The 72089-nt window shown below is 36.3% G+C and overlaps 1 protein-coding gene across 2 annotated transcripts; it reads right to left on the reverse strand.

The window, feature by feature from the left end:
* Positions 1 to 12523: 12523 nt before the first annotated feature.
* LOC128990849 (5'-nucleotidase domain-containing protein 3) lies at positions 12524 to 33098 on the reverse strand. 2 transcript variants are annotated; one of them, XM_054413464.1, is made up of 10 exons: positions 32923 to 33098; positions 31521 to 31696; positions 30924 to 31151; positions 30012 to 30068; positions 28090 to 28224; positions 26039 to 26196; positions 24126 to 24312; positions 21773 to 21913; positions 16619 to 16770; positions 12524 to 15025 (listed from the first exon to the last, which is right to left on the reverse strand). In XM_054413464.1, the coding sequence occupies exons 1-10, from the start codon at positions 32981 to 32983 to the stop codon at positions 14821 to 14823; spliced, it is 1500 nt and encodes a 499-aa protein (XP_054269439.1). In that variant the 5' UTR covers positions 32984 to 33098; the 3' UTR covers positions 12524 to 14820. The 2 variants fall into 2 exon arrangements, with proteins under 2 accessions (XP_054269439.1, XP_054269440.1); XM_054413465.1 differs by lacking the exon at positions 30012 to 30068.
* Between the last annotated feature and the right edge of the window lie 38991 nt (positions 33099 to 72089).

Consider the following 72089-nt stretch of genomic DNA (forward strand, 5'->3'; position numbering starts at 1 on the left):
GAAGAGAGAGGTGAAACTGAAGCACCTTTGGGCACTCCGCGGGACTCTACCAAAACAAGGTCAGGGTCGAGATGTTCACCTCTAGGTCGTCATTTGACTGCAAAGGTGTTTTCAATTAGCAAAAACGAAAGTTCTTTGACGTTGTTCATTGACCTCTTTTTGTTAGGCGAAATACAATCGGACATTGTATAGGGACTGCATGCCCTAGGGTTACAAGGCTATACGAACTCACTAATTTTTAGCTTGGGGAGTTATTTTATGCCTTAAACTCAGGAGCTTTTTTGAGTTTTCCAGGGATTTCCATGACGAATATAGTAAAATGTTCAACATATTTTCAAATAAAATATTCTTTAGGGCCATCTTACATGTTTTACCCTGTCCTATTTGAATACAGGATATTACAGTCTGGGATACTCAAAGAATAGTATATCCTTAACATAAACTTACGTTAGAAGTATCCCAAACACCAGTTATAGATTTCAAACAAAGGTAAATATATGAATAAATATTTTCAAAACACTACTTTTCAAATTGAAAAATGTCAATGGCAAAATCAGTGATCCTGGTAGGTCTATGAAAGCATTACTAAGTTCCTATTGATTTGAAAGGTTTCATATAAAAGTCAAAAGAGCTATCTATAGCTATAAATATATGAGGATAACCAAATTTTAAACCATAGTATATTTCCCATAAAATAAAACAAATGGAAAATTACAAGACCGAATCGATTAAAAATAGTGGATATACAAAGACGATTTCTGAACGTTTTAAATCGTCCTGGATTATTTATCGAATCGCTTATTTATAGGCAAACCAATTAGGAAGTCAGAAAACTCCTTTTGTGTAGATTATTATTTATGGTCTGATTAGGTTTGGGCGAGATTTAATCGTCCATTGATGGACGCTAGTTCTTGAAATGGTCGTTCTTGGTCAGTTGAAGGTGAGATGTCAGATATCACTAATTATCATTCTATTGAATGGCGACTTCTGATAGGTTCTTTATTATATAGGATTTGACGTGGAAACATTGTGTAGCTTATTTAAAGTATTCCACAATGGTGATAAATAATTTGTTAAACTATGAATTTAGCTGAGTCATTAGTTTTAAGCTTTTCTGAGATGAAAATGACACATGGGAAGAGTATATTTTATTACTAGCGAAAGTGGCATTTCCCACTAACAAGCTTAGTCGGCAAAACTACAAGCTAAAAGTAAAACACAGCTAAACTAGTAGCTTATCTTGTTCTCATTTCAGTCATTTGTATTGTTGAACATTAAAAACAGCTGATTTCAATAATAGAAATAGATATAGGCCTACAGTAAATTGTAAACAAACACTAGGCACATAGATGCGAAATCAAGAACTGTTTTGAAGCCAGGGAAACATGGAAACTAAATTTAGAGCAAGGAATAATAAGATCATGGTTTTACCTTGCTCCAAATTAGAGCTTGGGAAACAATACCATTGATATCAGCTGTTATCGAAAGTCGAAAGTAGTTACTTTCCGTACGGAGTGAAACACATATTTTCGTCATACTGCAGCAAAAACAACAGTTTTTAATACATTAGTTGTTGGTCTAAACTAGCTCTTTTACTTCTGATGGAAATTATCTTTGGCAATAATAACCTAAGCCATTAGACATTCAATTATGTGTAATATAGTTAACCGCACAAAAATATGGTACAGCAATGTTAAAGAAAAATATGCATATTCTGTATTTGTTTGACAGCAAGCTCTAAACCTTCTAATAACTTACAGGCGAACTTACTTCTTGTGAATTTGATTCAAGTGATTTGTAGTGCATTATAATCATGTACATGGTGTGTAAGAAACTGTACAAACGTTGTAGGTACATACATAAGAGTGCAGTTTTGTACCTACCCTAAAGAATCAAATAAAAATAAATGGTATCAGCAATCTGACACACACTTTCTCCGATTAGCTTGTCAACAACCTTTATCATGTCCTGTGGGTAAGTGGTGGGAATAACTTTGATACTTTTATATATAAATCACACTAGTTATAAAAACTTTTAAACCATACTTTTCACAGCAATGGGCTGCCATTTCGTTTTAAGTTAAAAGGACCAATGACATAGAGTGTTTGGAATAAAAACTGAGTTGTTTTTTTGAAAGTCCAACTTTTCGTTATTTTATGGTGTTTCATGGAAAGATCACTATTAAAAATGGAATAAAAAAATTCAAACACTCCTGGAGATACGGAAACCATCGATACCAACACTTCAAAAACTACCTTTCCAAAACGTGTATTTTCCCCCAAAACTCAAACTAGTAAATTTTAGCAAAAACAATACTTTCTCCATAGAGTGGAAAAGTAAATATAAACACCAGAGTTTACTGAACTTGACACGCTTATGCACAGTTTGGCCTATCATATCTAGGAAGACATAAAAGTTCCAAAGTCTGTATTTATTCACATGTTTACGGGAACTGTCTAGATTTTGTAATACATTGTGAAACAGTGGACGAGCTAGACTGGGAGGGGAGTTGGAGTTTGTTCCCCGGAGTATAAAATCTTCCGCGTGCGTGTCGCGTGTCGCGTGCGAGATAGCACGCATGCAGCGATAAATATATGAATGGAAACATACATGTTTTTGTTGTAAAGTGCATTTTAATGTATAGAGACAATTTCTGTCAGTTATTTCTTTCCCTAGATCAATTACATTACTGAACCGACTAGGCTGAAATTTTACTATATAAATCCAGATCTAGGCCAACAATTATCATGCTAATTCTAATTTATATGGTAATCCTAATAATGCTTTACATCCCTTGTACGACTAGATTTCGAGGCAGGGAATTTGGAACTTTGGAAGTAAATATTGATTAATCTTTACGTAAACTACAATATCTACTTCTGCTATATTTACAGTTTTGTTTGCATTTCGTATGACGTTTTTTTCTGGCCCACAGATTGGTAATACTTACTGTATCGAATGAATGAATAGTTCCAAGAAACACTGGCTACAGATCTCAGTTGTAGAGATTTTATAAGTAAATATTTATTAGTCATCCAGAGACAAAACAACTCAAATATTAATAATTAACAACAATTCTTACTTCTGTTATATTTTTATTTACTTGGTTTTTATTTCGACAAGTTATTGGTTTTCCCCCTCAGCAGATGGAGTAATATTGATTAAATTGATAAATAGTTAAAAAAAAATTGGCTACAGATTTTATAGCTGTGTTTTATGTAGCTGTGCTTATCAATACGTTAATACATCAATTTTTCTACAATAGAACAAGGTATGCTTTAACAAGCGCAAAAAGTTTACAAATACCCTTTGGAAACAGCGGTCATAGGCAGTGCGTCCGCCAAGTTGCTGTACATGTTGGAATAGCAATAAAACATGTTTATTTTGAAGAGGAAAACAATAATAAGAAGTTCCTATAACAATAAGAGATGAACTTAATATTACAGTTAGTGAATGTAATCTTTTGGGTTTTATTCCTATAAACAATGATAAATGATTAATTTGTTTTCTACAATAGATTTCAAGGATATTATTTCCTTCTGCGTTCTCATAACGCATTGCGAACAGTTTTGTTGCTCAATTTAGTAGTAATTTTATAAGATCTATCGTTCATCTTTAAGCTACAGAGACCAGACCCACAAAAACAGACCTCTATATAAATATTTTTTATTAAAGATCTAACGAGGATCCCTGACCCTGAACTTGTTGATCAAGCAACAGCAGGTTAGCCTGATTATGCAAGTTTAATAGCAGCAATTCAGTTCCTTCAATGGGCTATTAATATACAAACTATTCGTCAAAATTACTACATTGCATAGTTTCAACAGTTTAAAGTGTACACCCAACAAGACAGAGCGATAACTAACGGGCAAAAAGTTTCCAGAACACATTCAATTGTCAGGATATCCGAGTTAGTGCTCACCTTCAAATCAGATGTTTACAGGTTCGATCCTAACGAGATCGATTTTGCACCGAGATGCAATTTGCTAATGGGCTATCAGTAAATACGTTGCAACACCGGACGGTTCCCTTACAAATGACGTAAACAATACCAAATGGCATAGATGGACAAACAAAAATGACTTTTCAAGTGCTTGATAGCAAGTTGAACAGTACGAAAACCTGAATTAAATGTTGCATTGGTTAATTGAGCAAACTCTATAAGTAGCGTCCGCAACGTATAGTCACTTAAGTCTTTCATTGTTGAGCCATGCATATTGCATACGCACGTTTTTACGGGTCAAAAGAAGACTACAGAACAGAATCAGACAAAACCAAATTGACTGTTACATTTACATTAGTTATTTGATCAAACACAGAATACAGTATGGAGTATCGTCCGCAAATAGTCACTTAATTTAATTGGTCTTTCATTCAATAGTCTTTACATTGTTGAGCCTCTCGTCACTCACGGGTCAAAAGAAGAGCGAATAGCCTTGACAAATTCCATTCTTTAGCACCTGAGCGCTGAGCCGTCTCTTGGAATTCTCCCCCCACCCAGTAGCAGCGAGCGGTGTGTTTATATTGCATAATAACAGCAATAGTTAGGTAACAACCACTAGACGACGCCAGCGCCACCTGTAAGTGTGTCTCGGAACTGACAGAACAGGACTTGTGTCAAGGTCCGTCTCCAGTCTATCAGTCTGTCAGTCTTCACTTGCTGATCATTAGAGGTCGTCCACCTTCCAAACCAACCACTGTGAACTACACAATCGTTAATAATCACTGCTTGGGTTTAAGCAAAATGGGCACAGATGATTCTTTGAGAGTCACTCCTTTCTTGAGGTGTTTATTCCAATAGAAATTTGTTTCTTGGCTCTTATACCTGGCGAGTTAGTGCAATTGAAAATCTGCAAAGGGGTACACAATTTTTTCGTGTTTTAGCGAATTTCCCCATAGGGAAGAAGCTATTAGGTGGCACCGTAAGACCTAGACCCAGGACCTATATCATTTTAAATTTTGATGTCCCTTGAGGCCAAAAATACTATTCGTGCAAATTTGTATATAGATTTCGATGAAATTTAACTAGAAGATATAAAGTGGGATAAACTTGAATGAGTTCCCGAGCCAGCATGATCGGACTGACCATGGAAATAGCATGTGTGACGGCATGTGTTTATGAAGTAAACATTGGGTTTTCTCATTCTTGACCCTTAAACATAACATTTTCCAATTTATATCTTTATACCATTTTATAGAGCTTAAAAACAAATAATTTAGTATATTAAAATTTTTTTTTGTTACGGAGAAAATTCACTAAATTGTGAATTTAAAATTTCCATGTTGTTCTTAAGGACTATAAGTAACTGGTTGTGGTTTGCTTGTTTATCGATATATTTTTATCAAACTTGGCAAGTTTATTTATTTTATACTAAACTATTAATATTTTACTTAAAACACACTTTACCCTCCCTGTAGCCACAAACCTACAACCTGTAGGGTACTGGTTAAACCTAATGTTATTTAAACAGATTTAATTGAAAATCCAATAAGGTAAATGAAAATTCGGATAGTCTGCAGGTTTGCTGCGGCGGTTGTATTCGGTACGGCTAAAGATTCTTATGAGTTTTCTCTAAGGTTAAAGTTCTTGTTGTTTTTATGACAACTATTTTATAGAGTTAGCTATTCTGTTCTCGAGGTTTTTTATACAACTAGAACCTTCCTTTGCTTTTTAGAAGAAGAGAGTTGTATTGGTAGGTATATTATAGTTAGATACTCTGGAGGTAGCAACCTAGTCATTGTTTACAAATAGAATATTTTATAGAACAGAATTTTCTTCTCAAGGTTAATTTTTGGACAGTTTTTGGACAGTACCATCTACAGTCTTTTGATGATTGGTTAGACTAGAAGATTTTTATAAGTTAGTTCTTACTATATTTTCTTATCATTTTGTTGCAAATATAAATGTAGAATACAAATCATATTAACAGAGGATTCTCTTGGGTTGGCTGTTCATAGTTTTTTTCCTAAAATTTATTATTTTATACATTTGATTTTCTTTTGTAGGACTTGAGTCAACACTCCAGTCTAAACTTGTTGATCAAATGATTATTACAAGTCATCCACCTCTCAACTGTGAACTGTACAATAATTATTAGTAAGCACTGTTTGGGTACTCTTCTCAGAGTTAACTCTTGAGGTGTTTATCATTTTGCAAAGAGCAAGAGTTTTCTGGAGTTTGAAATCTTCTCATTGAGTATTATACTTTATACTTTCTTATTAAATGGCGACCATACAAAGTGGGTATTTTAAGCCAAGTATGAATGGAGATGAGTGGCGCGATCTTGCAGTCTTGTTAGTGACTAAGGCCGACATTCATAGCTATTAGGACATTCATCTAATGTCCAAATTCACCAACTTTCTACCTTTAGCAGGTACGATATTTCTCCCGGCGGGCGGGGAAGGAATTCTCTCAGAATAGTTTGCCATCGCCTGCTCCGTCTCGTCTCGGCGAGAGTGTACTGTGACCTAACCTAACTTAACCTAACCTAACCAAACCTAACCCAACCTAACCTAACCTAACCTAAAGCTGCCTGAAACAATCACAGCTTAAACAGTACTATTAGGGCTAAGCAGTACACTCTCGCCGAGACGAGACGGAGCAGGCGAGGGCAAACTATTCGGAATTCCTTCCCCGCCCGCCGGGAGAAATATCGTACCTGCTCCAGGTAGAAAGTTGGTGAATTTGGACATTAGAAACGACCCCAAAAATTTTGGTGAATTTGGACGTAGCCCATAGACTATGGACAGAAGCACTGACCACAGATGTGACCCACTTATTGAAATCATGAATATCTAAAGAACTAGTCTATAGTTCTCAAAATTGAGGCGTTTTGAGGGGATGTTCCCCCACCACTTTTTTATATGTATGATGCTTAATCAGCTGTTGAGCTGCTACAGCTGTTATTTTAAAGGTAAGGGTCAAGGGGAGGGGGTAGATTTCTTCCCCTGAAAACAGCCTAAATTTTGTGAAAGGAGTAGGGCCTATAACTGTAATGTCAAGATCATTAACCCCCTAACCCTCAGATTCAAACTTATTAACTTCATCTGAGACATTTGTTGTTGAGAGTTGTTTATCCTCCAACAGATTTGTAAATGTTTTGATGACTGTCTGGTAATCAAAAGGATAAAAGTTGCTTTCTCTCACGGTTAGAGATTTAAATTGACAAATTAGATTGTCAATAGTAATCCCAAACAGCTAGGAAAAGATTGCCTAATAGGAAAGACCAAATCACAAGGTAACATTCTGATTGAGGTAAAAGTATTATTTTGCATCAGCTTGTAATAAATTCCCTAAACTGTGAATACACCCCTGCTGCAGCAAACCTGCAGAATAAAAGAATTTTCATTTGCCTGATTTGATTCTCACTTAAATCTATTTACCTACCTTAACACCAGATTTAACCAGGACCTAGGTTTGCTGCAACATGGATGGTAATAATAAAGCGTATTTTTAGTAAAATATTAATAGCTTAGTACAGTAAAACCTCTTTAATCCGAACCCCCGTAATCCGAACGTCCACTAATCCGAACCCCTCATTGCTGTACTCTATACACAGTACAGCAGTTCTTTATTGTATATACTGTGTTTAATTTACAGTACTGTTTATTCATCATGTTTACTACTGTATTAAATTAACACTGTATTTTACTTTATAAAACATTTGTTCACTTTTACCAAAATAATTTTGATCAATTTAGCCATATTTTAGCTATTGTTATGTAAAAACAACAATATGTTCTGTAATCCAAACTATTCAATAGTCTGAACTACCTCTGGTCCCAATTAGTTCGGATTCAAGAGGTTCTACTGTACAAAATAAAGATATTCACCAAGTTTGATCAAAATTAATCCATAAACAAACAAACTATAACTGTTTTCTTATGTTCTATAAGATTAACATGGGAGTTTTAAGTTTACAATTTTTTCAATTTCCTCGGGAACCAATAAACATAAAAAAACACCTCAATACCTATAGCAAAGTATTTGGTTTTTAAGCTCTTCAAAATCGTGTGGAGAGAAATTAGGAAATTTTACGTTTTGATGGGAAAAATGGGAAAACTAATTTTTATCCCGTAAAACCCCGTTTCTATGGTCCGATCATGCTAGTTCGCTAACTCAATGGAATAAACGCAGGTTTACATGTTTTTTTACCAAATTTGATTGAAATCTGATGAATTTGGCTAGAGCTATCGAGCTAACAGACACACATATATACATATGAATTTGAACGGATGGTGTTTTTGGCCTCTAAGCCATCAAGAACAAAAAGTAAATCGGTCCCCAGGTCCAAGTCTTACCATGAGACTTACGGTAATAGCTTATTCCCTATATGGGAAAATCGCTAAAATGTTTAAAAAAACAAGGAACTTCCTTGTTCAATTCATATCACAAAGGTAAAAGATAAATGTATACAAGATTTAGTCATTTATGTAAGACTATACCGTTGTACACAATTACAACACTTACGTAAATTACTAATGCTTACTTTAAAGACAGGATTCAACAAGTAATTATAACAAACTATAGTAAATGTTACATTACATATTAATTATGTTAGGTGAGCTGTCATAGCTATGGTCTGCATTGAGCTCACAGAAGGGGGCTGCATTGAGTTGAGGGCACAGAATTATATTCCCCAGGGGTTAAGGTGTTAAATGTGTTTAAGTCTTTCCTGTTAAAGTTATAATGTTTTGTAGTTCTCTTCCGTTTCTCTAATTTATTGATTTATTTGTTGAAAGTTAACTTTTATATACATTGTCATTTTAAAAAGCTTCCATGTAACATACTATATTGTAAACCTTAGAATAATGCTAAACAATGTAATAACTGTAAAATGCAATGAATAAAATAAAAATTAAATAAAATAAACATTTGGTTTGCAAGGTTGGCCAAAGTATCAGTTTTAGACGAGACTATGACAAAACATGAGGAAATTTGGCTTGAGATTGTAATGATATGTTATGAGAAATGGCCAATAGTCTCACTGTGAGCACTTACAACAGTATAACAAAAATAAAATTGGAAAAAAAACAAACAGCTAAATCCTGGTATTCTTAAACACGTTGAATCCTTCACAGAGGTTAGCCATTCAAGTCCCTCCTCTTATCTCATGCAGACCAGAAAATTCTTCAGGAATATACGTCTCTTATTGGATATGTGCTCCATACTTTATACAGTAGACTCCCTCTTATCCGGACTCCTCGGGACCAAGGCCAGTCCGGATTACGGGTTTTCCGGTTAAGCCGACGTCCCCAAAAACTCGTTAAAACAGACCGTTTAAGGTGTTATTCGACTTAAATTTAGGAGAGCATTGTATTTAGACATGTAATCACTGGTCTCAAATCTTTCCCACGAGAACAGTCGTTTCAATACCCCCCACTTCCTGCCGATTTAGTCCAGTTAAACCAATGCCCTGATAAAAATTGTCCGGTTAAAGAGATGTAATTACCGTGGAGTGTAGTCCGGTTAAACCGATGTCTGGTTAAAAGGTGTCCGGATAAGAGGGAGTCTACTGTACTCTGCTCCACGTCCACAAAACTTATCATTGCATTCTTATAAGCAAATGTGAAAATGGTGAGAAATTATTAATGTAAGTTTCATTAAAAATTCATTAAATAACAAGGGTATGTTGCTCGGTAGGAGATATAAGTAGGCCTACTATAATAATTTTTAAACTAATTTGGCGGGTACAAATTAATCCTAAAGACATTTAGTAACATAACATTTATTCAGTAAAATACAACTTTATGTTTATACCAGTCATAGGCAGCTATTTAATCACAATATAACTTCTGCTAAACTTGAACACTAAAATAAAACAAATAAGCTCTACAGGGTTCTAAGACAAGCTTTTCACGACTAACAAACATTGGTTATAAAATATTTCTGAGCAAACAATAAACAATAATGGTGGATTTCTGACTAGTTTCCATTTTATTCTTGGTCTTAACTTTCAAAGATGAATATCACTTACAAAACCTAACATTCAATTGAAATATGGCATGTAGTCTTAAGAGTAAAAAATATTTTGATTTCTTATAAAAGCGCTGAAAAATTGGTGTATTAATAATATAAAATCAATAATACAGATAGAAAGTAAAAAAAAAAAACAGGTTCATTCTTGGCAATAAACAATGGACTTCTTCAATCATACTGATTACAGGTTTAAAGATTTTTTGTTGATTAACCCTTTGAGTGCCAACGTCCGGGGAACCGGACGTTTTTAAAACGAGCCAAAAGTGCCGACGTCCGGCTGACCGGACGTTTCGTAATGATCGAACAGTTGTCATAACAACCGAATGGATACTCAGATTCTTTTAACCCATATATTAACATTGAGTCGAAAGTTACTAGATGCGATACATCGATTTTCGTTGGTCGAAATATCGAAAATTCGATTTTTACGAAATTTTAACCTAAAAATCGCCAGATCGCGCTCGGCATTTTTAGCGCGACCTTCGGGAAAAATCATCGGCATTTTTTGAGCGTTACTTTTATTTCTCACCTGGCACTCTAAGGGTTAAAAATAGTTTAAAAATATAAACAAAATCAGAAAGAAATTTTGAGGTTTCACAAAAATATTTTTTTGTACCGGTAATATGAAGTAACAATATAAAAACCCTAAACCCTCGATACTATCACAATTTAACAAGCTCAATAGGACATTAATAACTTTCATTTAAAATGTAACAAGACTTTTTTTTACCCATTATAAGTTTCACAACAACTTTAACATTGTTCTGTTTTGTTCATTAAACTGTTGTCTATTATTGAAAATTATCATATTTTTCTTATAATAAACTTATTCTCTGTTATGTCTTGGTCTTGTTATGTAAAAAACATCCTGATTTTAGTTTTGGATTTTGACCTTTTAGATTAGGCTACAGGAATTTGGTTTATCGGGAATCCATTGTATTACATTTTCTAATATCCATTAAATACTAAATTGGCTATATATAGATTTTCACACTATCATTTTTAAAAGTCTATCAAAATTACCAACAAAAATTATTTGAATTGGTAATTAAATTTAAATCCATGTGTGTAGTTTTGTGTTTGGTAATTAAAACTGGACCTGATGGTAAAGACCCATCTGTTGTTAGGTTTGTACTACAATATTATTATCTGTCCAATGATTATGACGAAAATAATTAAAGGACATTAAAACATAAATCAGAGCCTATCTGTAGTAAATTGAAACCAAGTTATTATGTAAAAAATCAATATAACATACAATTACTGTAAGTAATCCTACACTCATCCTTCACTCATATTTGGGTTAAAATACGCACATAGTGGCGTCCCCATCTTAAATAATTGAATTGAATTGAATTGAATTGAATTTATCGGGAATCCATTGTATTACATTTTCTAATATCCATAAAATACTAAATTGGCCTTTATATAGACTTTTACACTGTCATTTTTAAAAGTCTATCAAAATTACCAACAATAGTTATTTGTGCAACTAGTGAGAAAAGTGAGCAATTGACTCACTCGAGAGATATCCTTACTCACGAGCGGTAGGCGAGTGAGGAATGGTTTCTCGAGTGAGGCAATTGTACTTTGAACTCGAGTTGCACATTATATTTTTCCTACAGTTACCATAAAACAAATAAATTGGTGAAGAAACATAACCTATTTTTACACAGAAGTGAACTTTTAATATAACATTTAATGTGAAGTGACGAATACAACAGTACAACAGCTGACCAGCTGATTTACAGCCAGTGCTACCAACGTATTTCGCGCGCATACGACGTTGCCTGCATGTTACGCGCACACTATTTCGTGCCTTCACGTTGCAAATCTGGAGTGAGACAAAGTAATTAGAGTGAGACAATGTTAACATTGTCTCACTGATGAGCCAATTGGCCACTTTGCTTTCTCAAATCAGTGAGAGAACATGCACATTGTTAGGTAACTGTAGGAAAAAAATATTTGAATTGGTAATTAAAACTGGACCTGATGGTAAAGACCCATCTGTTGTTAGGTTTGTACTACAATATTATTATCTGTCCAATGATTATGACGAAAATAATTAAAGGACATTAAAACATAAATCAGAGCCTATCTGTAGTAAATTGAAACCAAGTTATTATGTAAAAAATCAATATAACATACAATTACCGTACTGTAATTGGAAAAAAAGGATGACAAATTATATGGTAATCTCAAATATAATGTCATACAGATCGGATAGTAGTTGTTTCCAATCTTAAGAAACAAAACTGATTGGTTTGCCTTAAGTTTAGCTTAAAATAAGTAATATTTAAAACATATGTCAGCCATACAGTATCCATTCAAAATTGCCATATTTAATTGATATTCTCTGTACTGATATCTAAATACTATTATTATAAAATAAAAATACATTAAATGATTATGTTTTAATTCTATGTAGTAAATAGTACTGAGTGTAAGGAGCTATTATTAATTTAATAATTTAATTTTATAAAGAAAAGAGTATTTTTAAGTTAATTATATGAAACCATAATTCAGTCATATATTAACACTAATAAGCTCTAAATGCATTCTAAATCTAAATCAAGGATTTAAATCTGGAAGTTAATTAATTAAGTGTTATTGTCAAGTTCTAAAAAAGCGATCACACAAAAATCTTCAAAAATATGCTACATACTAACACTAGAACACTTTTGATAGTAATGATATAGCCTAACCATATGATAAACAGCTGATAAATAATTTTGTCTAGATAAACATGGAAGATACATATGATTCTAGCGATTAAAAATAATTCTTTGATATAAACTCTCAAGTGTTCAATATAACAGTACTAAAACGGATGTATAGACGTAAATATATATATTACAATAAACAATTAAAACCTTAAATGGTAAACATGCATAGATCCATAAATTTGACAACAACCTTTCTAAAATGGAGGAATTCAGCATTAAAATCTATAAAAATATAACTCTCTATAGCGCATTAAATGTAAAGTACGGTAGTTAGTAAAATATAGTTTCATCAACATTTGTTGAACTCAAACAACCATCGCCACTAGAGTTTTTCTTTTGGGTGATACCGCCGATACCGGTAAAGAATATTTTTAACTATAGCAAAACAAAATTCTATTTAAGTGTGAATATGGTCTTCTAAATATAAACATGCTAAAACCTAAATTAAATTTAAAACAAAAAAAAATAACCATGCCAAATTTACATGTACAGATAATACTCTCTCATTGTAACTAATATTTTCAATACTTGCCCTCTTGTATTAATCACTAAACAAATCACAACTTCATTCTTGGAAAAGCCTCAAAAATAAAACTCTTATAAGCAAATAAGATATACCTTGCATCAAACTCAATTCTCATATTATCACAAGTAAAAAACCCGATACATTTTTTTATATGCATATGTAACAATTTACACAAATAGTGTTTTTGGCCTCTTAGGACATCCATATGAAAAAGTAAATTGAATTGAAGACAATTGATAAATAATCGTTTGGAGTAAGGTCTAAAGGTAGTGCATACTGAAATGTATTTTTTTAATTGAAACCACATAGATTACTAAATAAGGGTTCAAGTATAATTAGTCGCTTTAGTTTTGCACAGTTTAAAACCATGTGTATGTATATTAAAGAAATTTATGTCTTTTAGCAGCACGCTTATTTTGTGAAGCTCGCTGTTAATAGGAAGACACGATCACCGTCATTTTACACACTTGTTCTAACAATTCAGATGACGTTACAAAAATAACATGCTATACCCAGTCATATATTCCTAAAACAATATTATTTTGTGAGCTAGGAAGACACTAAACTGATAGTTATTTCATTTCCTCCTTGAAACAGTTCAGAGTTTGTATATAAACTAGTGTACATGTTGCTCGAAATATAGCAAAGGTAAAGTATTACAGGAGTTGCTTGAAAACAAATGACAACCATAATTTCCGATGAGTTTAAAAGAATCAACTCAAATTACTCAATGATTATTTAAGTAATGGAAATACTGACGAAGTTTCTAACAGGTTAATGGAATCAAAATTTCTTGTAAATATCTTATCATTTTTCAAAAGCTGATCTTGTTTTTAGTGTTTCCCAAAAATTGTTCCCACTTACAGCCGCATTAGGTTGTCCATGTTTATCTTCTAGATAGTTTAAACATTGACTGTTTACAATTAACATTCTCATCTTCTCACTTTTAATTTCTGACAACAGCTGGAGTTTAATAACAATATAGCACTTTAAAGGGCCCCAGGGCCTCACTCTGTAATTATTTCCTTAAAGATAAAGTTTCCTGCACAACTGCACGTTACACTCTTTCCAATGACACCAAAAACATGTCAATCGGTTCAGGAGTTTCGGAGGAGTAATTGTCACAAAAAACCTGCTTGCGTATTACATAAGTATAGATAATAGGGTATTCTCGTTAATCTACAACCAAAAACACTTCAGTAATAGTATTATTTATCCCATTACGTTGAAAACACCCACCTCCATTGTGTATCTACAGTCAATAATAGCTGCAACAACATGGATTTGATTGGTTGTGGTCCTTAACAATGTCACTGGACTAATCGAAAACAAAGTCACCTTATGATCAATCGTTGGAGAGCTCATACTGATAAACTTCCGCTTATAATAACATTATTCAATATACATGTAATGCAAACTGCTGCAATTGATCCAACACTGCAAGCATGTATCAAACTTGACTTGCTAAACAAAGGTATCAAACCCAACAGGAAGAATAAAATAAAACCCTCAAACCTTATAGCGAGAATATCAGAATTGAGCTGATGCTACCTTACAGATACTGAGCAAGAACACTTTCGGTGAGATCACTAGACGAAGTAGGAGATGTACTCGTGCGGCATGACGCCGCGGCGAGGGTAGAACGTGTGGTTGACCGAGTACTGCAGTAGGTTGGTAATATGGGAGGTGTAGATGTCAGCGAACCTGAACAGCCGACGCGAGAAATACGTGGGGTTGTGGTAGGTGCGGAACACACTGCCAAACTGCTTGTTAAACACACACTTCATTGACTGCCTGTGAGTGACATACAGTGCAAATAATGAACAATGGTTTCAAAGATTAAATCAAGAAGCATTTTTTTAGGGTACTACTCTACATGAGAGAGAAAGAATTACCAATAAGTAAGGAAAAGAGGAAGTAATGGTGGTTGGAAGAGATGGAAAGTTGGAACAACCTTTAAAGTAGAGGGGGAACAGCTTAAGTTAGTTGAAAAATTTACATATTTGGGCACAGTTTTATCAAACAATGTGAGAACAGTACAAGAGGTTACTCAAAGTGTTTATCATCTAGTCTAGGATAAAGATATACCAAAGACTGCAAAAGTTACCATGTATAAAACTTTTTTATACCGATAGTTACCTATGGTGCAGAAGTTTGGATTATAACAGAGAGGAAATGGAGTTTCAGTGTAATGAATGAGTGTAAATCCCCACATGAACGGAAGAAAACCAAGAGGTAGACCTACTATTGTCGGATTGTTGAGGTGAGAGGAGTGCAGTGACAGTATGTGGAGGAAGAGGAATTGTGAAGGGGCAGAAGAAGATGGAGATACCTAGTAAACACCCAGACCCGGAGATAACCGGAACGGGAGAGGATGTATGTACTACCCTACAACAGAATTTTAAATTATTAATACTTTCAATCCGTATCTCATAACTGACTCTTACTCTTCAGCAAAACAGAAAAGCATGTTGTTTATATGATTAATTGAGGTCTGCAGGTATCCTGGTAATCAAGACAGGAGAAGACCAAATTCATTCCCAACCTTATTTATCCACAAAGGTAGAGGTCAGGAAATTATGGAAGTGAATGATTTCTCCCCGATCGAGGAAGGTGTACACAATCTTTCCGCAATGATGGGAGAGGATCATGATGTCTTCGTGAATGCCGAAGGTGTTCACAGTTTTACAACGAGAAGTAATTATATTTAGTCTAATATTGTAATGGTGAAAATATTATGAGATAAAGAAAGCAATATGATTTCAAATGGCCCGCGCTGTCAATAATTCTCCGAGCGGCCACGCACTGCGCTAAACAAGCAGCTAGGCACATCTCTCTGGTGGATGGAGTGTAAAAAAGCTTGACGTTAGGCGAGGGCGAAATAGCCCGTAGACTTGTATAGATCGTGGGATGTTAGGCAATGGACGGAATAGCCCAAGAATCAAACTCAGGGTGGAATAACCCTGGGTAAAAGAGTAAGTTCTAACACTAGGTGTTAGGCCGGGGCCTAAGGGCACCTGGACTCGTACAAGTCGCGAAACGTTAGAACAGGGCGGAACAGTCCCTGGAAGTCAAAATTATAGTTTATTTTTACTTTCATTATCTTAAGTTATAAATATTAAAGTTTTTTATTTAATTCTAAAAGGTGAAATACTGTTTAACCAATAAGTGAAGATTTTTAGTTTTATTTTTCCGATGTTCATAATTTTAGTTTTTTATCAGTGTTTCACTCTAAGAATTAAACCCAACCATTATAAATTTGTTCTTTTGTTTACCATTATTTAAATGGGCTATGATGAATGTGTCATTAAACAGCTGATGCTATTTACCGACAACATTTGAGCCACATATATTTACTTTCAAGTAGCTATGACACTACTGACTCACCTGAGTTGGTCTCTCTCCATTTCCCACTGGTGATTCGCTTCCACTGCCCTGGGATCCCCAGAGTCCTGCCAGTCTTCTATCAGCTGTGTCAGCATCTGCAGCCAGTTGCACGTCCTCTTGAAGTGTTCATCGTTTAAGGTTTCTATCTCGTGCTGTGAAAATAATTATTGTCTAAGACATTCAGTAAAGTAGAAGACCCTAATTCATACCTGTAGGAGGATACCTCCCTGTGATATCCTGACCATGTTCAAGCATCATGCTGCCATTCACCTACAGGCCATGAAAAACTCAACATGATTCACCACATCACAGTTTTTTCTTTTATTTAAAATAGGCAGGTGTTTAATTTGTTTTCTAATTTCATTTGAAGAATGCGAGATAGTTGCTAAAAACAGTCATCTAACTTTAGACGAGGTTGAGGAATCACTAGACAAATCAAGGTACAATAACCTTTTTGAGCGGAGCGAGCGAAGCTCTTATACGTCGACTTTTATGCATTTCGTAATACGCAAACTCCTCCTAGACGGCTGAATCAATCGTTTTCAAATTTTGCATGGTGATAAAGACCATATCGGTGAGTGCCAACATCTATATGGCGTTAAAAAAGTCTCTCAGGAATCCGCCCCACTGGGTCTCAAAGTTTCAATGTAATCCTTATGGCAGCAGTATTTGACACATAAACAAAGACATATGATCAGCTGTTGACTTTTAAATGCAGTAGATAAATAAATAGCTGATAGCATTATTCCACAGATATTAGAACATAAACGGTGGTATGGATCATAAATATAATCAAATGACGACACTAGCTTGAGGTCCATGACGTAGGAAGTGGTGAAGGAAGTAGTAAATGGTAGCAGTCTAGAGTGTGGAAACTGTTTAAGACAATTAGATTTGGGTACCAGTAGGTATCTGCATTCCTAACATTCTATGGGAAGGGAGGAAAATGGGTCCGTGACGTAGGAAGTGGTGAAGGAATTAATCTAGGCGAGCTGCCCGGAGTGTGGGAACTGTTTATGACGATTAGATTAAGGTATCTGCATTCCTAAAATTCTATGGGAAGGGAGGAAAACGGGTCCGCGACGTAGGAAGTGGTGAAGGAAGTAGTCAAGGCGAGCTGTCCGGAGTGTGGGAACTGTTTATGACAATTAGACTAAGGTATCTGCAGTCCTAAAATGCTATTGGAAGGGAAGGAAACAGGTCCGCGACGTAGGAAGAGGTGAAGGAAGTAGTAAAGGTGAGCTGTTCGGGGTATGGGATCTGTTTATGACCATTAGATTAAGGTATTTGCAATCCTAAAATGCTATGGGAAGGGAGGAAAACAGGTCCGCGACGTAGGAAGTGGTGAAGGAAATAGTCAAGGCGAGCTGTCCGGAGTGTGGAAACTGTTTATGACTATTGGATTAAAGTATCTACAATCCTAAAATGCTATGGGACGGGGGGGGAAACAGGTCCGCGATGTACGAAGTGGCGAAGAAAGTAGTCAAGGCAAGCTGTCCGGAGTGTGGGATCTGTTTATGACCAATATATTAAGGTATTTGCATTCCAATAATGCTAAGGGAAGGGAGGTAAACAGGTCCGTGAAGTAGGAAGTGATGAAGGAAGCAGTAAAGGCGAGTTTTCGGAGTGTGGGAACTGTTTATGACGATTAGATTAAGGAATCTTGGTATCTACAATCTTAAAATTCTATGGGAAGAGAGAAAATCAGGTCTGCGATTTAAGAAGAGGTGAAGGAAGTAGTTAGGTGAGCAGTGTGGAGTTTGGGAACTGGAAACTGTTTGTATCAGTTAGATTAATGTATCTGCAATGCTGAAATGCTATGAGAAGGGATGGAAGCATGCCCAAGACATAGAGAATGGTGAAAGAGGTAGTAAATGCTAGCAGTGCGGAGTGTGGGCAATGTTTGTGGCAATTCGATTTACGTATCTAAAATACTAAAATGCTATGGAAAGTGATGAAAACAGGTCCACGATGTAGGAAGTGGCTTAGGAAGTAGTAAAGTATGAACATATTGTGAGAACCGTCTGTGGCAGTTAGATTAATGTATCTTCAATCCTAAAATGCTATGAGAAGGGAAGGAAACAGGCCCCACGACGTAGGAAGTGGTGAAGGAAGTAGTAAAGGCAGGCAGTGCAGAGTGAGGGAACCGTTTGGGCAGTTAGATAAATGTATCTAATACTTAAATGCTATCAGAAAGGAAGGAATCAGGTCTATGATGTAGGAAATGGTGAAGGTAGTAGTAAGGCTTGCAGTGCAGAGTGTGGGAACTGTCTTTGGCAAATACATTAATGTATCTGCAATACTAAAATGCTATGGGAAGAGAGGAAAACAGGTCCACGACGTAGGGGGTGGTGAAGGAAGTAGTTAAGGTGGGCAGTGTTGAGTGTGGGAATGGATTAATGTATCTGCAATGCTAAAATTCTATGGGAAGAGACTGTAGACTGTGGGTTAAAATTATTATGAAGCACGAATCGTTACATATTTCGATAAGTATTCAATCTTTTACAATATAAATTTACAACTGAGTTGACAACAGCTGAGTTTTACTCCGTAGAAGCTAAAAACGAATTTTATTCCCTAAAGAGTAAAAATGCTACTTTAGACCCTCAACGCATGCATCAATGACGACTGTTTTTACTGCAGTATGACAAAAACAATATAATATGAACCCTTGATGACTCCGCTCAATTTTGTGGATGCCTCTGCGAACGCCACCTAGTAATATATTACAGTATTTTAGATACTAGTGTACTAACATTTTTGCTCCTCTTATTATTAGGATACTAGTAATGATGTGTTCAACTACTACAGTAAACAATACTGTGTTACAAATTTATGTTGTTTTGAGTAACTCCAAGTTTACTTTCTATGGTTTCTTCAGTATAAAACCTGTCAGCTCACTACAAATATGTTGCATGAAAATGTTGCAGTAGTCCGAGCTGAGCCTGGCCTACAAGCGTGAGGGACCAAGCACCAAGAAAAACAAGCTCGAGCCAAGCTTTAATGTCCCCGATTGCTGAATGCGTCCGCAATGATCGCACAATAAAAAAATTTACACTTAAGACAAGATTGAAAAAGACAATGATTATGTCTTCATAACTGTTGGAGATGTTAAGGATTTCGCCACAATCTTAGAAGACAATTATAATGTCTACACGACAGCGGAATAAATTTTATGTTTTTTTTAATGAAAGCTGATGCTATTTACCACCAATATTTGAGCTACAAATCTATTATCCTACTAATATTATAAATGAGAAAGTTTGGATGTAAATGTTTGTGACAAGTAAACATGAAAATAACTGGTCGGATTGGGCTGAAATTTGGGGTGACGATAGCTCACATTCCCAATTAACATACAGGCATATTGTTATCTCAAAACTCCTTTCAGGCTCCGCCCCAGTAGCTTTGGAGTTTCCCATGTTAACCTTACACTACGACGCGGCACGGGTAGTTGCGTGGTCATGACTCAACGATGCCACCACGTTGTTTGAGTGTCCTGTGCTAGCCAGTAGCAATATTAATGTAAGACTAGATTACTTACGTCAATAGCTCATTGAATTTCATTTCATGTTTCAGTACATGTTTCGACACATTGTCATCCTCAGCTGAGTACTAGTGAAGTTTTTATTCACCATATGGTTTTGTCAATGTTCAATTAAATAAACACGTAACACGTAACACAAATAATACGACACGACACGGAACATATACATTTACAACACGCAAAGCTTTAGACATGCAGGCCTGCTCGAACAAAACACACGGTCACGCCGCGGGTCGGGGACAGACTAATTGTGTTACGTGTTACGTGTTTATTTAATTGAACATTGACGAAACCATATGGTGAATAAACACTTCACTAGTACTCAGCTGAGGATGAAAATGTGTCGAAAAATGTTCTGAAACATGAAGTGAAATTCAATGAGCTATTGACGTAAGTAATCTAGTCTTACAATAATATCACAGCTCAGGGGCTTAACAATGAATTTAAGCAATGTTAATCCGTATTTTCGTGTTTCGTGTTGTATGTGTGTGTTTTTGTGTTTACCGACGACCTCAATTTGAGTGACATGACATTTTTTTACAGCCTGATGATGGGATTTTAATCCTGAAACCGGTCGCCTAAGACGACAACAATAGGATCACTGACGGACAGGTAATATAAACCATTTTATTCATTAAGTGATCCTGGGCCACTAAGCATAATGAAATCAATATGAAGCAATTGATGCTATTGCTACACTAAGGTATGTTGTCATATTCTTATGGATCTATTAACATCATAAGTAGGGGTTTGAAAGTAAGTAGGTTTACGCTTTTAAATCAGTTTATATTTTCAAACTAAATCATAGAGTTGCTGAATTTTAAAACACACATCAGCATCACTTTAATAGCTCTCTAGGTCACATTTTCTTCCCATTGCAAAGCACGGGTATAGCAGCTTGTTATTATTTATTTGTGTTCTTAGTACTAACCCTCTAACTTGTAGAAAACCATGCTTTTTTAAAGGTGACACTTTTCCTAAACCTAATTCTTGTTGCATCCTTTTATTTTAAAAAGAATTATGTTCAACAATATCAATACTTCAGAACGTTAAACGTTGCATTGCATTATTTGGAAGTTGGCCTATGTAAAAAATTAACTTGTCATATGGCATTACACAAAATTCATAGGTAGTATTTAAAAAAAACTCGGCTAAATTGAAAACCTTAGGCTTGTACACCTCTACTAAACAAGCTTAATAAGCATATTTGGTAGAGTTTGCAGGCAGTTATACTACGTTCAAAAAACTTAGGTGGTTTTAGGGGAAGATATCTATCCCCTCCACATCTTGATCCCACCATTAAAACATAGCTCAACAGCTGAGATTTGTCAAAACCTCAATCAGCTGCAACATATATTAAGCAGGAAAAAGTGGTGGGTGTAATTCCCATGAAACAGCCTAAATATTGGGAAAGTACTATAAATGAGGTTGGGTATACTAAAATAGACAATCTCTATTTTTGCAATCTTTCTAAAATACCGGTACTTACAAAACAGCAATTTTTAAGTTAACGCACAGTAATCAATCATTTCGGAAGTCTCAAACTTGTTGTAGTAAGTCATCCAGCTTATTCTAGCTTAGTAAGTCATCACTTTACTCTAACTCACCACAAGTTCGTTGATGATTGCCCCAGTGCGCCAGCCATGCTCCAGCGTAACATCCGCTAAGTCACTGTATGGATGATCTCCAAAGTACAACACTTCACTGCCGTACCAACCTGTCATATCCTTCAACTGGTTGATGGTGCCCTGCAGACAAAATGTTTCAGTTAAAACCTTAGAATTGGATTTGTTAAGTTTGTAAGTCAGTAGAGACTTGATTATCTGACCTATAGCAAATTGGCGAGGCCTTAATTTTGTGGTTCACTCAGGAGAGTTAAAAAGATAAGAAGTAGCCATTGGAGTACCTTTCATGCAAGAAAAAGCGCCAAAACTGAACATACTTATGATTTTAGAGACCCACCATTCTCAGCTAGCTATTGCTTTTTGGATAGCTGGAGGAAAAGACATGTAATAAGATAGCTCACGATTACGTCAAAGAACTTCCAAGACATTATTTTTTCCCAAAACTACTCACCGCAGCAAATTTAAAACATGGATGAAACAGGATTAAATTTTAAGACATTTCCTTCCTACTAAAAGTCTCGCTTCACAAGAGGAAAAATCTGCCCCTGGGTTTAAAATGGACAATCAACACTTAACCCTTCATCGGTGTCTTTGATTTTAAAATACAATCGGTGACACACAGAGATTTTATCTGGGTGTTGAAACATTAGACAAAAAAATGTTTTTTATACGTATAATAATATAAAAACGTATTTTACCATGTATAATCAATACAATTGTACTTGAAATCAACAAAAACTCTTACTCTACATATTTATACAAATATATAGCAAACAAAAACAACAACACCATTCGTGACTCACTGAGCCAAAGATCGTTTAACAGTGCATAGAGTCTTGTTGCACGTTGAGCGTTTTCCCCACTACCTGCTGCCTCATGGTACAGTCATATTTAAAAAATGCTCTTAAGGCCTACACATTAGGACACCCGGTCGCTTATCAGCATGGTTCTGGTTGACGAGCAACTAAGTTGATGATTGAACGAATTGGATGCTGGGGGCAACAGACTTCGCTACCTAGCACTTTCAATCAAGCAAGAAATAAATCAAAATTTGGTGGGGATAGATAATGTGTTTGGTTCTGGTTAGAGCTTAAGTGACGACACCATGCCCGCCGACGAATTTTTCGAAGATTTTGGGCTAAAGGGTGGCTTCAATGTAGAAATAGTTACAGCCACATGGCACTCCTACGAGCCTTGTGACTTGAAAATCCTCAGGATTTTAAAAACTATTTACGGATGTCATATGACAGTTTCCGTCACTCTTTGCAGCTAGTGACGCCCAATATACCTGGCCAAAGACTAAGGAACCAATTAACCTCACATAGAAAAAAGGACGCCAGATTGAGATTTTAGCATGGTTTTGTTTTGTCAGTTCATTTTTCGCATGCACAAGCCGTCTTTAGTTGATCAACTTAGTCGCTGAACCCTACACACTCTAGTTTTTAGAGAAGTCTCGTTGCCTGGCGATAAATTGGTTGATCGGAAACCAACAGGTTTTCAGTTTACAGCACCAAAAACCAAAATGATCCCCACACACATGGCGATATTTGTGCAATTTGGTCACTCATCAACCAGATTGCCGGTTGATAAGCGACCGGGTGTTCTCGTGTGTAGCGGCCTTTATACCGCTTGCTGCCGCATGTCTCTCGTGCAGCTAGTGATATTGTAGTGGCCTGAGAAATGATATTGTGTTTGTTAGTGTTCCTGTACGTTTGTAATTGATTGTAGGTGAATTTGTCAGTTTATTAACAGTATGAACTGAAAGGGAAAGTGCTAAGGCTCCAGACATGTGAGATAATTGCTAACGTTATAATTTATATGGAATTGGAGGCTAGGGAATCAAGGTTTACAATTGATCCCGTAAAGGTTAGAAACAGGGTGTTGGCTGCTTGTGGAGTTTCAAAATAAACTTTAACACGACTAAGTGTGGGGAAGAAAATTTTGGAAGAAAAAAACCCTAGTTATCAATTAAAACAAAAAACAAACACAAGACCCCATACACACACTTGCGCAGTTTTTCACCACACCCAGGCTTATACAAAATACATTGAGAAGTCCCAAGCTTTTACACTAAGAAGACAAAAAAATACAGACTGTTTTAACCCTAGAAAATATGGTGTTTAATCATTTCCCTGTTAATTCACACTGAAAATTAGCCATGGATGGGTTAGAGTGTTCATATTCACCAATTGACTAAACATTGTGAGTACTGGACCCTAAATCTACAGGGAAAGCTGTTTAAATTAGTAATCTGGCTAAATAGGCTGGCAGATGGTTACTTTTTTATGAGGAATAAATAATCCAAAAATAAATGGATACATCAAAACACACTCACCTCAAAGTATATGACTCCCTTCTTTAGTTCAGTAACCTTGTCCCAAAGATAAGAGTCGTTCTCTTTGTCGTAGATGCGAAGAGGTCTTGACTCATCAGTGAAGAACAACGGTTTACGAGCCTGGACGATGATAACATCGAAGAAGTCTTCCCAGTTGTCTCCTACCATCCAAGACATGCCCTTGTTCCTAGAAACAAGATTAGAAAAAAATTCCACACAAAATAAAATTAACTAAAACTGACTGGTTAGCTTAGTGGTTGTAAGATTTGCTTTCTAATTAGAGGGTTCAATAGATAATTCTGCAACTTTTGATAGGTTAAAACTTGACCCTACTATCATTGATAATGTTGAAAAAAATCAGCAGATCTTAGCCAGTAACACAAAACTAAACTTGGAATCTCACCCCATTCTACTCACGCTCACTCTTATATAACTTAGGTCCCCCAGGATAAAAATCTCGTCCATGAAGTGAAACCAACACAACATTTTGGGATTGTAGGAAACATTTTTCAAGTTTCTCCATAAACAGATTAGCGTAGGAAGAGGCCATCATTTGCAGTGCCTTTAGTTTGTAAATAACCTGCAACCTTTTGTCAGGGAATTTCAATTCAACCACCGACCATTTCTTAGAACCGCTGACAACCATACAAACACCTCTTCCTCCTGCAACGATTCTGGCTACAATAGATGTAACCTCCCTGTACACTAACATCCCCATTACACATGGACTTGCTGCAAAATAATTTTCCTAGACCAGCGCCCCAAAAAAACCCTAAGCCCTCAACTTCTTTCCTACTCAACATGGCTAAGTTCATTCTAGGAAAAAAGTGTTCAATTTAAAAGAAGAGAGGAAGGATGGGCCCAATCAATTGAACAAACATTTGTCAAATTATAATACTGATACGGTTGTGTGGCGTAGCCCACGTTAATAATTTGGACAATTTTTTAAAATGTTTTTGTGTTCATGTAAGTATTATGTGTATCTAACGATTCTTCTCAACCCAATCAGTGATGAAGAGGAATTTCTTAACTTGGTGACTGTTTAAAGATGAACCTTAAGGTTCGAAACCTTGGTCGCGGACCTAAAGCTGGACCACTGATGGTACTACAGGTATTTAACCTTTTATTTGTAAAAAAATGTGATCCAGAGGCTAAACATGCTTGTATTTAAACCAGTGACCTGATTTAAAGGCGAGCACTATAACCACTCGGCTACCCTGGCAATTACAACAACTAGCTGTTGGTGTTTTGTTTCTGTCTACATATATAGTACAAAAATGCACCTTTTTTAAATTAGTATTTCTCTCTTAACTTAAAACCTAGACATATTCCTACAATTAGTAGTGTAGGCCTACTCTAAGAATTCTAAATCCAAATTAATCTTTGATGTTTGCATATCTGAATCTTTGACTACCTGAACCACCTAATGTTTTTGCACAATCCAAACTACTACCTTAATTGAAAAACTCTCTTGTTCTCTCCATATCAGCACTCTTTGCCTCAACTAAGTAGGCTACATCCTAATCCTAATTATGTACTATCAAATCAGTGATGAACTTTTTACAGACAAGTTAGACAAAAGTCATACATGTGGCAAAAAAAAAGTGTTTGACGAGAGACAACTAACTGTCTTAGTTATTTTTTTTTTTTTTTGGTCCTAGGACGTTAGGCTTAGCCCGGGATTTTTTCATATTACCTAGGGGTTGCGGCATTATCACTTATATAAAATCAATTGGTGATTTGGCAGGAAAGATTTTAACCCTGGACCCCAGTGACCAAAGTCCCGCGTTCTACCATTAGACCAGCTCACTCCCCCAACTGTTCTAATCTGTTAAGTATTGATATTCAGTAACTTACTTCCAAATATACAACAGAAGTAACAAAATCAAAAAAACAAAAACCAAACAACTTACACAAATTTGTAAGGGCTGTTGGTGACAAGAAATAGCTTTTTACCAGCATCCGCTAGCCTCTGGAAGAAGTAGGTGATTCCTGGGTTTTTCTCTATGTATTGAGAGACATCTTCTTGTAACAGTTTGTGCATGACTGGGTGAGATGATCCAACAGAGTTCTGAAACAAAGTAGATTTTTGGAGTTGGAGCTCCTTTTACATATGAGGCAAAATCATCAAATATGACTGTATATACATTCTTGGTTGCAGAGTATCATTTTATGGGAAAGCTAGGAAAGGTAACTTTTTGTTTTACAGATTTTCCTAGTTTTTTCCTTTGATTCCAAGCTGCTTGGATAAGTAGCACTAATTAACATTTTGGATTGTAGATTTTCAAAAATCTGTTTCCTCACACCAATTATTATTACAATTTTAACAAAACCTAACAACTTTCAACCACTTGAAAGTTAACTTCTATGCTTCTTGTTTTCTTTAAATAACAGCCATTGATTTAGAGATTTAAAAATGCATGCATAAAACGATTATAGACGATTTTCAATAGGTAAGAATTCCTATGGTGGCACACAAAATGAATCCTTACACCACAACATAGACTGTCATTAAATATGTAGGTGTTTTAGAGTGTTTTCAAAACATCATATTTTTTAGGTATTTGTGTGCAGGAACTGTCCAAACCTAAACATAGAAATTCTATTTTGCTAAATAGTATCATTAATTAAAAGCCTAGTGACAAATGTCATCTAAAATGTACCACACTAGGGATCGAACCAGCTACCTTCATATTTGAAGGTAAACATAGTAGTGAAACTAAGTATTTTGTTTAGTTCCTATTGTACCCCCAGTAGGGATGGGCGTTATATAACGTATTAGTCAAAATAACAGGGTTATGAACAAATAACTGTTATCGTGGTATTAGGTTACTGCTAGAACCCGTTATTTGAACAACGGTTTCAATAAATATGCCAACACCAGCTGCTACCTTGCTGCTGTCCCAGTCTATAAGACTCCAGGACCGTTAAACTCTCAGTAACTGTATAACATCACTGTTAATAATCCAATTAATTGAACAAAATCAAAGGTTAAATCAGTCATCTACTGTTATAATACAAGAGTGGGTAGCAATGTTTAAGCATCACAGATAATGTATTAATTAAGCTATAATCACTAAATCCCCGGTAGTAAATGACCCAGTTTCATCCTATGAAGTGATGAATTGCCAATCCCAACACTTGATTGCTAAGGTCAGGCTTATCAGACAACCGTTGTTAAGAGGTGATTCACCAATTGACTCCCGTGTCGACACAACAGCTCCACTGTTGTCCAATCATCTTGCTGCACTGATACTGATATGCACTAACATGTGCTTGGAGCATTTTCTCACCGACGGCACATTTTCTACCTTCTATAGGCCTAATATTTATGACTGTGTAATGAACATTCTGAAAATCGTAAGGAGTTATGGTGTATAACATTATTTTACAGTAGAATTTTAACTTTATGTAAATATTTTGATCTTATGAAAATAAACTGAACACCTTTAGGGGTAATCACAAATGCAGAGAAATGTTGGATGATGACAGTGCATTTTCTCTGAGAACCTTTGACGTATTTTCAATTCTTCCCAGTTTGAAAGTTGTTTTAATTTATCAAAAAACAATGAGAAGCAAACAAGGGTAGGCTACTTTGGTATTTTACCGGCCTCACCTAATTCTAACCTAACCTAACCTAATGGTGGACTATGTTTTAGATTAGGTTAGGTTAGTTTAGGTAAGGAAGATTTTGTTATTTTAACTAATAAAAATCTTATTTGGAAGTCTATTTATAGGTGTGGTCGATATAATAAATGTAGGCTAGTAATGTCAAGGTGTTAAACACTGACAAAATAACATTTATATAGTTCTAGACACACTTTAGAGAGTTCTCTACCATCAATCTTTAGACCTTATGAAATTCGACCAACACAAAAAAAAAAACAACTGACAAACAGAACAGTAGGCTACAAACACTTGGTTTATGTTCAATAATTGCACACCTTGATAACGAAGGACATACCTTGACATCACGGAACAGAATCTCAGGATGAAAGTCGATGCCATTCTGGATGAAGTACTCAGTGATGTTGCACAGAAGACACATCTCTGGCACACTGAACATGTCTGCCAACTGTACCATCTTGGATGTTACGTACTGCAACAGAGATTGTTGAGTCAGCTTCGGATATGAAAAAAGATATAACTTAAGAATAAATATTTTTTGAGTGACTTTTTGTCAGAGGTTTGTGAGCCCGAGATTTTTTATCGAGCCCCTGGGCCAAAATTATAAAAAAGTTCACACAAGCATTAAAAAGGTGTAAATCTTTTCAAAAAACAAGATTTTCTTAGATTAGTTATGTCATGGACTAAGAATACAAATTTAAACATATACCAATAATAAATAACTGAACTAATTAATACACAATAGCATCAATAATTTGGCGACATGCGTGATCATCTTTCCATAACACTTGACACTGAGATCACATCCTTTGTGATCAAGACAACATCATGATAATCTCCTGCAAGCACGGTAACACTTACATGGTTTGTCTCTTACACTTGCAACAACATCTATGTATCCATGATCATCTCCCCGCAGTTACAATAGTAAAAAGTTTAAACCACACTATCTTTGATTATGCCTTTTGTGGTCATGATGATACAACTAAGAAGAAACCTTAACTCAATTTGATTTTTTGGCTTGGTGCCTCAAACATTCAAAATTTTAGGCTGAACTCAGCTTGGCTTTAAATTATAGCCGCCCAGACACCTCTACTTTTTGTGAAAGAATATATCCTGCTGAAGTTAGCTTAATTTATAAGACTTATATAGTTTTCATTTTCTTGGTAAAAAATGCAATAGCTTGAGGGTGTATCCAACCACTGGGCCTTGGTAGGCCTACCATCACAAAGAGAATTTTCATTGGGGGTTGGCGTGATTTGTACCAGGAGTTTCAAGACAGAATGGTTTTAGCTTCTAACTACTGCACCAGTCTTACTCCAGTGCTGTACAATGTTTTAAAGTGCCTGCAACATTTTTTAATCCCTTTTCTGAAAAGTTTACATTAAAATAATAAAATAATTGTATCAATCAAAACTTAAAACCTCTACGTAATAAAACAGCTCACAAATATTTTAGATAACTTAGAAAAATAATGAAGTTTGCTTTAAATTTCAAATGTATATTTAACTTCCTGTAGATTGTCCCATAATAACAAAAAGCCATGTACAGGCTAAACACTTAATTTAAACATTATATTTGAAACACAAGTGTTAGAAGCATTCTTCATCGAGACCAAAATCTAAGCTAACGAATATAACAAGCATAAGTTTTCAACTAGAGTTATGAACCTAAAACACCCAATGATATGAGCTGTAAAATATACAATAGTTAATTGTTGAGTATGTCGGATAATGACTTTAAGTTTATCTTTAAATGATTTTTTATTCTGTTCAAAATAATTATACATTTAAAACACAATGTGTAAAGTACTTTTTGTAATGTTAGTATGATCCGCTACATGAAGTTAACATATGTTTTCTTGTGAAAATATGAGATGACCCCAAAGCAGAATGTTTAATTTAAACTTTCAAAAACTTTCTTTGAACTCTACTTTTATTTCAAGATTTTTGAAACCAATTTTCTGAAAATTGATATAGTAATTGAAAACTGCAAATGAAAATACGAAAGCTCTAAATAGGCCTTCATAATATGAAATATGTTTTGTTTATGGAATACACTTGATTATAATCACTGAAGTAAAATTTTATTTTCACCTTGGGTAGGTTTTAATTTTGTAACACTATCTGATAACCACGCTTGTAACTAAAAACAATACAGTAACTTAATAATTACAAACACTGCTTCTGCTTTGGGGATGAAGAGTAAATATACTGAACAAACTCCAAGCATTATTCCAGTTTTGCTGTGTCCGCTTACAGAACGGGGAAAACGGGGATGGTGGGGTAATTCGTGAAACGTATTACTTGAGTCAACCTGAAAGATAAAGCAACACTAAGATAGGCCTATAATGTGAATACCAACTGAACTACGGGGGACATCATTTAGAGATACTAACTGGTCCATTTGAATACTACACAATTTAGTTTGTGACTAAATTATTGCTTCTCATATCGAAACACTTTTTCCATTGTCTGTGATTTCTATCGATCCTATCCTTCAATATCAAAACAATCAACCAAAAAGTTTCAATTTATGATCCAAGGTTTTAGCAATTAAATATTTTAAATTATTAACTATTTTGATATTTTGATCGATAAAACAACAGACGGAGAAGCGTAGCCAGTTAAGAATTTTAAAGATTTTAAACAATAATAATATCTTAGTGATCTTATCGGAATAATATCTTAGTGACAAATAAAGAATGGTCTGTTTTCAACACCCACTAATATGGTACAGTTGAAATTGGAAATTCAAGTTGTTGTAATGGAACGATTCTTTAGAAACAGTTAATTTTCCAGAGGGCACATCCCAGAGGTAATATTGAGGGTCGTTTTATTTCCCCAATAAAAAGAAAAAGTATTTCTGTTTAAGACCGGGGGACGAGCAATTGAGTCCAGTCATCAATTTTTCAGTGTGAGAACACTCACAATTATCTGAAAACCAACTGGCATCGGAGATGTTAATGATTTCTATAAATTGCAGGCCTAATGAGCATTAATAAACAGTGAGCTACACACAGGCCGTTAGATAAAACTAATGTCTATCACCTGCGCCCACTAAGAAGATGTTCAAAACAAACCATTCTTTAGCACCATCGTAATGCACCTTTTTAAATCCATATTTAAGAAACAGCTATTTAAGAAAAGGGTATGTCTGTATGAAACTGACCTGAGCGTTTTTGCCATGAGTCTCGACATAGGCTAGAGGTATGATCCTGTTCTTGTACAGCCGCAATACCTCATCATCAGTGACGGGACTCAGTCCACGGTACACAGTGCCCAGCTGGATCTGCAGAAACGAGTCAATCTTCATCAGCAATCCTTTCTCTATGTCGTAGTGGAGACCTCGGATAGCAAATCCCGGCTTGTATTCCAACTCCATGATGCCTCTTGGATACTATGAAAAAGAAGTCAAAATGATTATTCAGAATTCAATCATTGTATGGTTACCAGAGTTTCACAGTCCAATCGGTGAGAAATATTACGACTACATTGCAGCATTGTTGCTTGTGTCGCCTCTAAAATTGATCACCAGGCCTATAATTAATACTTTAGGCCTATATTTTTAGAAGTACCGGTACCTAACTTACTTCATAATACCGGTAGGTCACCCAATACAAAATTATGACTACTGTAGGGTATTTATTGTTGTAATGACCTGGCCTATTCAGGGATTCCTATTTTTTTACCTTCATTAGGCCTATAGCAAGTCATACAAATCGAAAACATTTTAATACCAAAGCAAAACTTGAAAACCAAAACATACCTTGTACTTGGATATGAGAGTTTCTCGAGCCAAATTGTACAGCAGGAAGTCCATTGATGGCTTGTACACAGCAAGAGTGTAGTCATAATCAAAACCATAAACATTAACTTCTTCGAGGTCCAACTCATTGCAGGCAAACACTCCCCTTGGATTCACATTTGGTGGCAATTTCTTGGCTAGAAATAAATTTTGAATATGGACAAAGAAAGGAGGATGAAATTTAGGCTCAGAATTAAGTCATTGGGTTCCTACAAGAAATAGTTTTTGTAGGCCCTAATTGCAGCTATAGATTATTATGCATCTGTTAATCTTTAATTGAAACTTTAAAAAGTACTGGATGCCTATAGAACTTATATAAAGGGGTCGTACTAGCCTGTATGTTAGTGTTTTACCCCTCAATGTGAGAGTTATGGGTACGTAGGCTAACTGAAAACACCTTTGTACCGGTACCAAGTTTTAAGGTGTTTGGACAACTTTCCTTCTAAGACCGGCTGCTTCTTTCGCCAAAACAATTAGGGCTTATTAAGAACCTAATGATTTAGGAAAGCCCAATTAGGAAGGATCAACACTTGACTGTCAGGCGAGTGGTGTGTGATAAACTCAGCTGTGATAAATGTGAATCAATGGAAAGATATGTTGTTTTCAGTTTCTGTATTTATTTTTTTATGAGGCCTAACTTAGTTTAGGATTTTTAATAAACAGTTGATTCTGAGGGTACCTACACTTCCATATCAGTTGTCAAAAACAACAAAATGAAAAAAAATATTCGATATATCGATTATTTCATTTGATACCTAAGTTATATCGTTTGGTTAGTTAGGTGGTCAACCTAACTAACTAAACGATATATCGAATGAAATGATCAATATTTTTATTTGGTTGTTTTTGACAACAGATAGGCCTACAGAAGTCTACCCGATTCTAATCCATCAATTTGTAATCGACTTATTCGAGCAGTGGTAAATATTTACAAAACCCAACTCACCCTAGAGCCACCTAGCCTATGTCATTTTCAATTTTTGGTTTTTTATAAGACCTAGGATAGTTTAGCTAGCAAAACAGTTGATTCTTGAACGTCATCAATTCGTAGACCTAATTTTAGCAGTTAACATGAAAACAACAGACCCTAAGATTTTGACTATGCACACTGTAACACTTCAATCTGAGTTATATTTCAAATAGGCCTAGGCCTATCCTTAGCATAGGAATGAAATGATATTATTTATAATGCGATCAATGTTGTGTGGTAGTTTGCTGGTTTGTTAAGGAATACAATTAAAAAATGTGTTATAGAGTTAAAAAACCTCAGAAGAGGTAACATTTTAAAAGACAAAATAATTTTAGACCTCTTGAAAGAGGTAACTTACTGAATACCCTTGAAGACCTATTGTACTGTACTTACATTCATACTTTTGTTTCGTTTTTAAATACGCGTCAATAGGGTCACCTTTTGGGGCTTCCATGTGAATTTTTCGGAAACATTTTATTTGAATATTGGAAGAACATTGTAAAACTAATGGTAAATGATGTTTGCATGTTGCTTGAGAAAAATAACATAACCTTGAGATACTCTGGCAGTTCATCGCTCACTAGCAGACGGTTCTAAATCAACACGATCACCATCAACTTCTGCTCGAAACATATGATCCAGGAAGGCAAACGTCATAACACAAAATAGCTGATAGTTGTAAGTAAAATAAAATAACGTACTATATAAATTAACTATTAGTTTTGAGCCTTTATGAAACTAGTCCAAATAAGCACTCCAATTAAATAAAAAAGGTAAAAATAAAACGATGAGTATGACAAATTGCTTACAAACTACTATCAATGATCAAATTATTTAACCACAAAAATGATGATGGAGCGACTAACGTCTTAATCCAGAATAAATTATAACTGTTTCATTTCACAATACTCATGAAATTTTGTGTTTTAAAAAGAAGACAAATGCAAATGTATTCTAAAATTCTTTTTCACCATTTCACCTCTACTAAAAGCTCAGACGATCTCCTCCACAGTCACAGTAATAATATAACCTCATCCAGTTCGGGGAAACATATTAATTAACATTTTCGTCATGCTGCAGCAAAAATAGTGGTTTTTAATACATGTGTTGGGGGTCTAAAGTAGCATGTTTACTCCCTATGGAGGAAAAAGCATTTTTAGTACCTCCTAGGGAGTAAAAGCTATAGCTGTTGTAAACAGCAGTTGTAAATTTCTATTGTAAACAATCGCATGGCTCGAAATTGTTTTATTAATTTTTGGTTAGGTTTTGTTTTAGCATGGATAAAACTGGATAAAACATACCGGTTAGTCTATGGTTTTAGCTTATTATTGTTGCATTCTGGTCATTAGTTCATCATATCGAAGGTATAATGTACAGTACACCAACACCATGGTCATGGTAATAGACAAACACGATTGAATCACTTACTAAACAACTACTTATTTACATTAGCAGAATAGAAAACAAGCTGGAAGTCGTTCTGGAGAGGTTATCTATACATGAAAAGTATGTCCCTTTTCTAGCTTAGTTTGCTAATTAATTATGCAATATGATCACGGTCACTCTCACTCCTTACCCATTAAAAGGTTTTTTGACAAGCTACTGGAAGACATTTATTGTCAGTTTGCTAATATTACCGTTTATCATTGTTCATTTCTTTAGGAATACTCTGCATTATAAATTAATAACTTTACAAGTAATAGTCCCTCAAACGACACACGGGCAAGTGTCTTTTCAACAATCACTATCATTTTCCGACCGATCGTTTAACTTGAGCTCTGGCGAAAAGAGTTACTTACAACCTGAAATCATTGGCGTCACGTAAGGGGGGGGGGGCACCCCAATAATTTTTTAATAGCTTAAAAGTTGAACATTTTTGGGTATTTGAAGGTATGTTGAGTTGGGATTTTGGGATGAAACTGTCATTAAACTGTCGAGACAAAAAATTGTCTATCAGCGTTTGTTATACTGTGTTTATCTCTTGTTAGCAGGACCTTGTCTACTGTTTTTTATATTTTAAATGTCCATCAACATTTGTTGCAATTGTTAATTTTTATAAATTTTTATCTTAATATCTGTATTTTGTTGTTGGTTCATATAATTTATTCTTTGTTAAATTTTCATATTTATTTACAAAATGTATTTATTGTTAAATCACACTCCATACTGTTGGTAATCCACAGAGCTGACACAAAAAAAAAAAAATTAACATATTGGACATGTTAGTTGTAATGTCTAGCCTGACTGTAGCCATGCTATATACACATGACAATTGTCAATGCATTTTTGTAATGTCCAATGACAAATAAATATTTCTGATTTCTGATTTCTGACAAAAGGTTTATTTTCAAACTAAGCAGACATATACCCTTATAATAGTTAAAGTAAACAAAAAATAATAGAAAAATCTGTTCGAAATTTCATATTATGTTGGGTAACTATGGTACGTTACGTAACGTATCTTTAGTACTGTAATACACTATAATTGACGGCTTTTTAGGGAATTTTATTTTTATTTACGCGTGGAGAGTCGTAAGTGTTTTTAAAACTGATTTTTGAGCCTGTAAACTTGTATCAGTAGGACTATAGTGTACAAATTTGTTGAAACACTTTAGACACAATCAAAATTTAGGATTGACAGTCAACTTAATAATGTGAGAGACACCCCTTTATTTCTTGTTATTTGTGTCAAAGAGGCTTTAAAGGTAAATTAGCCATCTTACTGTAAAAAAACTGAATATTAATTAATTGGGAAATCTGAGAAATTTATTTGGAAAATCCGTGAAATATAGTTGGGAAATTCATACAATATAGTAGGGAAATGCAAAGCGTCTCCTCTACAAGATTTTTTTTTCTTGTGACGTCCCTGTACTATTAATATGTTTTATGTCATAAAGGAATATTTGATTTGATTTTTGGTTCTTATAAAAGAACGATTTTAAAGTGGAATAGATCTTAATAAACAATATTTTTGACATCCTGGTATAGGTCTAGTACTGTATTTATTTGACTTAATTAATCAAATCATTGGTTTTACCTTGTAGTAGGGCACCGTATTTCACTTTCTTAGGTAGATTGAATTTGAATTTTTGTAAAAAGCTTTAAGGCCGAGGTTTTAGATGTTTAGAAAAATCATAAACAAGTTTTATACACAAGAATGGTGGGGTTCAACTTGGGGTTTTATTGCTTTATCTGTCATTTTTACTGACTTAGACTTCAATCTATTTAATTGGATGGTACGGATCAACTTTTCCAAGACTTTCCCAGCAGTGTCCAACATACAGAGAGGTCTGTAAGAGGAGGGTAGGTCTGGGTTTCCTTTTCCCTTCCCCACGAGCACAAGCCTAGCTGTTTTCCAGCAGAAGGGAAACTTCCCCTCGGCCAGACAGGCATTGTACGTGCTCAAAAGTATTTGTGGGTTTATTGAAAAGACTTTCTTCAGGGCCTCACCAGGTACCCCATCCGGTCCAGGAGCCTTGTTGTTCTTCAGGGACAGAACGGCCGCCTCCAACTCCTCGAGACTGAAAAGCGGTACGTCGTCCACCCTTCCGAACTCCCGCAATGGGCGCAGTGTGTGAGTCGGGAAAAGGGACTTTACGATCCTTTCCATAGAGGCCCCGTCCATAACGGAAGGTGGAGAGCGGGTGCCAAGCTTCTTGGTTACTATCTTGTAACCAAGGCCCCACGGATCGGAATCGACATCGTCCCTTAATTTCTCCCAGCAACTGCGTTTGCTCCGGTTAATGGCCCGGCGAAGAGACTTCCTAGCCACCTTGTAAGCGTCAGACTTAAGACGTCTATCTTCAGGTTCTCTGGCCCTGGTAGCAAGACGTCTGGCTCTCAATGCTGCCCGTCGTAGTTCTGCGATCTCGGTTGTCCACCAGTACACAGGTCGCTTATCGCACCGGGATCTCCTGCGAGGCATTGACTCTTCGCAGGCCGAGACTATCAGCCTCATCAATGATGTAACTGATGTCTCTGCGTGAGCCACGCCAGATGCAGCAGGTACCACTGGCTCTCCCCGTAGTATGACTTCGGTGAATTTGGCCACGTCCAGCTTTTTGGTGTTCCACCGAACGGGCACCTGCCGAGACACGGTAGCTTGTCTCTGATGACTATCCATGACATCAAAAATGATGTACTGGTGGTCACTGGCCGTATAATCCTCTAGGACTCTCCAGGCTCGTATCCTCGGCAAGTGGGACTCAGATGCAAGCGTGATGTCTGGGATCGTTCCCCTCATTCCGGGACGCTGGAAAGTTGGCGTGTTGCCCTCGTTTATGACAACAAGTCCAGCCCTGGCAGCAAAGTCCAGGATGTACTTCCCCCGGGAATTAGTGAGAGTCATTCCCCACTCGACAGCCCTAGCATTGAAATCCCCCGCCACGACAACGTGCCCGGCGGTATCGCGCACGCTCTCTTCCAGGCGGTCTATCTTTCCACGAAAGTCACGGATAGCCTCGTTGGGGGTGAGGTATACACTAAAGTAAGTGACATCCCCGCACCGGACCCAAACGAATCCTCGGCCCTTCGCGTGACTCCTTACCTGCACTTTAGCTGTATTACGAACCCAGAACGCAGCAGTACCAAGTGTATCGGGAAACCAAAGAGATGGGTCCCTGTCCCGGTACTGGTACTGTTCGCTGACCAAGAGCGCGTCAACACCGTGTTCGAGGGCAAGCTGACTGAGAAGCGCGTCAGCCGTCCTGGATCGATCTACATTGCACTGGAGGATCCTTATCTTCGTGGTTGGGCTTTCGCTTGTTGTAGTGCGCCTTTAAATGCACTGCACTGCCCAGACCCAGCTATATGTTTAGCGTTTTTATCATTGAGGCCTTTCTCCTTACAGAGGAAAAAGGTCTCAACTTTACAGTCCCTACGAGTGTGACCCACCTCCCCGCATCGAAGGCAGTTCTTGCCTCGGTCGGGCCCTTCGCAGTTTCGGGAGGAATGGCCGAAATCAAGGCATTTAAAACACCTCGTTACTTCCACCCTCCGTCTCAACCTGCAATTAACCCATCCAACCCTCAAATGCTGGAGTGCCAAAACCTTACTGGCGTTTGCGTCTGCCATTTCGGCGACCGCCATCCGCTGTTGACTCCGGTTTGGTTTCGTGAGCCACACCCTCAGACTAGCCGTTTGTCCGGCAAGCACGGGGACAGCTTTTTTTAGGGCATCAATGACGTCATCCTCCGTTGACACACAATCCATATCCCGAACCTCGACGGACGTCTTAGGTTCGAGAGCACGAACGGTGCCCTGACCTTCCACAGCTGCCTTTAGTTCGGCAGCAAAGGCGGCTTTATCTTTAGACTTACCCAGTTCGAGGAGGACGTCCCCGTCCCGGGTTTGTCTAATCGACCGTACAACCGTGTCGGTTTGCTCTGGCTTAGCCTTGGCCTTGATAACACCCAAGACTTCGGCGAATGATCTTCCCTCCAAAGGCTTGACCAAAATTGCCTCAGTCCTGGGCTTTTTGGGCCGCGACTTTTTAGCGAGTGCCGAGCCAAGGCTGGGCCGACTTCCGCGTGCCTCAATTTCCTCTTCTCCTTTTTCGTAAGGCGCTTTTCCCACACAGTCCCAGATGGTGTTTCTACGACTGACCCCTTTCGGGAGCTACCCTCAATGGGTGTAGCAGGTTGCTGTGGCTGTTGAGGTTTCGCTGGAGCGGCAACTACGTCAGAGAAGGACCTAGAAGTCTGGGTCGCCTTGACCTTAACTTTAGGCTTTGCTGTCTGAACAACCTCTTCTCTTTTTGGAGGGCTTTCTGATGTAGGCCTCCTGCGTTTCTTGGAAGGTCGCGCATTGTCGTCAGGTAGGGACACCACCTTCTCGGCGATCCTTTCCATGGCCGCCTTGCTCACCAGCCGGCAGGCGAAGACAAAACCAAGGTCGTCCTCGAGCTGAATTCAGCCGTGGTTGCTGCAGGAAATCTATCCCCTCGTCAGTACGGTTTCAGGAAGGGACGGTCAACGGTTGACGCTATTGAGGAGGTAAAGCGAGCCGTAATGAGAGCTGAGGAGTTTAACAACTATTCTCGTCGGGTTGTGTTGCTTGTAACACTTGATGTGCGAAACGCATTTAATTCCGCGAGGTGGTGCGATATGCTCGACGCACTGGAGAACACTTTCCACGTCCCGGCATACCTCATGCGCATGATAGAGGACTACCTCCGGTACCGCCTCATCATTTACGACACTACAGAAGGCTCCAGGACGATGGATGTAACTTCTGGTGCTGCTCAAGGATCCATACTGGGCCCGGACCTCTGGAACGTCGCCTACGACAGCATCTTGAGATCCGAGATGCCTGAGGAAACTGTCCTAGTTGGGTATGCAGATGACGTTGCGGCTTTAATAGCTGCACGTAGCATTGAGCTTGCCCAGCTGAAACTAAATCGAGTCATGCGAACCATTAACGCATGGATGGCAGAACATGGTCTCTCGCTCGCTCTGAGCAAAACTGAGATTGTCATTCTGACTAAAAAGAGGATTGACACCATCGTGCCTTTGATGGTGGGGAACGTTGAAGTCCAAACCACTCGTGCCGCAAAGTACCTTGGGGTCATGGTGGACAGCAAGCTCAGCTGGCGAGACCAGATCACCCGTACGGCGGACAAGGCCGCTAAAATGGTTTCTTCCCTTAGTCGGTTAATGGCCAATGTAGGAGGTCCACGGTCCAGCCGCAGAAGGCTGTTGATGTCTGCGGTCCAGTCAGTGCTCCTGTACGGTGCGGAGGTCTGGGCAGACGCTCTCAATAAGGAGGTATATAGGATGCGGCTCGCCCGAGTGCAGCGTCAGGCAGCACTAAGGGTAGCATCTGCCTATCGAACAGTGTCCGAACCCGCCGTCCTGGTGGTTGCTGGAGTCATCCCCGTCAAACTTTTGGCGGCGGAGAGGAAGGCAATTTATCAGCGCCGTGGGGAGGACCAGGCAAGTATTGAGGAACGCACCCGGACCTTCCAGCTGTGGCAGGAGAGCTGGGAACAGGAGACAAGGGGGCTCTGGACCAGGCGACTGATACAACAGGTGCAACCTTGGGTTAATCGGCGGTGCGGAGAGGTGAACTTCTACCTCACCCAATTTCTGACGGGTCACGGCTTTTTCTGGTCGTACTTGTTCAGGATGGGCAAAGCCGTGTCACCCGATTGCATATACTGCCCAGGCATTCCCGATGACGTGGAACACACTTTCTTCCACTGCCAGCATTGGGAAAGGCCCCGCCTAGAGGCTCAACAGTTCGTAGGACTGCTGTCGGTGGACACGGTCATACCGATGATGATGGAGGGTGAGGACAATTGGACCTGTGTGTCACTTTACATCCAGGGTGTTCTCCGCGCCAAGAAGTTTGACCTCGACCGGGATGCGGTGTAGGTCAAAAAATAAATAATGCCAGAAACGGTGCGAGCCCTGTGGGCTTAGGTCACATGTTGGCCTGACTTGAAGTAATGTGACAAACAATTCCAGGTCTGTGTCCAACAGAGTAGAGGGGGTTTTTTAGTGAGTAGTCTGTGATAAACTCAGGAGTCTCACACTACAGGCTGGCTACCTGTGTGCGTAAAAGCATTTTCCCTCCTCACCCTAAAAAAAAAAAAAAAAAATTTAATTGGATGGTATTTTATTATCGTCTGGCTTTTTACTTTCTCCCCCTATACATAGTATATGGATAAATTATTGTTTTCGTTAAAATTTTCGTGTTTGAGTTTTGAGTGGATATATCCATTTTGGGTCCCCCTGAACCCAAAAAAGTGGTTTTCGAAGTGATGTCTGTGTGTGTGTCTGTATGTGTGGATGTGTACAGAGCTACAGACAACACCTCTGTAGTCCGATTTTGATGACATTTTGTATGTAGGTGCTAATCCAAGGTATCTCCAGGCGTTTTTTTTCATTTTTTTAAATTTTGATTTTTAATGGGGATTTTCCCATAAAACCCCATAAAATTTGGAAAAAACCAGATTTCTTGAAAATGGCCCAAACGATTTTGATAAAAATTTAGTATGTTATAGTCCTTTATATTCTGAACAAAATCCCATTTCCGTAAAAATTACGGTTCAAAATTAATTGTAACTTATGTTATATTCCCATAAAAAACCCATTAATTACAAAAAATCAGATTTAGGAAAAACCCAGTTTTGATGTGTTATGTTCCTTAATTCCAAATTAATGCAACCTCCATTACTGTAACAATTACGGTTCAAAAGTTGTTGCAACTTTTGTGATTTTTCATACAAAATTATCATAGGCCTACAGTAGTTACTTCCAACGCTTACCATTATGGGAAAAAGTATGTGTCAGATTGCTGATACCATTAATTACATTTTCAGCCAGCTCCCAGAGATGATCTGTACAACAATGATGTATACAATGAGTAAGTATAATGTACTTATGTTTAAATTATTTATCCCAGAATGAAATAAAATAAAATCTACTCTGCAGCAAACCTGCCGACTAAGCGAATTTCCATTTGTCTGAATTGATTCTGAATCAAATCTATTTATTTAAATTTAACGAGTAAGTTACCTAGGTTTGCTGCTACAGTACAAGGCGTGTAAACTAATAAAGTGTGTTTTTAGTAAAATATTAATAGCTTAGTATAAAATAAATAAATTTGCCAAGTTTCATCAAAATATATCCATAAACAAGCAAATTGTATGTATGAAAAATAATTATTTTGTCACGACAAATGAGAATTGTTATTTGAGGGATTTGTCGAGGGGTCAGAACTTAGTTTTTTACCAACCTTGATGGAACCTGTCCACATAAATTCCTCAAATAACACGAACTTACCATCCAAATAAGGACCTTAAACAAGGAACGGTAATACTTGTAGCAATCATAATAGCATTGATTGTTATTATTAGCTAATTTCCCTATAGGGAAGTAGTTATTACCCTAGGTGGCACGGTAAGACCTGGAGCTGGGACCAATATACTTTTTCATTTTGATGTTCCTAGAGGCCAAAAACACAATTCGTTCATATATATATATATATACATATATATATATATATATATATACGTCCGTGAACGCGATAACTTGTATATTTTTGTACGATTTTGATGAAATTTGTTTGAAGGTGTAAGGCAAGATAAACTTGAATGAGTTCGCGAACCAACATGATCGGACCATTGGAACAGGGTTTTACGGGGGGTTTTATGGGGTAAAAAATTGGGTATTCCCATTACAAACAAAACCATCAAAACCTAACATTTTCCAATTTCTCTCTAGACCATTTTAAAGAGCTTAAAAAACAAATAATTTAGTATATTAAAGTGTTTTTGTATGGTTAATAAATACGAAAAAAAATCAAAAAATTGTAAATTAAAAATTTCTATGTGTAAAAAATTGTAATAAACAAATTCTTATGGAGAATATTGTAAAATGTTGTAGTTAATATGGTTGTTTATGGAAAAATTTTGATAAAAATTGGCAAATTTATTTATTTTAAACTAACCTACTAATATTTTACTAAAATTACACACTTTATTACCCTCTGTGGCAGCAAACCTAGGAAATCGTTAAACCTAATGTTATTTTAATAGATTTAAATAAAAATTAATTCAGGCAAATTGAAATTCAATTAGTCTGCAGGTTTGCTTCGGCGGGTGTATTTTTTATATAAAAACCATAAATTATTATCGATTATGTATTAAGTTATTAAGTTGCTGACAGCGGCGTCGACGCACTGAGGTGATGGTCTAGAAACGCATCGTACTTGCCACCAGCCGGAACTTGGAACTGGTTTCTCTGTCTCTGTTTGGCACCCGGATACCACTAATTACACACGCCGATCATAGATGTACTCCTAAACTGATAGCCGTGCATCCTAAATGTGAGACCAGCTACAACCTCCTAAACTGCAAGATGCCTAAGCCGTGCTTCCTAAATGTGAGAACAGCTATAACCTCCTAAACTGCAAGGTGCCTAAGCCGTGCTTCCTAAATGTGAGAACAGCTACAACCTCATAAACTGCTAGGTGCCTAAGCAGTGCATCCTAAATGTGAGAACAGCTACAACCTCCTAAACTGCAAGGTGCCTAAGCCGTGCTTCCTAAATGTGAGAACAGCTACAACCTCATAAACTGCAAGGTGCCTAAGCCGTGCTTCCTAAATGTGAGAACAGCTACAACCTCATAAACTGCAAGGTGCCTAAGCCGTGCTTCCTAAATGTGAGAACAGCTACAACCTCCTAAACTGCAAGGTGCCTAAGCCGTGCTTCCTAATGAGAACAGCTACAACCTCATAAACTGCAAGGTGCCTAAGCCGTGCTTCCTAAATGTGAGAACAGCTACAACCTCCTAAACTGCAAGGTGCCTAAGCCGTGCTTCCTAAATGTGAGAACAGCTACAACCTCATAAACTGCAAGGTGCCTAAGCCGTGCTTCCTAAATGTGAGACCAGCTACAACCTCCTAAACTGCAAGGTGCCTAAGCCGTGCTTCCTAAATGTGAGAACAGCTACAACCTCATAAACTGCTAGGTGCCTAAGCAGTGCATCCTATATGTCAGAACAGATACAACCTCCTAAACTGCTAGGTGCCAAAGCCGTGCATCCTATATGTCAGAACAGTTACAACCTCCTAAACTGCTAGGTGCCTAAGCCGTGCATCCTATATGTCAGAACAGATACAACCTCCTAACCTGCTAGGTGCCAAAGCCGTGCATCCTATATGTCAGAACAGTTACAACCTCCTAAACTGCTAGGTGCCTAAGCCGTGCATCCTAAATGTCAGAACAGATACAACCTCCTAAACTGCTAGGTGCCTAAGCCGTACATCCTAAATGTCAGAACAGATACAACCTCCTAAACTGCTAGGTGCCTAAGCCGTGCATCCTATATGTCAGAACAGATACAACCTCCTAAACTGCTAGGTGCCTAAGCCGTGCATCCTATATGTCAGAACAGTTACAACCCCCTAAACTGCTAGGTGCCAAAGCCGTGCATCCAATATGTAAGAACAGCTACAACCTCTTAAACTGCGTTAACAATAGGCTTGCAGGATTGGCAATTAGACGCCTTTTTGCGTAAATATCATTCTTTAAATTGTTTAATGTCTTCTCAATAAACTGAAATCGCAAATGAATAGTTTTTTGTTAATGTAAACGTTTTCATTTCAAATATTGATTCATTTCAACACTTTGGAATCCCACGAAAGTTAAAAACCGCCAAAACCCCTCTGAAACAACACAATGGAGCTAAAGATTGTGACAGAATTATAAATTATTAAACGTCAAACAATAATAAGCCACCCCTTGTTCTTCAAGACTTCCTGATTGATTTTTCATCAATCAAACCCAATTACACCACGGGAGACTGGAGTTGTGTAAGATCCCACAAAAGAGTCTCACAACCCCGGATCCAATTATTGGTTGAATGAAACTGACTCCCGGCTTTCTCTCCGACGACGTGACGAATGCGTAGAGGTCCAAGGACGCTAGACAGTGTGGGGTTGGTATCCGGGTCTACGAAAATGTTGCAAGAGTAGAGGCTTGAAAGGTTGCTGAACAGTAAATTAATACTGCAAACAGTTTACGTATGAAATATGTTGAGTCAAGCTTGCCTAATGTTTCTTAAATTGAAATTTGGACATTGAATTGTGCATTTAATCTGTATGCAATAGATGTAGCCATTTGTCATTTAAAGAGAACTTTAAGAAAAAGAAGAAAAGTGAACTACCATCTATATTCACCTGACTTTTTCTGCTGTGATAGATACTATGCTATATGAGATGCTGTAGTTAGCAATAACCTTATAGTTTGGCTTGGAAATAAGTTTCCTTAGGTACTTAGCTATATAGGATAGTTAAATTTCAGTAATTTATTTATTTACCCCCACTGTCTCAAATCAACTATGCCATACTGCGTTCAGTTTTTAAAAACTGGATACAACTTTAAATGCGGGAATAGAATATGCCTAGTTCTATCCGTAGTCGAAGGCATTAGCCCAACTGACTATCCAAACTCTGTTAAACTAGGAATAATCCTCCTAAACATAGTTAGGAAAGGCTTTTGTTTAACTTACAATCCTAAAATCTCTTACTCCACCCCATGCTTTCATAGTTACCGTATTAAATCTTATGAGTATCATTATCAACTGGTTCTTCTTTTGAATCAAAAACCCAGTTCGTCTTCGAGAATTTAACTGTCACGTATATACATTGCTGATTAAGCACTGCACAATATTTAGGCGTTTTTAGGGAGAGAAATATATCCCCTCTACTTGACTCTGGCTTTTAAAATAATTTGATTAAGGAACATACAATAAAAAAATAAAAATTGCGGAACTCCCCCTCAAACTGCCTAAATATTGTGAACGAATTAAACACCGACCTCGATGTAAATGATTTAGAACAGTTCAATAATCTATTTCTCTTCTGACCAAAACCTAGCCCAACATCTCCCGACATGCCGCTGAAGGGAGTTTGTCACTGAATGGTCAGTCATGTCAACACGTTGCCTCATTGTCCAGCGACATGACAAAGCCTAACTTGCATAACTTGCAATTGCAGAGATAACCCTCGAGACCGAGAGTGTATGACTCATTGCAGGACTTATCACTTTCACTCTCAGATCCTGCAGGCTTTCCCCGTATCTAGGCCGCTAAGATCCGCTTGCTTTTGGCACTCGCTAAATTATCATCCGCGGGTCGCTTATGATGTCAGATTTTGGCGGGTCAACGTGCCGCGCCTCGCGGCCCAAACTTCCAAATTTACATAACGAAATCTTTGAAGTGTTAGATTTATCACACTGAGCGTTAAAGTCGGGAGATTTTGAATTAGCATGAATTGTTTAGGGTGCTTCATTATGTTCGCGAAATCGCTTCTCGCAGGCTAAACGTCAATATTTTAGTTTTAAAGCGATGCGGGATTCTTGACTCCTTAAGAACAAGACTTACAAATATCTTAAAGCAAAACAATACTTTCTCCATAAGCAATAGTGGGAGAGAGTAAAAGTGTATTAGATTTTGGATTTTAAAAGCGTTATCCTCTCAAACACAAAATCATAATTTAAATACTGTATAGTGTCTTTGGTCTGGGAAACTCAAACTTTTTCAAAGATAGCCAATCAGGTGAAATAACGTGTATTAAAAACTATAACAAATTGTATCCTTATCCGCATCATCATTCCGTTCTTGAAAAAGCAACCCCTTGTATTTAACTATACAAAGGTCGTCCTGTGGTCGAAAACTCGACCAAAAATATTATGTAATGTTTAGACTTCTCTATTTTTACCCCGTACTGTAAATAAAAGATGTGATTAGATTTTCTTCAATTTGTTTAGATTTTCTGATTATATTTCGTTGTTATTTCGCCACCAGCATGGCAACCCATAAAGCCCATGTAACTTTTTTAAATATCAAATTAATTTTTTGTGCTTATTTTTGAGCCTATTTTAATTAATAAAGAGATTCTGCTCATAATATGGGAAAATATATTTCTAACAGTATGCGTAGATTTTCCCTGCGATGCAACACAAGCTGAAAAAAGGTTTGATTGCCTATTATCATATAGGATTATAGGCAATCGCCAAAGAAACTTTAAACAAAAGTAAAGTAGATTTAAAGTCATACAAACAAAGATAAACATTTATTTTCAGGTATAAGGTTTGTTAGGATCATTTAAATTGAAACTAGTTTCGAACGTATTTTGAACAACTGAATACGATAAAAAAATATTTAAGTCAATGCTTGTTGCTAAATGCTAGAGGCCACTCAAAGTAGAAAATTAATTCGTAAGCCACTTTTACACGTAAAAATTAGATAAAATCGGTTGTATAATTTAAAAACCCTGTATAATTTATACAGGGTTAGTAAAAAGTGTGGAGAACCCCTGTTAATTTTTTAACGGCCGATACTAGAAAAACTAAACTCGGCACACCTTTATGGCATGTTATGAAGTACTTTTTGGGCATAACCACAACTTGGTGTACATCCCCAAAATGGGGGATTTTGGGGGAAACTCTAAATTTTCAAACGGTAAGTTTCCTTTTATCAGGACCTTCAAAATTAGGGGTCACTCGATGGGGCTTGATGTTTAAAATTTTTGAGTTTCCCCCAAAATCCCCCATTTTGGGTTTTGGAACCAAGTAGCAATTAGGCTCAAAAAGTACTTCATAACATGCCATAAAGGTGTGTATAGTTTAGTTTTCCTAGTGCGAGCCATTACAAAATTTACAGGGGTTCTCCACACTTGGAAAGCTGTAATTTGAATTTAACTTCTGCGAATTTCAATTGGCTGCCATTTTTTACTGGATTAAGATAGAGACCTCTAGTTTGAATTGTTGGTTTTCTTTTACCAGGACCTTCTAAATGAGGGGTCGATGGGTCTTACCATTTGAAAATTTAGAGTTTTCCCCAAAATTCCCCATTTTGGGGATGTACACCAAGTGGCGGTTATGCCCAAAAAGTACTTCATAACATTAAATAAAGGTGTGCCAAGTTTAGTTTTTCTAGCAAGGGCCGTTAAAAAATTAACTGGGGGTCTCCACGCTTTTTACTAACCCTGTATATTCGAATTGAGTTCGGCAAAGACAAAAATACACACACACCAAAAACCGACAGCTTTACTCACTTTGGCCCAGAGTAATCTGTATAATCAGTAATGACAGTTTCTAAATTTCAACATAAACATGCATTATTAACATTCGAGGTTTGGAAGGAAAGTTCCATTTGAATTATTGTGCATTAGATCACGGCCGGAGTGGGTCAGCCACAAGTTATTTGACGAAAGTAAAACCAACAATTTCATATGAATTAAAAAGTGAAATGTAATTCAGTTTTCGTCTCCACTTTCTCCAATGTGGTTAGCCAGTGGCCGAGGCCAGTGATCTATGGCCTATATGGGCCTAACCTGGCCTAAGGCCTACTGAGCTTGCTACAGCCATAGTCAGCTGGGAACCCTCCATTATCGACAGTCGTGTTTCCATACGATAAGAGGTAAGATCATTGTGGAGTGAAAGGTCAAATGTTATTGCTAAAGTGAAACGTGTCGAGTCTCCGTTTCTGCCGATTTCTAAGATCGCAAATTTTAACAGGTTTATAAACGTTGTCAGCGATACCTAGTGCTGTTCACTTTTATTTGCTATTTTGATCTAACGAGCATCCGATTTGGGGTTTGAAGAATTGTAAATACATTACTTTCTAGCCTTAGTTAACATTTTTAAATGTTTGGGAAATAATTTTTGGCAAAACAAATTTTTTAGCATTTTAAATATAAATTATATGCTAAATGTGGATTAGACGACAAACGCAAAGCAACATAACATTGCCATGTCAAAAATATTGGAAATCCACCGGCGATACAGGTGTAAGGAAATATAATTAAACCTTGTGGGATGAACTGGCTGTCAGGCAAAATAAAGATCATTGTAGTTGAAATAAAACAAAAATTTTTACTAATTGTAAGCTATAACTGCAAAGATGTTCGTGTCGTAACACTTCGGCCCAGTAACATTTCGGCCCGAAACCCTCAGATGGGGACGCGGAAAGGTCGCCCCCGGAAACATCACCCCCCTACGTCATATTGACGTCAGAGACCGGGGGGTGATGTTTCCGGCCGCGGACACTCAATTTCAGTTGCAGCATGCACTCGTCGATATGACGAGTTATTGTTGAGTTTGCGTATTAATTAGATAATTATATTCACTTATCATATACAATTACCAGATTTTCTAATTATAATTGGTGTTAACCGGATACGTTAACCCCGATCGTTTTCAAAATGCACACCCCGGAAAGGTCCCCCCCTGCCATGATCACCCCCGGTATACCTGCTGTAGGGCTTGGGCTCGTGACTCGAGCCAGCTATTGTTCACAAGGGTAGAGACTGTCCCATATTACCACCGCTCGACTGAACTCTCAAGAATGGGAAGGATTTGGTATTATTACGCAAATGTTGTGGATATTAAGATAAATACAAATTAACACTTTTATATTGTGCTTTCTCTAGACATTTCCCCTTAATTTTATACATCAAATGATGTATAAATTACATATAGTTTTTTTCCGTCAAAATGTATTTGAAACACGTGGAAATGAAATAAAATGTTTATGGTAATAGTGACAATTAAGTAAGGAATTAACTCGTATTAATATGAGCATGCTTCAACCACTCAACATCATAATACAGCCAGTACACACTTGACAAACATATTTTCACATTTCCTAATTCTTAAATAGTAAACATTGAGCAATAAATGCTGTATATAATTTTTATACATTTAAATAATTGTCTGGATTTTATGGTAAAATAAATGCATTGAGAATATTCCTGATTTGATATTGGTGAAGGACTCTTTCCCGTAAAAAGAATTTAGAAAGTAAATATTGGTTAGTTTCTTCAGCAATAAACAGGAAAAAGCTCACACTGTTTACGTTTGCGTTGACAGAGAAGCAAGCAACAGTGTCACATTCACTTTATTTCATGATTTCACACTGCTGATATTAAATAACTAAATTGACATTGAAGTAGTACAGTTATTCCATGAACGGTCGCCCATTGTTTTGAAAGTTACACATTTAAATCTACCTGTAGTTCGCAGAATATTAATACGTATAACTTAAAGGTTTGCAAGAGAACATAATCCTAAGTATAGTATCCAGTATTCTCAGAGTATTGATTTATGGAATTCGTCACAACTTTATTTATAGCGGGAAGTATTTTTTGTAAAATAGCTTAGACTTCCCCACTTCAGGTATCCCTCCCAAGAATACCTGAGCCAAATGCGTTTGTTTAACATAGTCAACGAAAAGTTTAGTTAGTTATTTACTAAAGTTAGTTTCATCTTTTTACCATAATTCGTACATTAACATAATTCATAATTATCAGTGTTATCTAGCCTATGTACTTAATTAATTTGGAAGGGGTTAATTTGTGAACAAAACTCCTCATTGAGTTTTAAACAGATTTTGAAAATTTTAATGTAATTTGTAAAAAGTATACTCTGAAGTTGCACTAACAATAAAATCAGCTCAAAATATGGTAGGGGATTTTCCCCAGTGTTTTCTAGAGACCTGCTACACCGGTTCACATTTTTATAACCCTCGAAATGTTGGTATATCGATATAGACTACACACATTCTACGGCCACATACAGATTGGCCAATGGTTTAAGGGTCGTTTCTAACATACAGATTGACCAAAGGTCCTAATGAGCAGCGACAAAAAATGAGGGAGGAGCTTACAGCAGTGATGTCCCGTGTGGAGGAGGAGCTTGTCTATTCACGTGAAGTGTTTGTCAACGCTTTCTAATCTTAACAGTCACAGAGGAGGCCAAACTCAAGAGACGCATTTAATTTTGTAAAACATTAAGTTTTATATAAGCTGTTAAGTAAACAAATAAGGTTGTTACACTCGACTACAGCTTAAATAAAACAGTGCGGTATTCCAAGGCAAATAATAGGTTATAAAATATAACTAATTACGGATAAACTCACTATCAATTTCTTGTAAAGTACATACAGTACATCTTTTGGTATTTTGAGTTTGTTACAAAATTGTTAATCTGTTTGACCTACTTATAGCAATAATCCATATATAAAGCCCAAAGTACCCATGAACTTTTGAGAAAACTCTAAGTCACGCCCCCATAAATCATATACTTAAAATGTTCGTCATGATGAGAAACCTTGTGCAAAAGTCATAATGAGCAATTTACAACTCAATCAAACTGTAAAATTGGTGTAAATCCGTTGGCAAATAAATAAATAAATAAAACTATCCATTATTTCATAAGGATTTTATATCCACTATTCCCCTTTAAGGTCGTAATTGCTTTCTAAAGGGAACTTTCCATATACCTAATGTTAAAATGCCTCAACTGTACTTGTTTGTATTCAATTTATTACCTTACTAGCTGTGTGCCCGTTCTACGCACGAGGATCTTATCGTAGTCAGTTGAAACCTTCTTGTATAAAGAGCAGCAGTTGGTTTGTATATTTTCAGATATGCTGGCAAAACTATTAAACCTTCGCAAATACAGTATCTGACAGTTGCAAAAAAAAATGCTTCGCAATTACATTTCACCAGGATCGTGTTGGTCCATATGTTGAATCCAATTATTTTTAAATGAAGTAACAAATGCTTTATGGATCTATGAGGTCCTAAAGGTAGGCCTATAATTGAAGGATATTTTCCACAATTGTTAAAGTATTTAAGGTGATTTAAGGTACTACCTCAACCTCAAAATTTAACACTTTATTCGGGTTGACAATTTCATTAATAAGGTGCTCTTGTCCTTTCCGTGAAACACTGAGAACGAGAAATAAGGATATTAGCGTTACCAACAGACATACACACAAAGATACAGAAATTAACTAGGGAATTTGCAACGCTTTAAGCATAAATAAGTACTGTATGTGTAAAATTAGTACCTATTTGAAATCTTTGTTAATGTCACCAAATTTTATCATAACAATTTATATTTGCTTGGACCGAAGATGACCCGAAATGCTGTCGAAATGACGGCTTACTATATGAAATGAAGTACTATAGATGATTTATATTGGTTATTTATAATAAAAATTACCAAATTATGCAAAGAACTATTGATACATAAACAACGTAAAGCGTTTAAACAATTCATGATGGTTTGCTGAATCTGTTAAATGAATTAGACCTAGACTTAATATATTTTACAATTCTTCTCCAATATCTCATATAGAATATGAGCTGGACCAGTTTTGTTTTCAACTTTGTTTTGAATGTTTATAAATCACTCTAAAAAATGTGTATAGCCTATATGTATAGTTGTATAGTTGTATAGTATGAAAGGTTATTCAAAAGTAACACACAAAGAAACTGCCTCTTTAATGACAGTTTATGAAATCAGCAAAACTCAATTGTGTTGAAATTGTATAAGTGCATCGACCATGAATTTTTTGTAAACTACCAATGAAAACCATGAATTCTGCATAAATTTTATGATCCCACTGTGGTAGCAACCCTGTAATAGCCCATAAAGCTAATGGCAACTAAGAGACCTACAGTTTATAGTGGAATCCGAACCTCATTTTTGCCTTGGTATATATACGAATTGGTCTAATTATCGGGATAGTACTGCGGATAGTCGTAGTACTCACCCGTTCGGACGTTAATCCACACTAGGGAGTATCGCGTCCACAGTGCATGCCTATTAATATCCACAATTCGTGACCTCCTAGTAGTTGGATTATATTTGTAAAAACTTTTAATGTAAACTTATCGGTGTCAGTTTGAAATAAAAACAACCTAATACAAACAACCTTTTGTTATTTAATAGATTACGTATTCTTTAAACAATGATTGGTATAAGTAATAACATTAGAAGGAAATGGGACACACAAAATCACACAACGTTGGGTTTTTGGACGTTTGTAATTTTATTTCTTAAGTAGGCAGGCCGTGTATTCTAGGGAAAAGTACCGGTATCAAGTATCGTCGTCGAAAAGGTTGTTATGAATAATTGGCTAGGCGTATTACCCAAGAGATGGGCTATGGGCTTATTGGCTATATGGTCCAGCGATTGCATCACACGGTGAGTAGGAACTATTGACTATATACATAGTCAATGGTAGGAACAGAAAGTGACACATTGGAAAAGCAAGTTCCGTAAACCTCTGTTACAATCACCCACTGCAGTTGTAATTGTTTATTTTACACTTTACACAACCGCCATTGAAGCGCCGTCAATGAGTGGAAACCTTGTTTCTAAGCTATTGGCGACGATCATTAATAAATTTAAGTTTCCCAGCCGTATACAACACTGATTCGAGGTCTTCTTTCTGGTTATCAAAACTCGAGAAGAATTTTATAGACAAAGAATCTCTGGTTCCTGACCTGGATGATGCCTAGTTATTTAATTTCATTTACGGTTAACTCACACTATATTATTGCACTTGCAATTTTTTAAATCCGTTATGTAAGGAAAACGTTTTTAATCTCACTTGGTTGGGATTTGCTTTCAAAACGTGATCGAAAATGGTTTTTTTTTTGTCCTAAGGACGCTAGGCACGAGCCTGGGATTGTTTTTCACATTACTTCAGGCTAGACCTAGGGGTTGCGGCATTATCACTTAGATAAAATCCATTGGTGACTTGGCGGGGATCGAACCCGGGACCTCAGGGACTGAAGTCCCGCGCTCTAACCACTACGCCAGCTCGCTCCCCTGATCGAAAATGGTTGCGGTATTCGGTATTTAAACATATCAGTGACAGCAAGAAAAAATAATCTTGATCCGAATAGCTGTTCGTTATTTCATCGATGATTATGTGATAAACATTGGACGAAAACTTGACAAAAATCGCACAAAACTGCATTTTTGAACGTCCGTAATTTTATTTATAAAGTAGTGAGGCCATATTTTTATGGCTAAAGACACTAACACCAATCTAGTGAGAAGATTGCGTAAAATACCATCTTGAGTGTTACAGACATGTAGACAGACATACAGAAATTTAGATGAGACTCGTTTCTGCTTCTTTAATGTATAAAACGTAAAAATAACCTAAAAATTTATAATTCTGAGCAATGAACAGACAAAACTCTAATTTTATTTATATAGAAGAAGAAAATTAAAATCAGGTGTAATTATTTGTTTGTATTACTGTACTCTGTTTTGCTTATATAGAGCTCAACTTAATCAATCAATAGTTTTATTAATACTTACGAAGTAAAACGGGTTGAAGCATGTGGGTTACAGCTAGTTAAGATAATGTTACAATTTAAAAGTCCTGGAGTTTACTTTCAAGATTCAAAGCGTACGCATTCTCGTTTGTAGGTGTAGGTCCCTTGTTTGAAAATTACCTTGAATCTCTGTCTTTAGTATTCCGCTCACAATGTTCAGTTTTAATTAAATGTATGAGCGAAAGAATTGTTGCTATATGTTGACAAACACTTCACGTGAATAGACAAGCTCCTCCTCCACACGGGACATCACTGCTGTAAGCTCCTCCCTCATTTTTTGTCGCTGCTCATTAGGACCTTTGGTCAATCTGTATGTTAGAAACGACCCTTTAACCATTGGCCAATCTGTACGCGCGCCATTCTACAAACATGACATAAATTTCATGGCATAAACTTATAGGCATACTTACACAGATTTGATTTCAGACAAATCTTGATTTTACCCAAGGGTAGAAGTACTATTAGAGATGTATAGTTCAAATCTACAGATTTCCTGAATACAAAGATCCGTTACGGTAGGAAAAAACTAAATTTAAAATTGAAACAGTATGCGGGCAAACACCGACGATCAATATTTAAGTAAACTACTTGTAACATAAAAACGTCAATGACAGTTTGAAACCAGCTGTTAGTTAAAACAGCACTGAAACGACTTTAAATTATTAGCGTCGGCTGCTAGACTAAAAAAATTAAACTTAAAAAAATAAAATCATGGCATTGACATTCCCTTCCTTAGAAAATTATATTTATTTCAACACAAAAATCACGAAATCGCGAAAGTGGTTGATTCAGAATCCTGAAATGAAAAAAAACTCTGTCACGTTTAAAAATATAATATATCACAATTAATTGCACACTCTAGTGGAAATCGATGAAACCCACCCATATGAATTCTTGCCTATCCGTTTACTTTTCCACTCTTTGCGTTTTTGTACATGCCAAGTCAAGTCTTAAAACATTACATTTAAAACAATTGTATTAAATCTTCCATAAATTACAAGAAACAGTGACTCATCCATTTTCCCCGATTCCGAATATTTGTGCGCAATCTTGGCGACTTATGTTCAGTCTCCAGCATTTTGGAGGTGTTCGCAATTCAGACACCCCCGTTCCCATAGTCCGATTATGCTGGTTCACGAACTCGTTCTAATAAACTTAGGCTTACACGTTTGTAACAAATCTCATCAAACTCGCTGCGTTGTTGCCCGAGTTACCGCGCTCACGGTCACATATACAGGGTGTATTTATAAAGTCCCGCATGGGCTTAATATTTTCAAAACGGCAATAGATAAATCAATAAGATTTGGTACATAAACACCACACCTAAAAACAACGTTTTAAAGACTGTCAGTTTTCTGTCATATAATGGGGACATCCCGCAAGGAGTCAGAAGGAAATCTTAAATAAGAGCATAGGTTGATATTTACAGATAACCGTAGGCATATTCTACAACTTAGTAAAACGTCATTTTTTGTATTAAAGCCATTTTTTATTTAGGACACAAATGATTTTTCTTTTTGCTTTCTTTATTTGTTGTGCTCTTGGTCTTTAATGTTTACCAGGTTTTTAATGATTTATTTGTTGCCAAAAACAATTTAAGAAAATATATTAAATTATTTACTTACATTATTTTTTACGTAGTTAAAATGACTAAGTATTTGATTTGATAATTTGAAATATTATCAACATATTTTTCAACTTTTTCCCATATTAGAAGGTGTCCAAACACTACCAAATAGGTAAAAGTACTACAGTAGCAAAATGTGTATTTATAAAAAGAAATAAAAATAAGAATAAGAATAAGAATAAGAAACACACACATTTAAAGTGCGTAACACAAAAAAATTATCTTTATGCTTTTTTTCCTTTTTGTGCTCTTGATTTTGATTTTGATATATTTTATTGTTTTAAATTATATTGTAAATGAAGTTTGTACTGGTACTGTATAAATTCCTTGACACTTTGTAGAATATTAAATTGTTATTCAGTTATATTTTTGTATTTTCTTTTCATAAATAAAATGTACAGGCCTAATAGACGATTTAGTACTCATTGTGTGTATTTATTTCTCAATTTAAGTACCTGTCTTCCAAACTTTGTTACAAAATCCTAAATTTGTGTTAGCGAATTTCCCCTATAGGGAATAATCTATTACCGTAGTACTCATGGTAAGACCTGGACCCGGGACCGATTTACTTTTTCGTTTTGAGGTCCCTAGATGCCAAAAACACCATCCGTTCAAATTCATAAATTTGATTAAATTTGGTACAAGTGTGTAAACCTACGTTTATTCGAACGAGTTCGCGAACCAGCATGATCGAACCAAGGGAACGGGGGTTTATGGGGAGTTTTATGGGGTAAAAATTGGGATTTCCCATTTTTGACACTAAAAACTTAAAATTTAGCAATTTCTTTACAAACCATTTTGTAGAGCTTAAAAAACAAATAATTTAGTATATTGAAGCGTTAATTATGCGCCTAATGGTTACGGAGAAAATTCCAAAAATCTGTAAATTTAAAATTTCCATGTTATACTTAGAATAAGTAAACTGTTGTAGTTTGCTTGTTTATATACATATTTTAATCAAATTTGGAAAATGCATTCATTTCATACTAATCTATTATAATTTTACAAAAAAAAAACACCTTTTTACCCTCCCTGTTGCAGAAAACCTAAGAACTCGTTAAACTTTGATGGTTCAAAACTGGACCCAGCTGTTCCTGATCATTGGGCTTTAAATAAATGGTCCTGGCTAATGAAACAGCTGATCTTAGTCAGTAACAAAGCTACACAGATCATCTCACACCATTCTACACTCATATTTGGGTTAAAAATATCAATTGATATTGATATTGATATATATTGAACTAATGTTATTTAAATAGGGAATAAATGTGATATTTTTACAGAGACATTTTAGCGTAAATCCAATCAGGCAAGTGGAAATTCGCTTAGTCTGCAGGTTTGCTGTGTCGGGGGTATTTTTAATTATAATTGGCACTTTGTGATACATTAATTGGAGTATATACGAATGTTACTATCGTTTAAGCGATGTAATACAAGTTTACAGCTCAACATTTCAAATTTTGATTACATATTAAAAATTTGAACGCACGTAAATATTCCCCTTAGTAATTATGAAACATAATTTTGCAAACTTCAGTAGCAAAAAGGTTTTCTAAACATATACATCTTATAACAAAACTAATTTATTGGTATATCAACACTGATTGCAAGTCCTCTTCTCGATTTAAACTGATTCTGATATTTTGATTATACTTTCATTATATTTTGACTCTATTCCAGTGATATGAAACTAGCCTAGGCTGTTTCTGAATTAAGGTACTTTTTGGCATAACCTTTAGAATAGTATCATTTACATATTTGTAATTACTAACAATTAATTATTTCGATAAGTTTAAGGGATTAATCCTCTAAAAGATATTATTATGTTTATTCTTATTTAATAATCTGCTTTATTTTCAAATTATTAATTAAATCGGGGCCAAACCTAAAGCAATGCGATTCATTTTTAATACATTTAGAAATTATTCTATTTTTAACAAATGTGTTGATTAACAATTACCATAGGGTGTAAGGTAAGTTTACTGATGTTGATAAGTATAACTACCATTTAATGCAACATAAAAAATGTATACTTTACGCATTATCGTTGGTTATGAATTAAGTATAAAAGAATCATTTTTTAAAGTCAATCTTTGCTCGCATTATTTAGTTGTCTTAGAAGTTTATACACATCTAAATCTACTGATTGATATTCCACCACAGCGTCTGCAATTTTCTTCTGTGGAAAAGCTGTTGTCCAAGCGACAATAATAATGAACGAGCAGCCGACCCTCAGAACAATGGACTGAGGAGGACGGGCAGCAGGTAGGCTGCCAAGCAGCCCAGCCCTACTAGGGGTAGCGTTTCAGGGGGGGACGATTCCAGGGTGTACATAGAGGATGCCTTTCCGGGGAAGACCTTTCCGTTTCTACTTGTTTGAATTAAAATTAATAACATAATTAGTTCATATCAACTAGATTTTGATAAATTACTTGTCAAGCCCTTGGGGGGGAACGATTCCGGTCGCGGACATAGATTTTATACCAGCTGGTTGTCTGGTTTCGTGACGTCACGTTTAGCCTGGGGGGTGATGTTTCCGGGGGCGACCATTCCGGCGACCCGGCCAGATGTGGCCTACGGTCCAACTCTCTACCTGCCCACTAGTAACACTTCGTCCCAACAAAATATTTGACAGGTTAGGTTAGGTTAGGTTAGGTTAGGCTAGGTTAGGTTAGGTAAGATTCCACCGATTCTCCGTCATGTGAGGTCAGAGGATGCAAGGGGTGACGGTTGGTCAACATTCCACCAGAGGGTGGTTGCAAAGTATACAGGTGATGTACCTCTTACTACCTGAACTGCGTTCCTCAACCCTTGTCAATTTTTCGTCGGGCCGAAATGTTACTCCATTAGCTTATTTAATCATCTGTCAAAGCGAGTGGGACGAAGTGATACTGTTTTTCTAAGAAATTTGAGTTTGGCCGAAATGTTACTGGGCCGAAGAGTTATTACATCTGAGAAAGACACGGTCAGCATTAGGGTAGAGGCCTTTTCGTGTGGCAAAAGACAAAGAAGTGTAAAATGTCCAGTACTTTTAACGCTTAACTGACATAACTTGTACTTTTTTTAAACAGTCCTACTAATAATTTATTGCCAGTTTTAGTAGTTAAGGCAATGATCGCGTAGAGATAGTGTCAACGACACGAGTATAGAGACTTGGCGAGTGCCTTAAAAACTTCTACGAATGTCGTAAGACTATTGACGCGAGTTGCGTACACTACTTTACCTACGACCGTTTCTTATAAAATTAGCAATCACTACTCATAACTTCTAAGAGAGGTTATATTTCGTTTATAGCCTCTCATTGCCACTGACAGTGATACAACGAATCATTGTACCAAACACTAATTTCACCACTCATTAACAATTAAATTGGTCCAAACAGCTGATTAGTTGACGTTTGAAGCATTTCAATTTTACTTCTTCTCTCACAATTCTTTAACCTAATTGGTCCGTTCAAGGCACCACTAGAAAACGTCCGTTACCTATGTTGTTAAGTGAAACAACAATGCTGTTGAGTAAGCAAACAATGATGTTAAGTGAATCTTTTCAATTCTGTCTAAGAACTGAACAGAAACGGCTACTTTAAAAAACGGTCGTTGATAAACCTATTAAAATAGTTCCTTTTTTGCTAAATCGTCAGAGTTAATACGAATACAAATTTCTTGAGTCTAAATGAACTTTAAATTATAGTGTTAGGTTGTTTAGATTATTTTTTCATGCTGTAGAAGGAAAGGTTGTTCTTCGAGAAGCGCTGTAGAAGACCATGGAATGGAACAGTGAGTATGAGGAACACTGTGTCTATAGGCATTCAGTGCAAACTAAAGTAATTAACGGTTTAATACATCAATTAATTAGTTGAAACCAGTATAACTCACTACTTGCATCCCAAACACATTGTTTAGCAAATTGACTTTAATTGAACCACCACGATCGAGAGGACTATTTTGAAAGGTTGGCATAGTGGAAGATCTTTTCATAAAAGGTTGTCTAACCTGTAACAGTTGACTTTTTATTTACGTTATTTATTGAAGAAAACGAACCACATGTATTATTTTGCCGACATCAATGGAGTTTTGTAACGTGAACGGTAATAAATTTTATAAGGGAAAGTAGTCCCAGCCCCTCATATTTCATAACAATATTTCATATTTTTTCTGTGTGTGTTAACGTACAGGGTAATGTATTACAGTATGTTAAATCTCCCACCATTGTAGTGATTGTGATTATGATTGATAAACATAACTATCAATTTAGTGACTCAATACGTCTGTTTTTTTAGTTATATAAAAACTGCAAATAATTCACATGCAATTATCACACAGAAAAGTTACTAGTACATATTATAACCATTCGTCCCACTTATTTAAGACAAGGGAAAGTATCACGAAAGGAAATAACCCGTAATTTCCTCCGATCTAGACAATCCGAGACGAAGAAAGCCCATTAGAACCCCAATAAAACGGCTGATTATAAAACATGTGATCGTAAAACAGCTGTTCGTAAAACATGTGATCTGGATCGTGACGTCACGACGCAGTGAAAGTACGCATGCGTACAACCTTTTACGCTTTCGGCCATATTGAAATGCGAGCGCGTGCGTGGAACGTGGTAATAAGTATTGTTTCTAGAGTTAATCCGCTGTTTTAAAGAGGCTCTGGTTGGAAAGCAAACGATTACTGCGTGCGATCTGAGAAAGTTTCTAGGAAAACATTACTTACAACACAACGTTTGGTCATCACAGTCAGTTATACATTCAGTAATGTACATTTTACAATTTATACAAATATAACGCAATAGGCATTTAATATGAGTGGGAAAACTGCACATTTTACAACTTTAATACATGTAATAACAAAAAATTGTATTAATATTTTCCGTAATGGATTAGCAAAAAAATTGTAAAATGCGTGTTCGATTAAAATTTTAAGGCCCTTGATATTCATACAGAATGAAAATACTTGAAAATTACGGAAAATGTTTGTAACTTTTTCAATTTTTAAATAAAGCAAACAACTAGTTTTCTAACCAAGTTCAACTTTAGAACGGGAAAGTATAATTTAAGTTTTTGTATGTTGTTACATACAAAGTTTAATATTTTTATAATTTTTTTGTCCTAGGACGCTAGGCACGAGCCAGGAATCTTTTTCACATTACTTCAGGCTACAGTTTAATATTTTAGCGAAAACACAATCGAAAGATGGAAATAGTTGAAGCTATATATTTTAATTGCTTGAAAATGGTATAACAAAAATATACAGGGTGGTAAAAAAGTCCCAGGACAGTTAAATATTTTAAAAAATAATGCAGGTAGAGCTACAATACTTGGTACAATGTTACAGATAATAAAACTCTATTTTAACACATATTCAGTGATACAATAACTCTTCAGGGGGACGGCCCACAAGGAGTCTGAAGAAAATCTTAAATGGAAGCTTAGGTCAATATGCACATCGAATTAAAGGTATTTTTAGTAGAATACAATGCCGCAAACCGTACTTCAAAAGGTTGATCCTGCGCAAAAGGACAGTTGTTCAAAGATTCATTTAATTTACATTGCTATTATGCGCTTACTCCCTCAGGGGGCACAGCCCTAGGAATCGGAAGAAAATTGTTAACATTAGCATGGGTCGATATGCACATCAAATTAAAGGTCTTCATTAGTAGATTACGATAACATAAATTCAAGCTCAAAAGAATGCCTGAGTAAAAAATGGCAGTCGTCCAAAGATTCTAAATGGCGGATTCAAGAAATCTTTGAACATATGCTATTTTTCGCAGGATTCACCTTTTGAAGTGCGGTTTCGACATTGTATTCTACTAAAATAGACCTTTAATTTGATGTGCATATTGACCTATGCTTCCATTTAAGATTTTCTTCCGACTCCTTGTGGGCCGTCCCCCTTAAGAGTTATTGGATCACTGAATATGTGTTAAAATAGAGTTTTATGCCCTGTAACTTTGTACCAAGTATTGTAGCTCTATCTACATTATTTTTAAAAATATTTAACTGTCCTGGGACTTTTTTACCACCCTGTATATATAATATCTCGATAGATATCATGGTATTTGTAAAATTTAAACTCACAAAGTAGTGGTCTCCATCTCAAATCTGGAATACAGATTTTCCAGGGGTATATGGAAGGAATTTAGTTGGTGTATTTTAGAATTGCTATGAACTTTCTGGTATACTCAAAACACAACCAAGTAAATCTAAAGAAATTCCCTGAAAAGTGCAAAAACCTGTCACAAACAGACCAATCATGAGAAATAACAAATTGTTTACCCATAAATACATAATTTTTACTTTAAAACCGCAAAAATGTGTGATCGAGATCTCAAAAATGGTTTCATAAATATTTAGAAAAATGTAAAAAAAATTTGATTTGGCGGATTTTTATAACAAGATTAGGACTAAAATAAGCTTAGGCTGCAAAGTGACTGTAAAGGTATATTAACTGTATTGTATTACTTTGTTTGCACTTTAATTAGATATAGGCTTTTAACATCGATCTCTATGTAATAATAGAGATCGATGGCTTTTAATAAAACAAATCTTGACTTTTACCATTGAAAAAGTTGCAAAGTAGTCTATCATAAAATAAAAGTTGATGTTTTATATAAAGTATACAAAGTCGTTATCGTTTTACTACATCACACTATTAATAGGCAAGCATGTTTCTTTAAAACCTTTTTTCTCAGCTCGTGTGCATCGCAGGCAAAATCTACGCATACTGTTAGAAAGATAGTTTCATGTAGATGTGCAGAATCCCTTTATAAATTAAAATAGGTTAAAAAATAAGCACAAGAAACGAATTTTAAATTTTGAAACTTAAAATGGCGTATCTGTCATTGGATTTGGCGGATATTGCACTAAACCTCAACTGACCTCAAAATACAATAGGATGTGGCGGGATGTGATACCAAATGACAGTTGTATTGAAATCAGCTTGGAAAAAAATCTAAAAATAACAAACTCAATTTCTAAAAAATATGGACTTGCTTGCGTTAGAGATGCGTCCACAGAAGTCATTTTCGTTGTGGTTTGTTTTTGATAGTATTTCTTCCTACTTCCATATAAATTTTCACTGTACTTCATTTGTTCTAAATTATTTTTCAGGGAAAAATAATTTGACATAATTTTCTTATCTTACATACAAAAAAAACTTTTACAAAACTTATGACAGCTAATCTACGACCATACTACTGGACCGAATTACACGCTGTTGGGACTAAATAAAAGATATTTTCCTGTAGATGTGCAGTCCATTTTGTAAATTAAAATAAGCTAAAAAATAAGTACAAAAAATGAATCTGAAATGAAAAAATATATTAACATGGGCCATATGGGTTGCCATGTTGGTGACGAAATAACAACAAAATATAAACAGAAAATCAAAACAAATGGAAGAAATTCCAACCACATGTTTTATTTACAGTGAGGGGTAAAAATTGAGAAGTTTGCACAATACATACTTTTGGTCGAGTTTACGACCACGGGATGAGCTCTCGTAACCACTAATTAAGTTAGCTACCCGGAATTCCTTAATATACCAAATATACAAAGAATATTAATATTATAATATGATATAAATATTTCCACTTTCAGGCTCAACCGTATTTACATTGTTAATTATTTATACTGTAATGTATTTATATTATGAGGACTTTAATTCATGTACATTATTATTTAACCTAACCGTTTTTAAAATTAAGCAGCTCAAATTTAATCTGGTCCTTTTTCCTAAGTCTATTGCTAAGTTGTCTTTGTTTATTTTCATGGAGAAAAAGTTGTGATCTCTACACAGTTTTTGTACAAAATCTGTAAATTTAATGAATTTTTTTCAGCAAAACAAATTATCTATAGCCTATGTAGAAACTTACACTAAAGAAGAATTTACATATTAATGACATTTTACGAGTACTGCTATAGTAGATTCATGGAAATAAACGTTAAAGAAACCAAGGCATTCTCCTTGACATTTTGGCTTTTAGTAATAACGGTTCTGGCTGAAGATTATGCTGGACAGCAAAGCAAGGTATTTTACCCCCCCCCCCCACTTATCTTCAATTTTTTTGTCGATGGATGAATATCTTTACTTCGTTGTATTATGGTACATGTATTTGCAACCAGCTCAGTATTTATTAACAGATTTTATCGTGTTTTAGGCAAATTAGACATCAACGTTTTCTTATTGTTTTATCTCACCCCAACTGTTGAGCGAAAGATTAGACGAGTACGCAGATCCACTGCGTCGGGGGTACAGAGCCTGTCCAAGGGTAGTATCGGGGTCAGGAGGCTGCCCTACCCAACCTCTCCTCCTACTTTCTTACTACAGCTTTCTTTCTTCTACATCTACACTTTCGACATAGCCTCGTCCGGTGGACTGCAATACATTTATGGATTACTTTCAAACCCCTTCAAGAGCGTAGTTTATATTTTGTACTGCAATACATTGGTACATTGCATTCAGCCGATATTGGAGGCTAGGCATCTGATGGAAAATGGATTACTTGAGCATTAATTTGAAAGAGGGAGGTGTTGCACTTACAAAATTAATTTAACCCTCTTCTAGAGCCCGATAACACTGAATCACAATACACTTAATGATTACTTTCTTCACCACTGAAGAGGGTTTCCATCCAGTCTAGCGCAACGAACTTGAACATTATTTTGAAGGCACTTAAAGAGATGGATGAATGATCTTGTGTTTAGCTGTTAATCAGTGAATTACCTTCTTTTAAAAATGCTATTATGTAAAAAAACCTTATACATTTGGTCGAACCTTGTCTGCTAAATTAATCAACGCAAAGTAACCAAGCAATTTTTCCCATGGTCAAATTGCTATAATTAGTACCATAACGTGTCACAAGAATTCTGTTCATCGCCAAGAACTAACATAGGAAAACACATAGACCTTATTATATTGATGTGGCCAAAAAGGTAAAAAACATATTCAGTACGGAACCATCTTAGAACCCGAAAACTAGTGAGGTATCTAAATTCAATAGTATGATATATTTTAACAACCATAAGATAAATTATAATTCGTGAACTCAATAAAAATCCATCACCAGACCGAAAGTGCAGTACGCATGCGTAGTGCATCACGCAGTTCAACTGACAGCGCAGTACGCAGCAAGGGGCGTGGCCAGCCTTGGGACGACCCAGATATCTGCTCATGCTCTGGAACACTAATCACCACTAATTTTACAGTCTTTCCCTCTCAGTTCCTTCCTTCTCATCTCCTGTTTAGTTACTTCCCTCTCTTATCTCGTACTTGTCTTCCGTTTTCCTCTTTTGCATTTATCCCCCGTATTTAACGTTCTATTTATAGCTTATTAAATATTGATGTAATTGGCTGAACTCAATTTTATAACTCAAGTTTAGTACTTTTTATACGAACAAGAAGTTGATTTTCTGTAAGTTTATTCAAATTATCACTAAAATAAAATATAAACTAACTGACTTTTGATAGAACATTTGAATTTTACAATTAATTATTATATGTACAGTACAGATATACATTTTACATTTCAAAGAGTTGTAGTAAAAAACAAGGATTGCATTATCGAATGTAATACTTTAAATACATGTTTAACAACAGGAACACTTTTCTTAGGCGAGGATACACGTTGAAGAGGAGTTTCAGACAGCTGATTTTAGAGGAGTTAGTTTTACTCCAATGTACATTACCCTTAGGTTTACATAATAAGTTACACCATAGCGTTGGGTTATATAAACTATTTAATGTACGACGAATCATTTAATAAAATTATTTGAATTACTTACACAATTGAAATGTAAGTTAAGTTTTGCGAAACCACTGTAGTTTACATATCCCTCTTACGCAAGCTTCGATTCAATACATTTACAAAAATAAAAGGCTGTTAAGTTAGATCATCTGCAGACTGCATGATAGATTTAATCCTGGAAATTTCAATGAAGATTGAGATGTATTCCGCTCCTAAGCGACAATCAGACTGCGAAATCGATTCCTCGATTCGAAATTACTCCAGATATGAAACGAGTTACGAGTAAGGAAGGAGATTGAATCCTGATAAGATAGCTGCAACTCTGCAGTCTCATTCCACGAGAATGGATGTGCTATCACCATATACAGGTGCTGACACAAATACGAATGAATGTAGAATGGCTTTGACTAGATGATCTTTTGCTAGCATCATTAATTAACCGAATGATTAATAGGTTCGGTTTGGCTTTGAATGTTTAAGAAGTGTTTCTATTGTGCCTTTTGATATGATCGGTCTGACGATCCTTGATTGACAAAGTTATATTTTGCAAACTACGCTCACTATTTAAAACACTTATTTGCGATTGGGAGTTGATAGCTGCAAACTATTGTCCTAGTCTGTATTTCCTATGGTACTGTTAATGAGAGAGTCGATGGCTCAGTCGGTAGATTCACTTCGGGGCAAAGGCAGCGTTGTCGTGGGCTTAATTCTGGCCACTGTCACGTTTTCAGCACAGTTCACCCTTTTACTGTACCGGCTCACCCCTTTCTTTGCTGGATACGTTCCGCGCACAGGTCCATAGCCTATGCCGCAGCCTAAGTGGACGGGCAAATGCAGACCACCAACCTCAAGAAAAATAGGTTCAGCTTGGTTCCGACTGTTGAAGAAGTGCAAACTGACTGATCTCATGGCCTTCGATAGATAAAGTTAAATTTTTCTAACTACACTCAGTATTCAAAGACACTTGCAAATGGGAGTTAGCGGCTGTAAACTGATGTCCAAGTCAGTATTTTTCTATAAGTCATTTGAACAATGTGCTCTATGCTTCATTCTGTACTTTGCCGCCTCCGCATGCCTGCCCCAGTTGGCTGCTTGTCAACACATTGTCTCAGCACTGGAACATTTGCCACATTGTCACACCTACATACCTCCTCAGCCCGAGTCATCCTCATTAGCTGTGCTCATTCTACTTCCTAGTCACCTTGACATTGTCAAACTCACAAATATATTCTGTGGACCTTGGAGAGGTTGGAATTCTAAACGTGTGATTGACCTTGAAATAGACATAGTCAATTCACTATACTCTCGTGAGAGCATTGTTTGGAGTTACAAAGATTGTTGTGGTTTCTTGTTTTGGATTTTGTCACAGCACTTTCTATATGAGAAACGCCTATATTATTAATTCTGTAAGTGATTTGTTAACAATCTAAATTTCGAGAGTTAGGAAAGGGCTCAATTAAAGGTATTGGTCCCCAGAGGGTCGGGAAAAATATCAGATTATGTCCAAATCTACCAGAAAAAGGGAAATGACGAAAAATATCTTCCTTTAAAATGCATTGGGATAGAAAAACGTCAGCATTGTTTACAATAAACGTGTGATTACAAATGTATTATCACGTTTATTATACTATCAATTCTGTTGATAGAGTGCTAAACATCTATGCAGATTTATTTTAGAATAGTTTTGAGGAAATACCCATTTTATACCCGATCCCCTATCCCAATCCCATCAATGGAGCTTCCAAATTACAATACTTGTAATTAATTAAGTATTGTAAGTAATTACAATACTTGTAGGCAAGTCGGACTATTTTAAGAAACATGTTTAAGCATGTTCTTATTTAAGAAAAGGCTGGTCCACCTTAAAAGACTTTGAACTCACCTAATCAATTCATAGGGATGTTTTTGTACAATCACTAATATTTATAATAATAGTACTTAGAAGTACCAACCTCATTAAAAGTATGAAACCATTAGGAATTAAAAGAAAAATAATGGAGTTGTCTTTCAATAATTGTTATATGAATTGCAATTACAAATATATAGCGAAAAAGGATAAAAAAAATACTTCTGAATCCGAAGTTATTGTACATAATCAATCACTAACAAACAAGTTAGATTTATACTAGTTGAGTAATCTAATATCATCTCTTAAATCTAATGAAATAGTGCGCTTCAACAATACCAATCCTCAGTCCCTTCCTTCTTGGATATAGATGCTAGTACTTTTAGCAGTTTTTCAGTTTTAAATAGGGATATTTTAAACTAAAATAAATTAGATGCCTGGTCATTAACAGACCCTGAGGTTACAATTTCCCACAATCCTCGGATAAAATGGCAAAGTTGCGCCAATTTAGACCACTCTCAACCATTAGTAGAAACAATAAGATGACCCCGGCAAACGTTTCTTGGTAATTAAGTTGGGAGTCTCAGCATTATCCACACCCCTCTAACTGGAGCATGGGAATGTCTACTCCGCCGGGTCAGCTTGTTTATACTCCATTGTATATCTGTCACTCCACTTCCATGGTTCTCCCTCTCTTTAATTTCTCGTTTTCACCACTCGGGAGTGACAAGTGCGTTTACGCGGTTTTACCGCTTAGTTGCTATTGCGAAGTGTGAGATGTTTTTGGTTGACTATTTACTTTGGTGTAAACTTTGTTACTGGAAGTTTTGGCTCTTGTGGTGAAAGTGAGATTACTTACTTTCAGTGGACGACGATTCAATTGAATTAAACGTATTAAGTTATCAATATCGTTCAAGGGTTATTTAAACAACTTTGTACAAATTAGGACTTTGTTTACAATTTAATAACCAGTATAATTTATTAAAGAGTTCATGATACTAAAATGTAATAATTAATAATCACCCACAGTTTGGATTTACTAAGCTTATTGGAATAATACTTCACCAGCGTGTTAATTGGGAAAATCTTGAAGAACTACAACAAATAATACAATAACTTATGTTTTAACCATATAAAAAAAACAGTTATTTTTATATCAATCAGACATTTGTCCTAGGAATATCACTTTTATACTAGAATCTAATTCTGTTTTTAATTTTTTCTTTAAGTATGAGTTATCTTTATTTGTTTGTTCAACAGGTAATGTGCCTACTCCCCTATAGCGTTATCTCACTTATGAATCAGCTTAAGAAGCCATGTTCCATTATTTTGATTTATTATTGCATAGCCAACTTCATAAGCATTTAACTGAATCCAACCGTATACCCAAAGTTGAAAACCTAACCTAAAACAGTCGACATCAACATACTCGAACATAACCTTCACGAAACATAGAATAAAACGGGCTCCGAATTTCACAATGAGGTAAGAAGTATATTAGCACAAATAATTACCCATGATACTTACTAAAACTTTAATATGTATACCAAACATAGAAAGTTTCAAGCATCGTGCACATTTTGCCGTGTAATTTTAATCCTAAACTTTCCATAGTCTATTTTCCAAATTGAGAATTAAAGCACCGTTAACATATGCATAATTGTCAGCTGAGTCAGCATGTGTCATCAGCATTGGCACAAGTTCAGAGTGGAAAACGGGATGGCCTTTTGCAGAGTGGTGAAAAGCTGACCCGGATAGTTACGTCGGTTAATGTATGAGCAAGCGAGCAACGAGCAACCATGAGCAATGAGCAACACTGGTGACAATAGGACATTAACACTGCGGGTCCGTGCTCGCTACTTTCTCTGGGGCGTGGACCAGCGATCTTGGAGACTTCAACGCGCGGTAGGAGAAGTGACCTTGAATCAAGCGGTCACTCTACTGATATTTCTGCGAATGGTAGACCTACATCAGCGTGTATTTATACAGTTTTCAATAATTAATTGTATCTGTGGGAATGTGGGATGTAAATATGGTAAAATACACCCTTAACAGTTGTTGATATACCTATAAGTACCGTAAACAGTTACAAGACGGAAGTGATCTCATCATCAGGCCATATCGGAGAATATACTCGTATGATGAAGGGTCAAACGACAGCTGGTTTGTCAAAATCAGGCTTTATTGCAACATTTTTGTATGTCTTGATAATGTTTACAGTAAACGTATAGATACGTCGAAAAGTGACAGAATACTAATTTTATTATATTCGTATAATAGAGCCAACTCGTGAAAAGGTTAACTAAAGAAGGTACTGTAGGATGGTATATAATTAATTAAATAACTGTACAGTAGGTACACATGCACAGCATACTTCACGATAATGCATATTAAGCTGCTTTAATATGTTATATTTCTTATTAATCCAAGAGTTGGGGCACAACCTGGGAATACAGTAAGAGATATTTTCACAAGAGAATGGAATAAATGCAAAACTTACAAACAATCATACCTACTATTTATCTTGTCTTGTTGGTTTTTTTGAGAACCAGTAGAGGATGCGGTATTTGTTTGTGAAATTGAATAACTTCTTGATCAGCATCGTACGTGTTATTAAATTACCTGAAAAAAACAAACAAATTATACGTCTAATAAAACTAGTAATAATATATTTACACTTATACTGTTGAATCACAAGATGGTAAATACATATGAAAGATGATAAGTGGTGATCGATTTCGATTGGACACTCCAATCATCATCATATTTTGTGAAATTACCATTTATATAGTTGAATTAAGTGTTTTATGAGGATATTTTGTGTTTCTGGGAGGAATTACAAAATTTTCATTCCTGGGATACATTTGTTAAAATTTTTGGATGAACTAATTCTTAGGTATTTATTGAATTTATCGTTCGGAACAAAGCTGTTTTTTCACAATTATGTTCACCGAACAATAACTTTTATGGAGCTGATTAGTGACCATAGAATACAGTACTTTATAACGTTCTTGTCCCAACTTTGCATTATTTGGAATAACAAATCTACCACAACTTACAAAATAACTGTTTAACCAAAGCTTGGCCGAGTGATAAGTAAACAAGGACGGCACGGCGATGATCGCAGACCCGGAAGACCGCTGATGACTGGCGAGAATGTCAGACAATCTGCGGTGATGACTAGAAACTAGCAATGTAACAAGGTCCTGTAATAAACCAACAACGATTTGTTAGTCACTCTTAACGAGATCGGTGAATCCACACGTGTGGCGACTTATTTACGAGAAATCACCGTTTCTACACCTCGACCAGATGATAGTGAACCGCACGAATCTCAACACACAAACAAATCAAGCTAATTGGTTAAATCAGCTAAGGTTTTACTGATTTACTAATTGAATGTTACTTATTATATATAATAGGAACCAAACCAAATACGTTTTTTCACCTTGACCAGATGATAGCAAATTGATTTCAACAAATGGAAATAAAAACCTTAGTTAGTTTAGGTAATCGCTTATCGTTCAAACTAACGAGCAAAATCAATTGAGTTTTTCCAGTTGAATAGTAGTAGTACCTTGGGAGCAAAATGATTTAGCTTCATGTTCATAACCTTTTTTTTTAAAGCTTGAAAAAGGACATACATTGTACAGTGTTTGTTCATGCTACAAACATTTCGACGAAAACACTTTGAAATAAATGTCAATAAAAAAGAAAACGGTGTGGTAAATAGTACATTTTTCTTCACTCTGTCTAGACTCTCAATAAATCTAAAAATATTATATAAAATATATCTAAAGGGTCCAATGTAAGTCTAACGAAAACAAATCAAGGAAGTTTGAGTAGTCCTTCCCATGTCAACAAGTTCAACGAAATTATTGAGGCCTTGTCAAAACAAACCAATCTTGGAGTTTACAAACTAACCATTAAGTTTCGTCTTCCCGTAATTTAAACTTCGAAAACACGATTACTCACGGTAATCATTTGAAGAACGTGAGAAAATAAAGAGGCCGTGGCGATGGAGGGCGGCTGGGCATTAAGGATCCAGATGATTGCTTCCATCAGATCGTAATCAGTGGATAAACAGGGATCCGAGACCCGTAGATGATCCAGAATAGATGCGAGGACCAGAGAAAAGGTGGGGGTACGATATTAGACAAAAATGAGGGTCAGCAGAATTTGGTGTGTGGAATGCTTGTACTTTCTCCCACTTTCTAGCCTGCTCCACATCCCCGCAAGGTCGCACCTACCGCACCGGCCAGTGGGCATCGGGGGGACCGAGCTTTGCTTTGAGAACAGCGGGTTTGGGGCAATATTAGACATTGTAAGTGACAAGTTATGTACTTGAGTTGAGAGAGTTGAGAGAAATTTATCATACACCACACCGGCCAGAGGGCATTGGGGGGGGACCGAGCTTTGCTTTGAGAACAGGAGGTTTGGGGCAATATTAGGCATTGTAGTGACAAGTTATGTACTTGAGTTGAGAGAGTTGAGAGAAATTTATCATACACCACACCGGCCAGAGGGCATTGGGGGGGGGACCGAGCTTTGCTTTGAGAACAGCGGGTTTGGGGCAATATTAGACATTGTAAGTGACAAGTTATGTACTTGAGTTGAGAGAGTTGAGAGAAATTTATCATACACCACACCAGCCAGAGGGCATTGGGGGGGGGACCGAGCTTTGCTTTGAGAACAGGAGGTTTGGGGCAATATTAGGCATTGTAGTGACAAGTTATGTACTTGAGTTGAGAAAAAGTTATCATACACCACACCGGCCAGTGGTCGTCGGGGGGTCGAGCTTTACTTTGAGAGCAGCAGGCTTGGGCAAAATTAGAGTGGACGGACATTGCAAGTGACAAGTGATGTACTTGAGTTGAGAAAAAGTTATAATACACCACACCGGTCAGTGGGCATTGGGGGACCGAGCTTTGCTTTAGGAAAAGTTTATTTTAAATTTTTTGCAACTCTAGACATAGAAGAAGTCAAGCTATAAACATGAGTTAAGATAAGTGAGCTTGTCATAACTACCATTGCAAATCAGTGTGTTAATTAATTGATGGCTGGGGCTGACCTCTGCTTTGAGAACAGCTGATCTAAGGCGATGTTAGAAAGAGTAGGTGCCGAATTGTGAACGCAAGTTATGATAACAACATACGTAAGATTTACGGCTGATGCGAAACAGATTGTTAAATTCCCAGCTGGAGACCAAGTATTGAACAGACTTTGTGCAATGTCAGAGTAAGAAGGTATCAAGTTACTAACTTGAGATAGTGCCCAGTGGGTATTAGCGTTTTTACTTACCCAGCTTTTTTGCCATAGCCAGCGGGCATCACAGTGTTATCCATCCAACGTCTGAGAACAAAACTTGGTTTAGAAAACAGTAGACTTCTTTAGTTCAGTTAACTTTCAATACATATAGTTTCAATTACTTAAAATGCTTCATCCGACAACCTTTATGGGCTGTTATTAACCTTCAATTGAAAGTGATGATTCAAAGGCTGAACAGACTTTTGATAGGTTTTCATCCAGTTTGCTAAGCGCTAAGCCACTGCAGTGGTCACGGTATTTAATCAGTGATATCACTTCGCTAGCCTGCTGTAGCTAGTTTATTAGTGCGTTCTGAAGCTCCGTTACACCAGCAACAGCATGCTACCAGTTAATTGGGTACAACGTTTTCT

This window comes from Macrosteles quadrilineatus, unplaced genomic scaffold (assembly GCF_028750875.1).
Source record: "Macrosteles quadrilineatus isolate MER2022 unplaced genomic scaffold, UCM_ALF_1.0 Scaffold_3__2_contigs__length_128488019, whole genome shotgun sequence".
NCBI classification, from domain to species: domain Eukaryota; kingdom Metazoa; phylum Arthropoda; class Insecta; order Hemiptera; family Cicadellidae; genus Macrosteles; species Macrosteles quadrilineatus.

Excerpts from the sequence above, each read along its gene's own strand:
- LOC128990849 (XM_054413464.1), bottom strand. The coding sequence starts at position 32,983 with ATGGAAGCCCCAAAAGGTGACCCTATTGACGCGTATTTAAAAACGAAA. Across the intron at positions 21,914-24,125 it reads AGGGAGTCATATACTTTGAG|GGCACCATCAACCAGTTGAA; the intron begins GTGAGTGTGTTT and ends TTTTGTCTGCAG. Across the intron at positions 15,026-16,618 it reads ATGGAGAGAGACCAACTCAG|GCAGTCAATGAAGTGTGTGT; the intron begins GTGAGTCAGTAG and ends TGTCACTCACAG.